The sequence below is a fragment of the Leptopilina boulardi genome, unplaced genomic scaffold (genome assembly GCF_019393585.1).
Source record: "Leptopilina boulardi isolate dan_hultmark-lab unplaced genomic scaffold, ZJU_Lbou_2.1 LbouV2_282, whole genome shotgun sequence".
Classification (NCBI taxonomy): Eukaryota; Metazoa; Arthropoda; class Insecta; order Hymenoptera; family Figitidae; genus Leptopilina; species Leptopilina boulardi.
Window position 1 is genome coordinate 146,848 of NW_026137843.1, and position 70,034 is coordinate 216,881.

The 70,034-nt window shown below is 32.5% G+C and overlaps 1 protein-coding gene across 1 annotated transcript; it reads left to right on the top strand.

Moving 5' to 3' along the window:
* The first annotated feature begins 53,034 nt into the window (after positions 1-53,034).
* LOC127282152 (uncharacterized) lies at positions 53,035-54,182 on the top strand. Its single transcript, XM_051306254.1, has 4 exons — positions 53,035-53,303; positions 53,387-53,481; positions 53,607-53,739; positions 54,051-54,182. The coding sequence occupies exons 1-4, from the start codon at positions 53,073-53,075 to the stop codon at positions 54,180-54,182; spliced, it is 591 nt and encodes a 196-aa protein (XP_051162211.1). The 5' UTR covers positions 53,035-53,072.
* The last annotated feature ends 15,852 nt before the right edge of the window (positions 54,183-70,034 follow it).

Here is a 70,034-nt window from a genome sequence, read left to right on the forward strand (position 1 = left end):
TATATTTTTCCATAAAAATTGAAAAAAATTTTTTTTTTGAAAAATGAAAATTTTTGAAAATTAAAAATTTGAATAATTTTGTTGTTTGTTTACGAAATTGTCTGCCCAACGAACTCAGGCGAAATTTTGGTACACTTAAAGTGTATACCAAATTTGAGATCGATTAATTAAAATTTGCCCAAGTTATCGTCGAGCAAACTTTTTGGTCGACAGATAGACATACATACATACATACAGACAGACAAAGAAAAACATGTAACTTTGTTGTCTTCACTCGAATCAAAAAATGATAAAGAAAAAATTTTTCCTTTGACTCATATTTTTCAAAAAAAATTAAAAAAAATTTTTTTTTTTGAAAAATGAAAATTTTTGAAAATTAAAATTTTGAATAATTTTGTTGTTTGTTTACGAAATTGTCTGCCCAACGAACTCAGGCGAAATTTTGGTACACTTAAAGTGTATACCAAATTTGAGATCGATTAATTAAAATTTGCCCAAGTTATCGTCGAGCAAACTTTTTGGTCGACAGACAGACATACATACATACATACATACAGACAGACAGACAGACATGTAACTTTGTTGTTTTCACTCGAATCAAAAAATGCTAAAGAAAAAAAATTTTTCCTTTGACTTATATTTTTCCAAAAAAAATTGAAATAAATTTTTTTTTTGAAAAATGAAAAATTTTGAAAATTAAAAATTTGATTAATTTTGTTGTTTGTTTACGAAATTGTCTGCCCAGCGAACTCAGGCGAAATTTTGGTACACTTAAAGTGCATACCAAATTTGAGATCGATTAATTAAAATTTGACCATGTTATCATCGAGCAAACTTTTTGGTCGACAGAAAGACATACATACAGACAGACAGACATGTAACTTTGTTGTTTTCACTCGAATCAAAAAATGCTAAAGAAAAAAATTTTTTCCTCTGACTTATATTTTTCCAAAAAAATTGAAAAAAATTTTTTTTGAAAAATAAAAATTTTTGAAAATTAATAATTATAAAAAATTTTGTAACTTTGTTGTCTTCACTCGAATCAAAAAATGCTAAAGAAAAAAAATTTTCCTTTGACTCATATTTTTCAAAAAAAATTAAAAAAAATTTTTTTTTTTGAAAAATGAAGATTTTTGAAAACTAAAAATTTGAATAATTTTGTTGTTTGTTTACGAAATTGTCTGCCCAACGAACTCAGGCGAAATTTTGGTACACTTAAAGTGTATACCAAATTTGAGATCGATTAATTAAAATTTGCCCACGTTATCGTCAAGCAAACTTTTTGGTCGACAGACAGACATACATACAGACAGACAGACATGTAACTTTGTTGTTTTCACTCGAATCAAAAAATGCTAAAGAAAAAAATTTTTCCTTTGACTCATATTTTTCAAAAAAAATTAAAAAAAATTTTTTTTTTTGAAAAATGAAAATTTTTGAAAATTAAAAATTTGAATAATTTTGTTGTTTGTTTACGAAATTGTCTGCCCAACGAAGTCATGCGAAATTTTGGTACACTTAAAGTGTATACCAAATTTGCGATCGATTAATAAAAATTTGCCCAAGTTATCGTCGAGCAAAATTTTTGGTCGACAGACAGACATACATACATACATACAGACAGACAGACATGTAACTTTGTTGTTTTCACTCGAATCAAAAAATGCTAAAGAAAAAAATTTTTTCCTGGACTCATATTTTTCAAAAAAAATTAAAAAATTTTTTTTTTTTGAAAAATGAAAATTTTTGAAAATTAAAAATTTGAATAATTTTGTTGTTTGTTTACGAAATTGTCTGCCCAACGAACACAGGCGAAATTTTGGTACACTTAAAGTGTATACCAAATTTGAGATCGATTAATTAAAATTTGCCCAAGTTATCGTCGAGCAAACTTTTTGGTCGACAGATAGACATACATACATACATACAGACAGACAGACATGTAACTTTGTTGTTTTCACTCGAATCAAAAAATTCTAAAGAAAAAAAATTTTTCCTTTGACTTATATTTTTCCATAAAAATTGAAAAAAAATTTTTTTTTGAAAAATGAAAATTTTTGAAAATTAAAAATTTGAATAATTTTGTTGTTTGTTTACGAAATTGTCTGCCCAACGAACTCAGGCGAAATTTTGGTACACTTAAAGTGTATACCAAATTTGAGATCGATTAATTAAAATTTGCCCAAGTTATCGTCGAGCAAATTTTTTGGTCGACAGATAGACATACATACATACATACAGACAGACATGTAACTTTGTTGTCTTCACTCGAATCAAAAAATGCTAAAGAAAAAAAATTTTCCTTTGACTCATATTTTTCATAAAAAAAAATAAAAAAAAATTTTTTTTTTGAAAAATGAAAATTTTTGAAAATTAAAAATTTGAATAATTTTGTTGTTTGTTTACGAAATTGTCTGCCCAGCGAACTCAGGCGAAATTTTGGTACACTTAAAGTGTATACCAAATTTGAGATGGATTAATTCAAATTTGCCCACGTTATCGTCAAGCAAACTTTTTGGTCGACAGACAGACATACGTACATTTAGACAGACAGACATGTAACTTTGTTGTTTTCACTCGAATCAAAAAATGCTAAAGAAAAAATTTTTCCTTTGACTCATATTTTTCAAAAAAAATTAAAAAAATTTTTTTTTTTTGAAAAATGAAAATTTTTGAAAATTAAAATTTTGAATAATTATGTTGTTTGTTTACGAAATTGTCTGCCCAGCGAACTCAGGCGAAATTTTGGTACACTTAAAGTGTATACCAAATTTGAGATCGATTAATTAAAATTTGCCCACGTTATCGTCAAGCAAACTTTTTGGTCTACAGACAGACATACATACATACAGACAGACAGACAGACATGTAACTTTGTTGTTTTCACTCGAATCAAAAAATGCTAAAGAAAAAAAATTTTTTCTTTGACTTATATATTTCCCAAAAAAATTGAAAAAAATTTTTTTTTTGAAAAATGAAAATTTTTGAAAATTAAAAATTATAAAAAATTTTGTTACTTTGTTGTCTTCACTCGAATCAAAAAATGCTAAAGAAAAAAAATTTTCATTTGACTCATATTTTTCAAAAAAAATTAAAAAAAATTTTTTTTTTTGAAAAATGAAAATTTTTGAAAATTAAAAAATTGAATAATTTTGTTGTTTGTTTACGAAATTATCTGCCCAACGAACTCAGACGAAATTTTGGTACACTTAAAGTGCACACTAAATTTGAGATCGATTAATTAAAATTTGCCCAAGTTATCGTCGAGCAAACTTTTTGGTCGACAGACAGACATACATATATACATACTGACAGACAGAAATGTAACTTTGTTGTTTTCACTCGAATCAAAAAATGCTAAAGAAAAAAAATTTTTCCTCTGACTTATATTTTTCCAAAAAATTGAAAAAAATTTTTTTTTTGAAAAATGAAAATTTTTTAAAATTAAAAATTATAAAAAATTTTGTAACTTTGTTGTCTTCACTCGAATCAAAAAATGCTAAAGAAAAAAAATTTTCCTTTGACTCATATTTTTCAAAAAAAATTAAAAAAAATTTTTTTTTTTGAAAAATGAAGATTTTTGAAAACTAAAAATTTGAATAATTTTGTTGTTTGTTTACGAAATTGTCTGCCCAACGAACTCAGGCGAAATTTTGGTACACTTAAAGTGTATACCAAATTTGAGATCGATTAATTAAAATTTGCCCACGTTATCGTCAAGCAAACTTTTTGGTCGACAGACAGACATACATACATACAGACAGACATGTAACTTTGTTGTTTTCACTCGAATCAAAAAATGCTAAAGAAAAAAATTTTTCCTTTGACTCATATTTTTCAAAAAAAATTAAAAAAAATTTTTTTTTTTGAAAAATGAAAATTTTTGAAAATTAAAAATTTGAATAATTTTGTTGTTTGTTTACGAAATTGTCTGCCCAACGAAGTCATGCGAAATTTTGGTACACTTAAAGTGTATACCAAATTTGCGATCGATTAATAAAAATTTGCCCAAGTTATCGTCGAGCAAAATTTTTGGTCGACAGACAGACATACATACATACATACAGACAGACAGACATGTAACTTTGTTGTTTTCACTCGAATCAAAAAATGCTAAAGAAAAAAATTTTTTCCTGGACTCATATTTTTCAAAAAAAATTAAAAAATTTTTTTTTTTTGAAAAATGAAAATTTTTGAAAATTAAAAATTTGAATAATTTTGTTGTTTGTTTACGAAATTGTCTGCCCAACGAAGTCATGCGAAATTTTGGTACACTTAAAGTGTATACCAAATTTGCGATCGATTAATAAAAATTTGCCCAAGTTATCGTCGAGCAAAATTTTTGGTCGACAGACAGACATACATACATACATACAGACAGACAGACATGTAACTTTGTTGTTTTCACTCGAATCAAAAAATGCTAAAGAAAAAAATTTTTTCCTCTGACTTATATTTTTCCAAAAAAATTGAAAAAAATTTTTTTTGAAAAATAAAAATTTTTGAAAATTAATAATTATAAAAAATTTTGTAACTTTGTTGTCTTCACTCGAATCAAAAAATGCTAAAGAAAAAAAATTTTCCTTTGACTCATATTTTTCAAAAAAAATTAAAAAAAATTTTTTTTTTTGAAAAATGAAGATTTTTGAAAACTAAAAATTTGAATAATTTTGTTGTTTGTTTACGAAATTGTCTGCCCAACGAACTCAGGCGAAATTTTGGTACACTTAAAGTGTATACCAAATTTGAGATCGATTAATTAAAATTTGCCCACGTTATCGTCAAGCAAACTTTTTGGTCGACAGACAGACATACATACAGACAGACAGACATGTAACTTTGTTGTTTTCACTCGAATCAAAAAATGCTAAAGAAAAAAATTTTTCCTTTGACTCATATTTTTCAAAAAAAATTAAAAAAAATTTTTTTTTTTGAAAAATGAAAATTTTTGAAAATTAAAAATTTGAATAATTTTGTTGTTTGTTTACGAAATTGTCTGCCCAACGAAGTCATGCGAAATTTTGGTACACTTAAAGTGTATACCAAATTTGCGATCGATTAATAAAAATTTGCCCAAGTTATCGTCGAGCAAAATTTTTGGTCGACAGACAGACATACATACATACATACAGACAGACAGACATGTAACTTTGTTGTTTTCACTCGAATCAAAAAATGCTAAAGAAAAAAATTTTTTCCTGGACTCATATTTTTCAAAAAAAATTAAAAAATTTTTTTTTTTTTGAAAAATGAAAATTTTTGAAAATTAAAAATTTGAATAATTTTGTTGTTTGTTTACGAAATTGTCTGCCCAACGAACACAGGCGAAATTTTGGTACACTTAAAGTGTATACCAAATTTGAGATCGATTAATTAAAATTTGCCCAAGTTATCGTCGAGCAAACTTTTTGGTCGACAGATAGACATACATACATACATACAGACAGACAGACATGTAACTTTGTTGTTTTCACTCGAATCAAAAAATTCTAAAGAAAAAAAATTTTTCCTTTGACTTATATTTTTCCATAAAAATTGAAAAAAAATTTTTTTTTGAAAAATGAAAATTTTTGAAAATTAAAAATTTGAATAATTTTGTTGTTTGTTTACGAAATTGTCTGCCCAACGAACTCAGGCGAAATTTTGGTACACTTAAAGTGTATACCAAATTTGAGATCGATTAATTAAAATTTGCCCAAGTTATCGTCGAGCAAATTTTTTGGTCGACAGATAGACATACATACATACATACAGACAGACATGTAACTTTGTTGTCTTCACTCGAATCAAAAAATGCTAAAGAAAAAAAATTTTCCTTTGACTCATATTTTTCATAAAAAAAAATAAAAAAAAATTTTTTTTTTGAAAAATGAAAATTTTTGAAAATTAAAAATTTGAATAATTTTGTTGTTTGTTTACGAAATTGTCTGCCCAGCGAACTCAGGCGAAATTTTGGTACACTTAAAGTGTATACCAAATTTGAGATGGATTAATTCAAATTTGCCCACGTTATCGTCAAGCAAACTTTTTGGTCGACAGACAGACATACGTACATTTAGACAGACAGACATGTAACTTTGTTGTTTTCACTCGAATCAAAAAATGCTAAAGAAAAAATTTTTCCTTTGACTCATATTTTTCAAAAAAAATTAAAAAAATTTTTTTTTTTTGAAAAATGAAAATTTTTGAAAATTAAAATTTTGAATAATTATGTTGTTTGTTTACGAAATTGTCTGCCCAGCGAACTCAGGCGAAATTTTGGTACACTTAAAGTGTATACCAAATTTGAGATCGATTAATTAAAATTTGCCCACGTTATCGTCAAGCAAACTTTTTGGTCTACAGACAGACATACATACATACAGACAGACAGACAGACATGTAACTTTGTTGTTTTCACTCGAATCAAAAAATGCTAAAGAAAAAAAATTTTTTCTTTGACTTATATATTTCCCAAAAAAATTGAAAAAAATTTTTTTTTTGAAAAATGAAAATTTTTGAAAATTAAAAATTATAAAAAATTTTGTTACTTTGTTGTCTTCACTCGAATCAAAAAATGCTAAAGAAAAAAAATTTTCATTTGACTCATATTTTTCAAAAAAAATTAAAAAAAATTTTTTTTTTTGAAAAATGAAAATTTTTGAAAATTAAAAAATTGAATAATTTTGTTGTTTGTTTACGAAATTATCTGCCCAACGAACTCAGACGAAATTTTGGTACACTTAAAGTGCACACTAAATTTGAGATCGATTAATTAAAATTTGCCCAAGTTATCGTCGAGCAAACTTTTTGGTCGACAGACAGACATACATATATACATACTGACAGACAGAAATGTAACTTTGTTGTTTTCACTCGAATCAAAAAATGCTAAAGAAAAAAAATTTTTCCTCTGACTTATATTTTTCCAAAAAATTGAAAAAAATTTTTTTTTTGAAAAATGAAAATTTTTTAAAATTAAAAATTATAAAAAATTTTGTAACTTTGTTGTCTTCACTCGAATCAAAAAATGCTAAAGAAAAAAAATTTTCCTTTGACTCATATTTTTCAAAAAAAATTAAAAAAAATTTTTTTTTTTGAAAAATGAAGATTTTTGAAAACTAAAAATTTGAATAATTTTGTTGTTTGTTTACGAAATTGTCTGCCCAACGAACTCAGGCGAAATTTTGGTACACTTAAAGTGTATACCAAATTTGAGATCGATTAATTAAAATTTGCCCACGTTATCGTCAAGCAAACTTTTTGGTCGACAGACAGACATACATACATACAGACAGACATGTAACTTTGTTGTTTTCACTCGAATCAAAAAATGCTAAAGAAAAAAATTTTTCCTTTGACTCATATTTTTCAAAAAAAATTAAAAAAAATTTTTTTTTTTGAAAAATGAAAATTTTTGAAAATTAAAAATTTGAATAATTTTGTTGTTTGTTTACGAAATTGTCTGCCCAACGAAGTCATGCGAAATTTTGGTACACTTAAAGTGTATACCAAATTTGCGATCGATTAATAAAAATTTGCCCAAGTTATCGTCGAGCAAAATTTTTGGTCGACAGACAGACATACATACATACATACAGACAGACAGACATGTAACTTTGTTGTTTTCACTCGAATCAAAAAATGCTAAAGAAAAAAATTTTTTCCTGGACTCATATTTTTCAAAAAAAATTAAAAAATTTTTTTTTTTTTGAAAAATGAAAATTTTTGAAAATTAAAAATTTGAATAATTTTGTTGTTTGTTTACGAAATTGTCTGCCCAACGAACACAGGCGAAATTTTGGTACACTTAAAGTGTATACCAAATTTGAGATCGATTAATTAAAATTTGCCCACGTTATCGTCAAGCAAACTTTTTGGTCTACAGACAGACATACATACATACAGACAGACAGACAGACATGTAACTTTGTTGTTTTCACTCGAATCAAAAAATGCTAAAGAAAAAAAATTTTTCCTTTGACTTATATATTTCCCAAAAAAATTGAAAAAAATTTTTTTTTTGAAAAATGAAAATTTTTGAAAATTAAAAATTATAAAAAATTTTGTTACTTTGTTGTCTTCACTCGAATCAAAAAATGCTAAAGAAAAAAAATTTTCATTTGACTCATATTTTTCAAAAAAAATTAAAAAAAATTTTTTTTTTTGAAAAATGAAAATTTTTGAAAATTAAAAAATTGAATAATTTTGTTGTTTGTTTACGAAATTATCTGCCCAACGAACTCAGACGAAATTTTGGTACACTTAAAGTGCACACTAAATTTGAGATCGATTAATTAAAATTTGCCCAAGTTATCGTCGAGCAAACTTTTTGGTCGACAGACAGACATACATATATACATACTGACAGACAGAAATGTAACTTTGTTGTTTTCACTCGAATCAAAAAATGCTAAAGAAAAAAAATTTTTCCTCTGACTTATATTTTTCCAAAAAATTGAAAAAAATTTTTTTTTTGAAAAATGAAAATTTTTTAAAATTAAAAATTATAAAAAATTTTGTAACTTTGTTGTCTTCACTCGAATCAAAAAATGCTAAAGAAAAAAAATTTTCCTTTGACTCATATTTTTCAAAAAAAATTAAAAAAAATTTTTTTTTTTGAAAAATGAAGATTTTTGAAAACTAAAAATTTGAATAATTTTGTTGTTTGTTTACGAAATTGTCTGCCCAACGAACTCAGGCGAAATTTTGGTACACTTAAAGTGTATACCAAATTTGAGATCGATTAATTAAAATTTGCCCACGTTATCGTCAAGCAAACTTTTTGGTCGACAGACAGACATACATACATACAGACAGACAGACATGTAACTTTGTTGTTTTCACTCGAATCAAAAAATGCTAAAGAAAAAAAATTTTTCCTTTGACTTATATATTTCCCAAAAAAATTGAAAAAAATTTTTTTTTTGAAAAATGAAAATTTTTGAAAATTAAAAATTATAAAAAATTTTGTTACTTTGTTGTCTTCACTCGAATCAAAAAATGCTAAAGAAAAAAAATTTTCATTTGACTCATATTTTTCAAAAAAAATTAAAAAAAATTTTTTTTTTTGAAAAATGAAAATTTTTGAAAATTAAAAAATTGAATAATTTTGTTGTTTGTTTACGAAATTATCTGCCCAACGAACTCAGACGAAATTTTGGTACACTTAAAGTGCACACTAAATTTGAGATCGATTAATTAAAATTTGCCCAAGTTATCGTCGAGCAAACTTTTTGGTCGACAGACAGACATACATATATACATACTGACAGACAGAAATGTAACTTTGTTGTTTTCACTCGAATCAAAAAATGCTAAAGAAAAAAAATTTTTCCTCTGACTTATATTTTTCCAAAAAATTGAAAAAAATTTTTTTTTTGAAAAATGAAAATTTTTTAAAATTAAAAATTATAAAAAATTTTGTAACTTTGTTGTCTTCACTCGAATCAAAAAATGCTAAAGAAAAAAAATTTTCCTTTGACTCATATTTTTCAAAAAAAATTAAAAAAAATTTTTTTTTTTGAAAAATGAAGATTTTTGAAAACTAAAAATTTGAATAATTTTGTTGTTTGTTTACGAAATTGTCTGCCCAACGAACTCAGGCGAAATTTTGGTACACTTAAAGTGTATACCAAATTTGAGATCGATTAATTAAAATTTGCCCACGTTATCGTCAAGCAAACTTTTTGGTCGACAGACAGACATACATACATACAGACAGACAGACATGTAACTTTGTTGTTTTCACTCGAATCAAAAAATGCTAAAGAAAAAAATTTTTTCCTGGACTCATATTTTTCAAAAAAAATTAAAAAATTTTTTTTTTTTTGAAAAATGAAAATTTTTGAAAATTAAAAATTTGAATAATTTTGTTGTTTGTTTACGAAATTGTCTGCCCAACGAACACAGGCGAAATTTTGGTACACTTAAAGTGTATACCAAATTTGAGATCGATTAATTAAAATTTGCCCACGTTATCGTCGAGCAAACTTTTTGGTCGACAGACAGACATACATACATACAGACAGACAGACATGTAACTTTGTTGTTTTCACTCGAATCAAAAAATGCTAAAGAAAAAAATTTTTCCTTTGACTCATATTTTTCCAAAAAAATTAAAAAAAATTTTTTTTTTTGAAAAATGAAAATTTTTGAAAATTAAAAATTTGAATAATTTTGTTGTTTGTTTACGAAATTGTCTGCCCAACGAACTCAGGCGAAATTTTGGTACACTTAAAGTGTATACCAAATTTGAGATCGATTAATTAAAATTTGCCCAAGTTATCGTCGAGCAAAATTTTTGGTCGACAGATAGACATACATACATACATACAGACAGACAGACATGTAACTTTGTTGTTTTCACTCGAATCAAAAAATGCTAAAGAAAAAAATTTTTCCTTTGACTCATATTTTTCAAAAAAAATTAAAAAAAATTTTTTTTTTTGAAAAATGAAAATTTTTGAAAATTAAAAATTTGAATAATTTTGTTGTTTGTTTACGAAATTGTCTGCCCAACGAACTCAGGCGAAATTTTGGTACACTTAAAGTGTATACCAAATTTGAGATGGATTAATTCAAATTTGCCCACGTTATCGTCAAGCAAACTTTTTGGTCGACAGACAGACATACGTACATTTAGACAGACAGACATGTAACTTTGTTGTTTTCACTCGAATCAAAAAATGCTAAAGAAAAAATTTTTCCTTTGACTCATATTTTTCAAAAAAAATTAAAAAATTTTTTTTTTTGAAAAATGAAAATTTTTGAAAATTAAAATTTTGAATAATTATGTTGTTTGTTTACGAAATTGTCTGCCCAGCGAACTCAGGCGAAATTTTGGTACACTTAAAGTGTATACCAAATTTGAGATCGATTAATTAAAATTTGCCCACGTTATCGTCAAGCAAACTTTTTGGTCTACAGACAGACATACATACATACAGACAGACAGACAGACATGTAACTTTGTTGTTTTCACTCGAATCAAAAAATGCTAAAGAAAAAAAATTTTTCCTTTGACTTATATATTTCCCAAAAAAATTGAAAAAAATTTTTTTTTTGAAAAATGAAAATTTTTGAAAATTAAAAATTATAAAAAATTTTGTTACTTTGTTGTCTTCACTCGAATCAAAAAATGCTAAAGAAAAAAAATTTTCATTTGACTCATATTTTTCAAAAAAAATTAAAAAAAATTTTTTTTTTTGAAAAATGAAAATTTTTGAAAATTAAAAAATTGAATAATTTTGTTGTTTGTTTACGAAATTATCTGCCCAACGAACTCAGACGAAATTTTGGTACACTTAAAGTGCACACTAAATTTGAGATCGATTAATTAAAATTTGCCCAAGTTATCGTCGAGCAAACTTTTTGGTCGACAGACAGACATACATATATACATACTGACAGACAGAAATGTAACTTTGTTGTTTTCACTCGAATCAAAAAATGCTAAAGAAAAAAAATTTTTCCTCTGACTTATATTTTTCCAAAAAATTGAAAAAAATTTTTTTTTTGAAAAATGAAAATTTTTTAAAATTAAAAATTATAAAAAATTTTGTAACTTTGTTGTCTTCACTCGAATCAAAAAATGCTAAAGAAAAAAAATTTTCCTTTGACTCATATTTTTCAAAAAAAATTAAAAAAAATTTTTTTTTTTGAAAAATGAAAATTTTTGAAAATTAAAAATTTGAATAATTTTGTTGTTTGTTTACGAAATTGTCTGCCCAACGAACTCAGGCGAAATTTTGGTACACTTAAAGTGTATACCAAATTTGAGATCGATTAATTAAAATTTGCCCACGTTATCGTCAAGCAAACTTTTTGGTCGACAGACAGACATACATACATACAGACAGACAGACATGTAACTTTGTTGTTTTCACTCGAATCAAAAAATGCTAAAGAAAAAAATTTTTCCTTTGACTCATATTTTTCAAAAAAAATTAAAAAAATTTTTTTTTTTGAAAAATGAAAATTTTTGAAAATTAAAAATTTGAATAATTTTGTTGTTTGTTTACGAAATTGTCTGCCCAACGAAGTCATGCGAAATTTTGGTACACTTAAAGTGTATACCAAATTTGCGATCGATTAATAAAAATTTGCCCAAGTTATCGTCGAGCAAAATTTTTGGTCGACAGACAGACATACATACATACATACAGACAGACAGACATGTAACTTTGTTGTCTTCACTCGAATCAAAAAATGCTAAAGAAAAAAAATTTTCCTTTGACTCATATTTTTCATAAAAAAATTAAAAAAAATTTTTTTTTTTGAAAAATGAAAATTTTTGAAAATTAAAAATTTGAATAATTTTGTTGTTTGTTTACGAAATTGTCTGCCCAACGAACTCAGGCGAAATTTTGGTACACTTAAAGTGTATACCAAATTTGAGATCGATTAATTAAAATTTGCCCACGTTATCGTCAAGCAAACTTTTTGGTCGACAGACAGACATACATACATACAGACAGACAGACATGTAACTTTGTTGTTTTCACTCGAATCAAAAAATGCTAAAGAAAAAAATTTTTCCTTTGACTCATATTTTTCAAAAAAAATTAAAAAAATTTTTTTTTTTGAAAAATGAAAATTTTTGAAAATTAAAAATTTGAATAATTTTGTTGTTTGTTTACGAAATTGTCTGCCCAACGAAGTCATGCGCAATTTTGGTACACTTAAAGTGTATACCAAATTTGCGATCGATTAATAAAAATTTGCCCAAGTTATCGTCGAGCAAAATTTTTGGTCGACAGACAGACAGACATACATACATACATACAGACAGACAGACATGTAACTTTGTTGTTTTCACTCGAATCAAAAAATGCTAAAGAAAAAAATTTTTCCTTTGACTCATATTTTTCAAAAAAAATTAAAAAAATTTTTTTTTTTTGAAAAATGAAAATTTTTGAAAATTAAAAATTTGAATAATTATGTTGTTTGTTTACGAAATTGTCTGCCCAGCGAACTCAGGCGAAATTTTGGTACACTTAAAGTGTATACCAAATTTGAGATCGATTAATTAAAATTTGCCCACGTTATCGTCAAGCAAACTTTTTGGTCTACAGACAGACATACATACATACAGACAGACAGACAGACATGTAACTTTGTTGTTTTCACTCGAATCAAAAAATGCTAAAGAAAAAAAATTTTTTCCTTTGACTTATATATTTCCCAAAAAAATTGAAAAAAATTTTTTTTTTGAAAAATGAAAATTTTTGAAAATTAAAAATTATAAAAAATTTTGTTACTTTGTTGTCTTCACTCGAATCAAAAAATGCTAAAGAAAAAAAATTTTCATTTGACTCATATTTTTCAAAAAAAATTAAAAAAAATTTTTTTTTTTGAAAAATGAAAATTTTTGAAAATTAAAAAATTGAATAATTTTGTTGTTTGTTTACGAAATTATCTGCCCAACGAACTCAGACGAAATTTTGGTACACTTAAAGTGCACACTAAATTTGAGATCGATTAATTAAAATTTGCCCAAGTTATCGTCGAGCAAACTTTTTGGTCGACAGACAGACATACATATATACATACTGACAGACAGAAATGTAACTTTGTTGTTTTCACTCGAATCAAAAAATGCTAAAGAAAAAAAATTTTTCCTCTGACTTATATTTTTCCAAAAAATTGAAAAAAATTTTTTTTTTGAAAAATGAAAATTTTTTAAAATTAAAAATTATAAAAAATTTTGTAACTTTGTTGTCTTCACTCGAATCAAAAAATGCTAAAGAAAAAAAATTTTCCTTTGACTCATATTTTTCAAAAAAAATTAAAAAAAATTTTTTTTTTTGAAAAATGAAGATTTTTGAAAACTAAAAATTTGAATAATTTTGTTGTTTGTTTACGAAATTGTCTGCCCAACGAACTCAGGCGAAATTTTGGTACACTTAAAGTGTATACCAAATTTGAGATCGATTAATTAAAATTTGCCCACGTTATCGTCAAGCAAACTTTTTGGTCGACAGACAGACATACATACATACAGACAGACAGACATGTAACTTTGTTGTTTTCACTCGAATCAAAAAATGCTAAAGAAAAAAAATTTTTCCTTTGACTTATATATTTCCCAAAAAAATTGAAAAAAATTTTTTTTTTGAAAAATGAAAATTTTTGAAAATTAAAAATTATAAAAAATTTTGTTACTTTGTTGTCTTCACTCGAATCAAAAAATGCTAAAGAAAAAAAATTTTCATTTGACTCATATTTTTCAAAAAAAATTAAAAAAAATTTTTTTTTTTGAAAAATGAAAATTTTTGAAAATTAAAAAATTGAATAATTTTGTTGTTTGTTTACGAAATTATCTGCCCAACGAACTCAGACGAAATTTTGGTACACTTAAAGTGCACACTAAATTTGAGATCGATTAATTAAAATTTGCCCAAGTTATCGTCGAGCAAACTTTTTGGTCGACAGACAGACATACATATATACATACTGACAGACAGAAATGTAACTTTGTTGTTTTCACTCGAATCAAAAAATGCTAAAGAAAAAAAATTTTTCCTCTGACTTATATTTTTCCAAAAAATTGAAAAAAATTTTTTTTTTGAAAAATGAAAATTTTTTAAAATTAAAAATTATAAAAAATTTTGTAACTTTGTTGTCTTCACTCGAATCAAAAAATGCTAAAGAAAAAAAATTTTCCTTTGACTCATATTTTTCAAAAAAAATTAAAAAAAATTTTTTTTTTTGAAAAATGAAGATTTTTGAAAACTAAAAATTTGAATAATTTTGTTGTTTGTTTACGAAATTGTCTGCCCAACGAACTCAGGCGAAATTTTGGTACACTTAAAGTGTATACCAAATTTGAGATCGATTAATTAAAATTTGCCCACGTTATCGTCAAGCAAACTTTTTGGTCGACAGACAGACATACATACATACAGACAGACAGACATGTAACTTTGTTGTTTTCACTCGAATCAAAAAATGCTAAAGAAAAAAATTTTTTCCTGGACTCATATTTTTCAAAAAAAATTAAAAAATTTTTTTTTTTTTGAAAAATGAAAATTTTTGAAAATTAAAAATTTGAATAATTTTGTTGTTTGTTTACGAAATTGTCTGCCCAACGAACACAGGCGAAATTTTGGTACACTTAAAGTGTATACCAAATTTGAGATGGATTAATTCAAATTTGCCCACGTTATCGTCAAGCAAACTTTTTGGTCGACAGACAGACATACATACATACAGACAGACAGACATGTAACTTTGTTGTTTTCACTCGAATCAAAAAATGCTAAAGAAAAAAATTTTTCCTTTGACTCATATTTTTCAAAAAAAATTAAAAAAAATTTTTTTTTTTGAAAAATGAAAATTTTTGAAAATTAAAAATTTGAATAATTTTGTTGTTTGTTTACGAAATTGTCTGCCCAACGAAGTCATGCGAAATTTTGGTACACTTAAAGTGTATACCAAATTTGCGATCGATTAATAAAAATTTGCCCAAGTTATCGTCGAGCAAAATTTTTGGTCGACAGACAGACATACATACATACATACAGACAGACAGACATGTAACTTTGTTGTTTTCACTCGAATCAAAAAATGCTAAAGAAAAAAATTTTTTCCTGGACTCATATTTTTCAAAAAAAATTAAAAAATTTTTTTTTTTTTGAAAAATGAAAATTTTTGAAAATTAAAAATTTGAATAATTTTGTTGTTTGTTTACGAAATTGTCTGCCCAACGAACACAGGCGAAATTTTGGTACACTTAAAGTGTATACCAAATTTGAGATGGATTAATTCAAATTTGCCCACGTTATCGTCAAGCAAACTTTTTGGTCGACAGACAGACATACGTACATTTAGACAGACAGACATGTAACTTTGTTGTTTTCACTCGAATCAAAAAATGCTAAAGAAAAAATTTTTCCTTTGACTCATATTTTTCAAAAAAAATTAAAAAATTTTTTTTTTTTGAAAAATGAAAATTTTTGAAAATTAAAATTTTGAATAATTATGTTGTTTGTTTACGAAATTGTCTGCCCAGCGAACTCAGGCGAAATTTTGGTACACTTAAAGTGTATACCAAATTTGAGATCGATTAATTAAAATTTGCCCACGTTATCGTCAAGCAAACTTTTTGGTCTACAGACAGACATACATACATACAGACAGACAGACAGACATGTAACTTTGTTGTTTTCACTCGAATCAAAAAATGCTAAAGAAAAAAAATTTTTCCTTTGACTTATATATTTCCCAAAAAAATTGAAAAAAATTTTTTTTTTGAAAAATGAAAATTTTTGAAAATTAAAAATTATAAAAAACTTTGTTACTTTGTTGTCTTCACTCGAATCAAAAAATGCTAAAGAAAAAAAATTTTCATTTGACTCATATTTTTCAAAAAAAATTAAAAAAAATTTTTTTTTTTGAAAAATGAAAATTTTTGAAAATTAAAAAATTGAATAATTTTGTTGTTTGTTTACGAAATTATCTGCCCAACGAACTCAGACGAAATTTTGGTACACTTAAAGTGCACACTAAATTTGAGATCGATTAATTAAAATTTGCCCAAGTTATCGTCGAGCAAACTTTTTGGTCGACAGACAGACATACATATATACATACTGACAGACAGAAATGTAACTTTGTTGTTTTCACTCGAATCAAAAAATGCTAAAGAAAAAAAATTTTTCCTCTGACTTATATTTTTCCAAAAAATTGAAAAAAATTTTTTTTTTGAAAAATGAAAATTTTTTAAAATTAAAAATTATAAAAAATTTTGTAACTTTGTTGTCTTCACTCGAATCAAAAAATGCTAAAGAAAAAAAATTTTCCTTTGACTCATATTTTTCATAAAAAAAAATAAAAAAAATTTTTTTTTTTTGAAAAATGAAAATTTTTGAAAATTAAAAATTTGAATAATTTTGTTGTTTGTTTACGAAATTGTCTGCCCAACGAACTCAGGCGAAATTTTGGTACACTTAAAGTGTATACCAAATTTGAGATCGATTAATTAAAATTTGCCCACGTTATCGTCAAGCAAACTTTTTGGTCGACAGACAGACATACATACATACAGACAGACAGACATGTAACTTTGTTGTTTTCACTCGAATCAAAAAATGCTAAAGAAAAAAATTTTTCCTTTGACTCATATTTTTCAAAAAAAATTTAAAAAAATTTTTTTTTTTGAAAAATGAAAATTTTTGAAAATTAAAAATTTGAATAATTTTGTTGTTTGTTTACGAAATTGTCTGCCCAACGAAGTCATGCGAAATTTTGGTACACTTAAAGTGTATACCAAATTTGCGATCGATTAATAAAAATTTGCCCAAGTTATCGTCGAGCAAAATTTTTGGTCGACAGACAGACATACATACATACATACAGACAGACAGACATGTAACTTTGTTGTCTTCACTCGAATCAAAAAATGCTAAAGAAAAAAAATTTTCCTTTGACTCATATTTTTCATAAAAAAAAATAAAAAAAATTTTTTTTTTTTGAAAAATGAAAATTTTTGAAAATTAAAAATTTGAATAATTTTGTTGTTTGTTTACGAAATTGTCTGCCCAACGAACTCAGGCGAAATTTTGGTACACTTAAAGTGTATACCAAATTTGAGATCGATTAATTAAAATTTGCCCACGTTATCGTCAAGCAAACTTTTTGGTCGACAGACAGACATACATACATACAGACAGACAGACATGTAACTTTGTTGTTTTCACTCGAATCAAAAAATGCTAAAGAAAAAAATTTTTCCTTTGACTCATATTTTTCAAAAAAAATTTAAAAAAATTTTTTTTTTTGAAAAATGAAAATTTTTGAAAATTAAAAATTTGAATAATTTTGTTGTTTGTTTACGAAATTGTCTGCCCAACGAAGTCATGCGCAATTTTGGTACACTTAAAGTGTATACCAAATTTGCGATCGATTAATAAAAATTTGCCCAAGTTATCGTCGAGCAAAATTTTTGGTCGACAGACAGACAGACATACATACATACATACAGACAGACAGACATGTAACTTTGTTGTCTTCACTCGAATCAAAAAATGCTAAAGAAAAAAAATTTTCCTTTGACTCATATTTTTCATAAAAAAAAATAAAAAAAATTTTTTTTTTTTGAAAAATGAAAATTTTTGAAAAATTAAAATTTTGAATAATTATGTTGTTTGTTTACGAAATTGTCTGCCCAGCGAACTCAGGCGAAATTTTGGTACACTTAAAGTGTATACCAAATTTGAGATCGATTAATTAAAATTTGCCCACGTTATCGTCAAGCAAACTTTTTGGTCTACAGACAGACATACATACATACAGACAGACAGACAGACATACATGTAACTTTGTTGTTTTCACTCGAATCAAAAAATGCTAAAGAAAAAAATTTTTTCCTTTGACTTATATTTTTCCCAAAAAAATTGAAAAAAATTTTTTTTTTGAAAAATGAAAATTTTTGAAAATTAAAAATTATAAAAAATTTTGTTACTTTGTTGTCTTCACTCGAATCAAAAAATGCTAAAGAAAAAAAATTTTCCTTTGACTCATATTTTTCAAAAAAAATTAAAAAAAATTTTTTTTTTGAAAAATGAAAATTTTTGAAAATTAAAAAATTGAATAATTTTGTTGTTTGTTTACGAAATTATCTGCCCAACGAACTCAGACGAAATTTTGGTACACTTAAAGTGCACACTAAATTTGAGATCGATTAATTAAAATTTGCCCAAGTTATCGTCGAGCAAACTTTTTGGTCGACAGACAGACATACATATATACATACTGACAGACAGAAATGTAACTTTGTTGTTTTCACTCGAATCAAAAAATGCTAAAGAAAAAAAATTTTTCCTCTGACTTATATTTTTCCAAAAAATTGAAAAAAATTTTTTTTTTGAAAAATGAAAATTTTTTAAAATTAAAAAATTGAATAATTTTGTTGTTTGTTTACGAAATTATCTGCCCAACGAACTCAGACGAAATTTTGGTACACTTAAAGTGCACACTAAATTTGAGATCGATTAATTAAAATTTGCCCAAGTTATCGTCGAGCAAACTTTTTGGTCGACAGACAGACATACATATATACATACTGACAGACAGAAATGTAACTTTGTTGTTTTCACTCGAATCAAAAAATGCTAAAGAAAAAAAATTTTTCCTCTGACTTATATTTTTCCAAAAAATTGAAAAAAATTTTTTTTTTGAAAAATGAAAATTTTTTAAAATTAAAAATTATAAAAAATTTTGTAACTTTGTTGTCTTCACTCGAATCAAAAAATGCTAAAGAAAAAAAATTTTCCTTTGACTCATATTTTTCATAAAAAAAAATAAAAAAAATTTTTTTTTTTTGAAAAATGAAAATTTTTGAAAATTAAAAATTTGAATAATTTTGTTGTTTGTTTACGAAATTGTCTGCCCAACGAACTCAGGCGAAATTTTGGTACACTTAAAGTGTATACCAAATTTGAGATCGATTAATTAAAATTTGCCCACGTTATCGTCAAGCAAACTTTTTGGTCGACAGACAGACATACATACATACAGACAGACAGACATGTAACTTTGTTGTTTTCACTCGAATCAAAAAATGCTAAAGAAAAAAATTTTTCCTTTGACTCATATTTTTCAAAAAAAATTTAAAAAAATTTTTTTTTTTGAAAAATGAAAATTTTTGAAAATTAAAAATTTGAATAATTTTGTTGTTTGTTTACGAAATTGTCTGCCCAACGAAGTCATGCGAAATTTTGGTACACTTAAAGTGTATACCAAATTTGCGATCGATTAATAAAAATTTGCCCAAGTTATCGTCGAGCAAAATTTTTGGTCGACAGACAGACATACATACATACATACAGACAGACAGACATGTAACTTTGTTGTCTTCACTCGAATCAAAAAATGCTAAAGAAAAAAAATTTTCCTTTGACTCATATTTTTCATAAAAAAAAATAAAAAAAATTTTTTTTTTTTGAAAAATGAAAATTTTTGAAAATTAAAAATTTGAATAATTTTGTTGTTTGTTTACGAAATTGTCTGCCCAACGAACTCAGGCGAAATTTTGGTACACTTAAAGTGTATACCAAATTTGAGATCGATTAATTAAAATTTGCCCACGTTATCGTCAAGCAAACTTTTTGGTCGACAGACAGACATACATACATACAGACAGACAGACATGTAACTTTGTTGTTTTCACTCGAATCAAAAAATGCTAAAGAAAAAAATTTTTCCTTTGACTCATATTTTTCAAAAAAAATTTAAAAAAATTTTTTTTTTTGAAAAATGAAAATTTTTGAAAATTAAAAATTTGAATAATTTTGTTGTTTGTTTACGAAATTGTCTGCCCAACGAAGTCATGCGCAATTTTGGTACACTTAAAGTGTATACCAAATTTGCGATCGATTAATAAAAATTTGCCCAAGTTATCGTCGAGCAAAATTTTTGGTCGACAGACAGACAGACATACATACATACATACAGACAGACAGACATGTAACTTTGTTGTCTTCACTCGAATCAAAAAATGCTAAAGAAAAAAAATTTTCCTTTGACTCATATTTTTCATAAAAAAAATAAAAAAAATTTTTTTTTTTTGAAAAATGAAAATTTTTGAAAAATTAAAATTTTGAATAATTATGTTGTTTGTTTACGAAATTGTCTGCCCAGCGAACTCAGGCGAAATTTTGGTACACTTAAAGTGTATACCAAATTTGAGATCGATTAATTAAAATTTGCCCACGTTATCGTCAAGCAAACTTTTTGGTCTACAGACAGACATACATACATACAGACAGACAGACAGACATACATGTAACTTTGTTGTTTTCACTCGAATCAAAAAATGCTAAAGAAAAAAATTTTTTCCTTTGACTTATATTTTTCCCAAAAAAATTGAAAAAAATTTTTTTTTTGAAAAATGAAAATTTTTGAAAATTAAAAATTATAAAAAATTTTGTTACTTTGTTGTCTTCACTCGAATCAAAAAATGCTAAAGAAAAAAAATTTTCCTTTGACTCATATTTTTCAAAAAAAATTAAAAAAAATTTTTTTTTTGAAAAATGAAAATTTTTGAAAATTAAAAAATTGAATAATTTTGTTGTTTGTTTACGAAATTATCTGCCCAACGAACTCAGACGAAATTTTGGTACACTTAAAGTGCACACTAAATTTGAGATCGATTAATTAAAATTTGCCCAAGTTATCGTCGAGCAAACTTTTTGGTCGACAGACAGACATACATATATACATACTGACAGACAGAAATGTAACTTTGTTGTTTTCACTCGAATCAAAAAATGCTAAAGAAAAAAAATTTTTCCTCTGACTTATATTTTTCCAAAAAATTGAAAAAAATTTTTTTTTTGAAAAATGAAAATTTTTTAAAATTAAAAATTATAAAAAATTTTGTAACTTTGTTGTCTTCACTCGAATCAAAAAATGCTAAAGAAAAAAAATTTTCCTTTGACTCATATTTTTCAAAAAAAATTAAAAAAAATTTTTTTTTTTGAAAAATGAAAATTTTTGAAAATTAAAAATTTGAATAATTTTGTTGTTTGTTTACGAAATTGTCTGCCCAACGAACTTAGGCGAAATTTTGGTACACTTAAGGAAGTTCTCTCGCAAACAGAATTGACGAAGAGTTAATTATCAAACTTGATAAACTGATAGATAATGGTTTAAAGAAGATGTAGTTAAATTTTTAGAGGTCTAGGTGGATTTTGACAAAAGATATAAATAATTTTCTCTTTTCACATTTAACACGGGTTCTTACGGGAAATTGAATTTTTTGGTCTGAAATCTCAAATTGTGAAAAATCTGACGAAAAGATATTACTGGAACTTTATATACATAAAGTTTAATAGCCAATGTTCACTTACTTTTAATAAAATTGATCAGACCTGGCTTAGGAGACTCACAATTAATTATTTTGTCTAAAAAAACACCGTATTTTGACAATCAGAAATTACTTAGCTCAACGCTTGGCAACGTTGCGTCTTGTAGGTTAGGTATAGAAAAAGCGCGAAATTTGAAAGTAATATAAGTAGTATATACATATAATAGTATATTCTTCAAAGATTCATAATAATGAATAATAATTTGAATTTGCTTATAAAAAATTAAGATTTTAAAAATAATAAATTATTATTATTATTATTTAACGAAAATAAATCAAACAATAGCAGACGACACGAAACGGAAGGGGGGAAATATAATCCAACGTTGCCAAGCGTTGAGCTAGTACTACGTGATACAAATGAAAACTTAAATGGTCATTGATTTGACTGACGTTGGAGGGGGAGAACTTCCTTAAAGTGTATACCAAATTTGAGATCGATTAATTAAAATTTGCCCAAGTTATCGTCGAGCAAACTTTTTGGTCGACAGACAGACATACATACATACATACAGACAGACAGACAGACGGACATGTAACTTTGTTGTTTTCACTCGAATCAAAAAATGCTAAAGAAAAAAATTTTTCCTTTGACTTATATTTTTCCAAAAAAATTGAAAAAAATTTTTTTTTTAAAAAATGAAAATTTTTGAAAATTAAAAATTATAAAAATTTTTGTAACTTTGTTGTCTTCATTCGAATCAAAAAATGCTAAAGAAAAAAAATTTTCCTTTGACTCATATTTTCCACAAAAAATTAAAAAAAATTTTTTTTTTTGAAAAATGAAAATTTTTGAAAATTAAAATTTTTGAAAATTAAAAATTTGAATAATTTTGTTGTTTTTATGTGTGTGTATGTGTGTATGTGTGTGTATGTATGTGTGTATATATGTGTGGATGTGTGTATATGTGTATGTGTGTATGTATGTGTGTATGTGTGTATGTGTGTGTATGTGTGTATGTGTGTATGTGTGTATGTGTGGATGTGTATGTGTATGTGTATGTGTATGTGTATGTGTATGTGTATGTGTATGTGTATGTGTATGTATGTGTTTATGTGTATGTGTGTATGTATGTATGTGTGTGTATGTGTATGTGTATGTGTGTAGGTGTGACTATACCAAAAGTTTGAAATTTGAAAAATTCAACGAAAAAAAATTTTTTTTGGTAAAATTAATTTTTCTAAGAGAATTTATCAAAAGTTTGAAATTTGAAAAATTCAAAGAAAAAAATTGTTTTTTGAAAAATTAATGTGTATGTGTATGTGTGTGTGTATGTGTGTATGTATGTATGTGTGTATGTGTGTATGCGTGTATGTGTATGTGTGTGTATGTGTATGTGTGTATGTGTGTGTGTATGTGCGTATGTGTGTATGTGTGTATGTGCGTATGTGTATGTGTGTATGTATGTGTGTATGTATGTGTGTATGTGTGAATGTATGTATGTGTGTATGTGTATGTGTGTATGTGTTTGTGTGTGTATGTGTGTGTATGTATATGTGTGTATGTGTGACTATACCAAAACTTTGAAATTTGCAAAATTCAGAGAAAAAAATTTTTTTTTGAAAAAATGAATTTTTCTAAGAGAATTTACCAAAAGTTTGAAATTTGAAAAATTCAACGAAAAAAATTTTTTTTTGGGAAAATTAATTTTTCTAAGAGAATTTATCAAAAGTTTGAAATTTGAAAAATTCAACGAAAAAAATTGTTTTTTGAAAAATTAATGTGTATGTGTATGTGTATGTGTATGTGTGTGTCTATGTGTGTATGCGTGTGTGTCTGTATGTGTGTATGTGTGTATGTGTATGTGTGTGTGTATGTGTGTGTATGTATGTGTGTATGTGTGTATGTGTATGTGTGTGTATGTGTGTGTATGTTTATGTGTATGTGTGTATGTGTGACTATACCAAAAGTTTGAAATTTGAAAAATTCAACGAAAAAAATTGTTTTTTGAAAAATTAGTGTGTATGTGTATGTGTGTGTGTTGAAACGGTACAAAAAAAACGAGTAAGACTCGATTTTGAGTTTTATCACTACTGAGTGAGTTCTGCCAGACACTCAGTAGTTTGGATCAATTTAATTGATCGTCAAGTGTTTTCTCGCAAGTGAGATGGTCTGCTAAGGCTTTAATTGCTCACCATCGAGTAAATTTCGACAGAAGCAGCTCAACTACCAACCAGTGAAGTCTCTCAAGCAGCCAAGCAAGTCCAAAGGGAAGGTTCCCTAAGAGGTACGTAAAGCAGCTCTCTCGGGCACGCCGCCTAGGCTCTGAGGTAGCTGTAGTTGGAGTTGTCCAGCCTTTTCTCTACCCTTTACCTTTTGTTCCATAAAACCACCTTCAGTGCACGCTTTTACGGCTGCTGAAGGAAAATTTCCAGAAAATCTCCATGGTGCACGCCATCTCGGCTACCAGTCCTTAAATTAAGTCGCGAATAGAGTCCCCTTTCGGAGTGATCTAGTGAACCGCGATCGATGGTAAAATCCAAGACGTACACTGTTAATGCTGTCTAGGATCTACCAAACGTCGAGAAATTACCTACAGTGCACGCTGTCTCAGCTACTGTAGGTATGTATCCACTGTCGGTAAATTACCTACTGAACCACGACTTGTAATTTCTGACGAACCTACTGCGGGAGTATAAGTTCTCACGGGGCGCGCTATTTAAATTATTCGTTTCAGTGGTGCACGCTGCTTAGGCTGCCACTCTGTAAATGCTCTTTTCGAAACGCAAGCTATCTCGTCCGTTTCTCACATTAAAACCTAATCGTGGTGCGAGCTTACTTTGGCCACCACATTACTCCTTCTCTTATAAGATCATTTTTTATAACGCGTGCTAGTTTGGCCGTTTTTAATTGGAGCTATTTTGGCCGTTATAACTAAGACTAAATAAAAGACAAAATCATTTTTTTTATATATATACTTACAATTCTCGTCCGATGTATACCGTCGTTGTCGCTACACCCGAGATAAAAGACTAAATTATTTTTTGATACTTACTATTACGAGTTTGATGTATGCCATCGTTGTCGCTGCATCTGAAATTAAAATCGTTTATTTTATACTTACTGTGTCTAGTCCGATGTATGCTGTCGTTGTCGCTGCATCCGAAACAAAAGATTAAATTTTTTTTTTACTTACCATTCTTGTCCGATGTATGCCGTCGTTGTCGCTGCATCCGAGATAAAAAACAAAATCATTTGTTCATACTTACCATTACGAGTTTGATGTATGGCATCGTTGTCGCTGCATCTGAAATTAAAAATAAATCGTTTATTTTATACTTACTGTGTCTAGTCCAATGAATGCCGTCGTTGTCGCTAAATCCGAAATTAAAAACTAAATCATTTCCTTTTTTTTTGTTCCTACTTTCGCCCCCAACTTTCTCTTAAATTAAAATTAAAACTATAAAATTGTACATGTTGAACGCTGCTCCAGCTGCCATTTTTCACTTAGATTTAAACTGTAAAATTAATAATAAATAATGACTCTCATTATTGCCAATACCAGAATCTATTAAGTACCACGATTGAAATTCAATAAACCTGAAGTATTATATGTATCGACGCCAAGAAGATTCTACAATAAACTAAATTGTGAATAGTTAAATAGAGAGTATTTTCTTATTAACCTTGGGCCTATCCTTTATTTAAATAAAATATTTAAATAAAACTTAAAAAATAAAAACGAATTCTTACATTGGCGCCCAACGTGGGGCCCGAGGAATGTGAAGAAAATGCCGGGAAGGAAAACCCGGGGTAGACCAAAAAAGAATAATTTAGGCCTCGACTCACACAACTCCTCCCTAAATATGAACAACTCAAACCCTGGCGTCAGTACGAAGAATAGAGAAGAACCTTCTCTCCGTCAGGAGGCCACCTCACTGGGTGCCATACCGAAATTACCTAGAAGAAGAAGTATAAGAGATGAAATTTTGGATATTGAGGGAGGTAAAGATGAAAAAATGACCAGATGGAAAATAATTAAGAAAAGTAATGCCCCTGTAATCAATCCATTAGTGGTAGTCCCAAAGAAAGATGGTAAAGTGAGACTATGTTTAGATGCAAGAAACCTAAATCAAGTGTTAGAGAACGACCACGATGGAGTGGAACCCATGGATGTTCTGTTTCAAAGATGTCTAGGAAAAAAGGTCTTCTCCAGATTAGATCTCAACATGAGTTTCTGGCAAGTCCCTCTACACGAAGATTCCCAAAAATATACAGCATTTCTTCACAAAGGAAAAACCTATATTCACCTAGTTACACCTTTCGGATTGAAAACAAGCACTGCTGCCCTTGTCCGAGCTCTTGATCAAGTGCTCTCTGGACTTGAATTCTGTATCATACCATACGTTGATGACTTGCTTATAGTCTCAGAAAACGAAGAGGATCATCTCAAACACCTGGAAATGGTATTTGTGAGATTAAAAGAATTCAATGTAACATTAAATTTCGAAAAATGTGAATTTGAAAAGGAAAGAGTAACCTTTTTGGGACACATCATCTCCAGCCAAGGCACAGAGCCTGATCCCGAAAAAATCCAAGCTATAAAAGATTTCTCCAGCCCCCGAAATAAAAAACAATTACAAGGATTCCTCGGTACGGTTAATTTCTGTGCAAAGTTCACCGAGAAATTTGCTCAAGAAATGGTACCTCTGTTAGAATTACTAAAGAAAGGAAATAAATGGTGCTGGATGGAAAAGCATGAAAACGCCTTTAATCACATTAAGAATTTGTTCGGCAACTGGATTCAACTTCACTTCCCTAACCCTAAACTCAAGTTCTACCTCCAAACCGATGCCAGCGATTACGCATTAGGTGTCGTAATCTACCAAAAAAATGAGAAGGGTGAACCCGTCATTATTACATGTGCTAGTCGTACCCTCAGAGGACCAGAAATAGCTTATAATACCACAGAGAAAGAACTTCTGGTATTGGTGTGGACTCTTCTAAAGCACAGAAACTTTCTATCCGGAGCAGAAATAGTCCATCGAACGGACCATATGGCATTAACCTTCCTCAGAAAATGTAGGTTACTCAGCGGTCGACTAATGAGATGGACTTTGGCAATCCAAGATTTCAATGTCTTCATAGAGCATTGTCCGGGAAGAGAAAACGTAATGGCCGACGCCATAAGTAGATATACTACGAAAAGCGCTACAGAAAGGAATTTCAAAGATAAAAGGATAATTATCTCTCCCCTAGTCAAAACTGCATCAAGGAATCTGATTAAGCAGATAAAAGATCTAGCTGAGAAACAAAAGGTTGACATTAAAATCCAAAAATTCTTGGAAAGCGATCTTCTACCCAAATCCTACTCGATACTAAATGGAATCTTACATCATAAATGTGGAGATCTATCGAAAATATATTTGCCAGAAGAACTGCTCAATCAATTAACAGTGGAATGTCACGAAATTTATGGGCATATCACAGAAAAAAATTGTACTCAAAATGAGTACGAAATCATACTCATTTTGATAAGCAGCAAAAATGATAACGCTCTTATTCATTTTGAGTTTTCAGTGAAAAATTATCAAAATGAACAACGTCAGTTTCATTTTGAGTAAATGTTTAACTATGAATTATAGATAAATAACAAATGATTATTTAATTTAAAATAGTACTAAAACAATTGTTTTTCATAAATAAACACTTTTAAACTAAAAAAACTTTAACTCTTAAAGTCAATTTATTATTATTTATAAAATAAAATAAATCAACTTTTAGGTTAAGAAACATATGAAATGACAGGTAGTAATACCAACTGCGTTAACATGAAGTAGAGAAAGAAAGCGCTGTTGTCTAAAAACCAAAGGTAATGGCGCCTTATTTAAAAAATTTAAAAGTAAAATATTGTTTACGAAACAAAATGATATTGTGTTAAATTTTTTTCACATTAATTAATAAATAAAAAAAATTTATCTTTAAAAATTTTAACAAATAAATTTTAATTCTTAAAATCACTGTTTTGTGATCAATAAACTAATTAAAAATTATAAATTAAATATATGTGATTGATGTAGTTTTTCTTTGGATCTATAATTTTTAGTAGAAGTTGTTCTTTTTTTTATTTGAAAAAAATCCATCGTCAATGGACAAAAAGCTTTGCTTTTTTTGTAATAAACGAAATGTTGATTTTCAAATTACAAAAGAAGAACAACTTCTACTATAAATTAAATATAGTTAAGAAACTACATTAGTATCAATAAAATTATTTATATTTACTAACCAATAATCCTAGTAAGGTTTTGAATACAAAATGAATTATTGAAAAAAAAGAAAAACAAAAGTGTATGTTAAATAATTTTTCAAAATATTAATCGAAATACGATAATTATTATTTTTATTATTTATTTATCATAAGTATGATTAAATTATAAATCGAAAATTGAGCGTCTGCAAAGCAAAACTTACAGTATTACACTTCAGATACAACGCATCGTAGTTTCTGCTTGCGTAAAATTCAAAATAAACACAAGAATGTATTTTATATGTATTCTTATGCACTAAACGTTCATAATTAAAATTCACAGTCAAACTGGCAAATATTTTTCTTTAAAACAAATTAACAATATGATACATTAATTTCAATATCACAATTTAACACTATTGTTACTAGAAGTAAATAGAAAGTTATAATTATAATACTATAAAAATTATAAGAAGTTTAAGCAAGGCAGTCTTACTACATTATGCCGCATATTTTAGACAAAGATTATTAATAATTTACATCTCATGTAAGAAAAAGCAGAACTTGTATTTTTGACAATTATTTTTTACCAGTGAGATCAAAATATATATTTATGCTGAATCTAATAATTTAAATGTAAATTAAAACTCTGAAACTCAACATTATTTACTGTATTGGTTTCGAACTTTGAATGAGTGAACGTCTCTTCACTAAATCAAATTAAAACGGCACAGAAAATTAAATTATCAGATTTCAGCCCGTTTGAGGAAACTGTTTACCGTGACAAAACTCATTAAATTTTTCGGCAGTACTTGATTTGCTCTATCTCGTAAAAGAACAATGGATAAAAATGCAAGTTGTCGTTTTAATAATCCAGATGGGAAAGCAACATTGAAAACCCAAAAAGTTGCGATCAATAATGGTACTGCTTCTGATGCATTTGCTGAAAAAATTGGCTCTGCATCAGCATAGCACATGAGTGTGATGTTTGGTTGTCTCATATTACCGATTCCAATTAAATGAGGTTGTTTATTCCCTTTCGGAACAGTATCTTTTATTGGAGTACCATGCTAAAATAAAAAAAAATATTATTAATTTTTGATTATGTTGTAAGAAGAGCAGTTTTTACTTTAAATGTACATATTATTAAATAACGCAGTGAATTAAATAATTATAAATGTTTAGGTTAATTACTTCATTTTCGAAAAAGTCATTTCACCTAAACTACTCACCTCAAACATCTTCAAAATTGAATCATTGGAAGACTCGTTTTTGCTCAATGCTTTCGGGAGAAAATCTAAAAGTTCAATTGCCATGTCATCTCTATTTAATTTTTCAAGATCTTCGTCTTCGATGAACAAGGAGCACAGTTTTGTCAATCCACTCAACCAATTTTCAGTCAATACTGCCACATTCATGTTAACCAATTGTCCAAACTCCCATAAAATCTTAAAAGAAAAAAAAGCCTTTTTAATGACGCGCAAAAAATTTTTTTATTTATGTATTATATAGAAATATAGAAAAAATTGTATTTTAAAATAAGTTTTAGTATTAATTACTAATGCTTGTATCTTTAAAGCTGGATACTTGGTGAGAAATTGTTTAGCAGTCATTTCATTGGCTTCTTTTTTCCTTTGAGCTCTTGAACAATTCAGCCACTTTTTTAAAAACGTTATATTTGGTTTTTTGTCCACTCTTTCCATTTCATTTTTCATTAAAATGCAACTTTCGGTTACAGATGCTTTTACTTCCTCTGCTCTCTTTGCAGTACTACATTCTCTGTCCATGTTTATTATACATCTTTTAATACGCTGTTCAAGGTTGAGCTGAAAAACAAAAATTTCATTTGATACAATAGTCCATTAAAATACATTTATTTTCAGGGTGGCCACTAAAATTTACTGATAAAATTCAAGGCCAATTCCAGATTTTTTCCAAGTTTTTAAGAAATTTTCAAGATCTCAAAATTACACTTCGCATACAAAAATGTAAATTTGACAATAAAAAAAAAGTTTTGTTGAGCAGATCCGCAGTGGAGCCAAATGTACTTTTTGTGTCAAAATAAGTCTAGCGGTCAGAATTTAGATTCAAATTAAAGAAATAATTTTAAAAATCTTCATTATAAATCCTTTATTGATTCCTCTAGGCCGGTTTTCAAAATTTTATTATTTATATTTATTTTTTATTAACAAAATATAAAAAAAAAAAATTTCCAGAAAAAAGTTTTTAACATTTAAAAAACTTTTGAATGCGTTATATTATTTTAGAATATAAGTAACAAAAATTCATTATATTTAATATATTTTTTACATTTTTTACTAGAATTTTAGAAAATAGTTAACACATAGACATTTGTTATTCGTTTCATGAATTTGTTAATTGTTAAAACAATTGTTAATTATAAATTCTTTTCAACCCTACCCAGAACAATTCCATTTATTTTTACATTTTTCAATACTTTAAATGCCTAAAAAGATTAATTATAAAAATTAAAGCTATTTATTAAATATTTAACAATTGTGTAAACCAATTATTATTGTTCAGAAAAATTTTGAGTAGTCTAAAAATAATAATTTACATTTTATTTCGAGTTTTAACTGAAATAATTATCTAAGAAAAGGTTTAAAAATTGAAAAAAATTTGAATGATTATTTTTAGACCATTCAAATTTTTTTAATAACAATAATAATTTGTTTAAACATTTCTGAAATTAAAAATAAGGAAGTTCTTTTCCAAATACATATTCTTACAATTTATTAATATGAGATATAATAAAAATATATAATCCATTAAAAGTTAAAATTATAATTAAAATTATATTATAAAAAGTAATACTTGAAAGCCTCATTTTTAAGTTTAGTTTATTTAAATAGACTTTGTTTAATTAATTATATTAGAATTATATTATAGTGAAAAAATGTCAAAATATATTACTTAAGTATCACTTATATATTATTCCTGGAGAAATCACTAGAAAATTTATTAACAAAGATTTGTAAAAACAATTTGTTTAATTGGAGTGAAAATTGTGACCTCTAGACTGATTTTGACACAAAAAGTATATTTGGCCCTACTCTGAGATCGCGTGCTCTATATTTCGAATTTTAATCACTTTTTTATTTATTTAGCAATAAAATTAATATAAAACTCTAAGTTTCAGGAAAAAATTAAAGCCATTTAGAAGTTTTTTCAAGCTTTGACAAAATTCGCGTCCAATTATAGGTTTTCAAGGTTTCAAGGTCCGGTGGCCACTCTAACTTTATATGTAAATAATAAAGTCATTTAATTGTTATGAGTATACCTGACTGCGCCCTGATGACGTTTTTGCACGTAAGACAGGATAATATTCAAGAAGCATAGTGGCCATTTGCGATATATCAGCCACGCTAGTACGATCTCTAGATTTCGTATTTTTGCTCGCAGCTCGAATTATGGCACACTCTTGATTTTCATTAAGACAATCATTCGCCAGTGCTTCATGTATGCTTTTAGAAAAAGCAATTGGAACCAAACTTCTGATGCTCAGCTGCAATGAAATAAAATTGAGCGTAAAGTAAAAAAGTTTCTGAAAGGACATTAATTACTAGTAAGAGCAATTTAAAAGATTGATACTCTCCTTGATAGAAAAGAACTTGTGACATTTAAATTTTAATGTTTTTAATGTAATTACTATGAATTTTTTTATGATTGTAACAGTTTTAAGTTTAAAAATAATAATCGAGCTTATAAATGTTTATTGTTAAAATTGATTAATTCTTTAAAATCTATTAATTATCTGATAAATTACCGTAAAATGGGGTAAAGTCGGCCGGCGCTTTAAATCATTTTAAAGTTTAACTATTACTTTTTTCCAGAAGAAATCCGAGTTTTATTAAAAATGTAGTTAGAATTAATAAACTCTTGATATTTATACTAAACTTTTATTTATAAATGTTACTATAATATGAATTTAAAATTCTTTTAACGGATCTTTTTACTATTAATATTCTTATTATTGTCACGTCACCGTAACATTTTTTATAAAAATAATAATAATTAATAATAATTAATAAATAAATAGTTATATAAAATAAATTCTTTTATAAATAAATATATTTGTAAATAAATAATTGTTCTTTAATAAACAAATATTTGTAAACAAATATTTGTGGATAAACAATTGTTTATAAATAAACAAATATATTTATAAATAAACAAATATATAATCATGTCACCGTCACATTTTTTTATAATAAATAATAATTGTTGTTAATAATTAATTTTAAATATTAAATTGTAATATGAAAACGAATATTAATAAATATTATTACTCCCGGAAAAAAATAAATATGTACGCGTAAAATCAATAATGTCCCGATTATTGATTTTCCGAAGATCAGCTGACAGGCATACGCGCGCAAACTGCAGAGCGCGAGACCGAACGAAAAGACCCAGGCAAAGGCACGGACGGTGGAGGAAGGCCCCTTTGCACGGAGCGAAAAGTTGCGCGTCGCAAACCAGAATCGACCTAGCGCCGCGCAGACCGAGAGATTTCTCCCTCCAGACGCCCGATCCGAATCGTTCGCCCCCACCACTTCCCAGCCGGCCGAGCGGATATAAAAGGAGGAGAAATTGCGAATTCTAGACAGAACTGAGTATTACTCGGAGCAGTAAGGTGTTACCTTACTAATAACTTAGAGTGTTACTCTTCGTTAATAGAGTTTTACTCTAAGCGATATATGTATGTCGAGTATTACTCGAACACGTAGATTTTAACGTAGAATATTTTCGTTCTTTTAAACATGGTATTAGATATACTTAGAGTTTTACTCTCAGTATAAGTCATCACGAGTATTACTCGTGATAATTCAGGATCTTCAAAATTGAACACCACCACCGAGGAAAGGATCATCACCTGGGCAGAAGATTTTACAATCGGCTCCAAATATCCAGTTGAACGCCGACCGATTGAATTCCGCGGCTCGACCCGTATCGAAGCCGATTCTACCCCGCGGCTCAACACCCCGATGGACGCCGGTGAAATCGAGTCCCGAACAGATATCGCGTTCCTTTTCCTTAATTGTTATTATCAGTAAACTCGCCTGAGATTCGCATCGACCGCAATTAATTTTCTTTCGTTATTTTTTTACTCGCAATTCCGTATAACTAATGTTACCGTTCCGTATTAAGTCCGTAAATGTTTCGCGAAGTTTGCGAGCTGATCGCCGTTATAATTGTTAATATAGTTTTCGTCACTACCATTTTACTATCTTTTTCTGTTCATATAACAAAACCGATCGCCCGGTATTTTATATATTAAAATAGACAAATGAAACTTGATATCGGTCCATATCCGATTACGTAAAATGTCAAGTAATCTTATATAGATGTATATAGTATTGTAAATAAATAAATTGTTTGTTTGTAATCAACCGTAACTGTATATTATTTTTTTTTGAATCAAAAAACCCTGGCTCGGCGAGCTAAAAAGATTCAATTATTACAAACGTTACAGATTTTGGCGCCCGAACAGGGACTTGATGTCAGGTTTCATAGATCGACTTTAGAAAAATTAGTAATGGCAGACGACAGGAATCAACAAACCAAACCCCGCGTTTCAAAAATGAATAAAGTAGATCTCGAAAACGAATTAAGACGAAGATTCGTTCCATTGCCACCCAGATTCGCTCTCTCGGAACTACGGAATTTGTTGCGTGAAACTATTAAGATGGAAACCACGCGTACAATAAATTCACGTAACGATAATTTAACAAATAATGATCATGTAGACCCCAACGTGATAGTTCAAAATAACATCGCAAGCGGACGGCATTCTAATCATTCCGGTAGTTCGCGGACTAGTCTCCTTTCAAGCAGTACCGCTAGCATTTTCGATAGTGAAATCGATAGAACGATAAGCAACCGTACCCGTGAGCAAAATTCCGAACGTCGCAGTGTTCGCGGCGGACAACGCTCTGTCCGTAACCCTTCCGTCCCCCGTGTCGATCCACCCGCCTTTCATCGAGATGAAAGCCGACGCGACTATGTTCCCCGTAATTACGTAAGAAATCGCGAACCAACACCCGATCAAAGGAACAGATTAGAACAAAACAATCACCGCCGTAACAACGAACACACCGACCGTAATCCGTATCAAAGACCGCAACCAATCCATGGCCAAAGAAATTACGATATACCTCGCGAACGTACGACCGAGTGCCTAGCTGAACGGGTCCGTAAATGGGGAGTTACGTTCGACGGAACGCGAAACGTATTGGATTTCCTTGAACGTATAGACGAACTTAGTTTCACATACGAAATTCCTCTTGATAACTTGGTCTCGTGTCTTCCCATGCTACTAAAGGGTAAAGCTATCCTCTGGTACCGTAATAATCGCCGTAATTGGCATTATTGGGAAGATTTCGAGTTTGACATCAAAAGATATTTCCTTCCGGTTAATATAAACCGTCAACTCGAAGAAGACATCCGTAATAGAACCCAAGGTGCAAAAGAAAGCGCACACGACTTTATAACCGCGTTACAAACTCTTATCCGACGTTACGGCGGCATGAGTCATGATAGCGAAGTAGAACGTATATACAATAATCTACGTCCGGAATACCGCCGTTACATCCGGCGGCACGAAATTAGAACGGTGGCCGACCTTATCCGTTTATGTAACGAATACGAACTTATCCTTGTCGCGGAAAAATCGTATAAACCCCCACCACAGTCTGTTTTGTCTAATGAACAAAGGCAAAGCAAAAATGACGACAATCGCCCCGCAAAAGAAAATTTGGCCAGTGTCAAATACGAGTACTCTCGAATAGATTGTTGTTGGCGGTGCGGAAGACGGGGTCACAGACGCGAGAAATGTACCAACCCCGCCAAGAAGTTTTGCTCATGGTGTGGAAAGAAGGACATATATTCTCGCGAATGTGATTGCCCGAAACCGGGAAACGCACGCCGGGCCGAAATAAAACCGGCGGAAGAACGGCCCGAGAATCAAATCCTGACAGCCGGAAGCCAGACAATTTAGACGTAGTAAAAATCCCGAGCGATGCGCGACTTTATGAACCAATCTCGTTAGAAGGCGTGACGTATTGCGCACTTTTGGACACTGGTGCCAGCCGTTCATTTATCGGCGAGAAAGTGTTCAACGAGATTGTAAAACATGGAGTCGCGGAATTGCAACCCGTAAAGACGATGGCTAGATTCGCGGACGGAAGTCGCGCAAAAATTTTAGGTACGGTAGATTTAAAAATTTATTTTTACGGTAAAACGATTGACGTAACGTTTAGAGTGCTCCCTAACTTAGATTCGGATTTATTGTTCGGCCTGGACATTTTAAGTGCCGTGGATTAGCGTTTCGACTACGACGATATCGCGTCGGAAAGCAGCAATTCCCGTAAACCCGAAAAACAAGAAATAGCTGAAGCGTTAAGAGAAATCGCGGAAGAATTGAAACTTTTCGAAAACGTAAAAGGTGTTACGAACGCAGGAGAACACGTAATACGTTTAAAGCCCAACACGGAGCCAATAAATTTCAATTATTCCCCCAGAAACCCCGCCATGCAGAAAATCATGATGGACGAAGCCGATGCGATGCTCGCGGCCGACAAAATCGAGCCGTCACGTGCGTCGTGGTGCTCGCCCATCGTGCTAACGAAACGTAAAAATAAAGAATACCGATTTTGCAACAATTACCGTAAAGTAAATTCCGTGACGATACGAGACGTATATGCGATACCCCAGATTAACGCCACGCTAGATAGATTACGGGATTCAAAATACTTCTCCGTAATCGACTTAGAAAACGGATACTGGAATATCCCGTTAGCCGCAGAAAGTCGCCCGATCACCGCTTTCTTTGTTCCCGGCAGGGGATTATTCCAGTATAAGGTAATGCCATTCGGCTTACATTCCGCATCCGCGACGTTTCAACGAATGATTGAAAAAGTTCTCGGACCCGAACTAGGTGTCAGTGCTTACGTTTACCTAGACGACGTAATCATCCTAGGTAAAACCGTCGCGGAACACCTAGATAACATAAAACGTGTATTAAAGCGTTTACGTGACGCAAACCTGCGTGTCAATGAAAAGAAATCCGAGTTCATGAAGACACAGATCCGATACCTAGGTCACGTAATCGACGAAAACGGAATACACACCGATCCGGAAAAGGTAGAATCAATCCTAGCTTTTCAAACCCCGAAAAACACAACTGAAGTACGCCGTTTTATAGGAATTATATCGTGGTATAGGCGATTCATCCCCGACTGCTCAACATATACCAAACCACTAACAAGTCTCTTACGTAAGAAACAAAAGTGGATTTGGGGAACCGAGCAGGACGTCGCGTTTGAGACTTTGAAAAACCGTTTGTCCACGGCCCCAATTTTAGCCGTGCCAGATTTCAACGAACCGTTCTGTCTCCAAACCGACGCTAGTCAATACGGACTCGGGGTAGTGTTGACCCAAATACAAAATGGCGTCGAAGTAGTTATCGCTTACGCCAGTAGAACCCTGAACAACGCCGAAATAAACTACTCCGTGACGGAAAAGGAATGCCTCGCGGTAGTTTGGGGCGTTTCAAAAATGCGTTACTATATTGAAGGTTATAGATTTACCGTGCTTACAGACCACGTTTCTTTGAAGTGGCTCCAATCATTAAAAAGTCCGGCCGGTCGTATAGCCAGATGGAGTGTATACCTCCAACAATTCGATTTCGATATTAAATATCGAAAGGGTAGCCAAAACCACGTGGCCGATGCCCTATCACGTGATCCCTTACCCGTCGAAAACGAAGCGAAAGATTTCACTGACGAAACCGCGTTTGAAATCTCCGAGAACGAATTATGTAACTGGTACCGTAAAATGATAGCATCCGTAAAAGAAAATCCTGACAGTCACTCCGCGTACACGATTCAGGATGGTATGTTGTATCGTCATGTACATCATAGTCTCAATTTCACAGACCGAGAAAAAGCGTGGAAACTATGCGTACCCGGTCCTCTACGCGAACGCGTGTTAAAAGAGAACCATGATGAGCCGACCGCCGGCCATCTTGGAATAAGTAAAACAATAGCGCGTATTTCAGAAAATTATTATTGGACAAAAATGAGTTCCGATATCGCAAAATACGTAAGACAGTGTCCGTCTTGTCAAGCGTATAAGCTCCCGCAAACCGCAATACCGGGTAAAATGGGAACATGTAACGCGACCCATCCCTGGGAATATGTATCGATGGATATCGTAGGTCCGCTAACGAGATCATCGCGCGGTAACAAATACCTCCTCGTGATGCAAGATAAGTTCACGAAATGGGTAGAATTGCACCCACTTCGCGAGCAAAAATCCAAACCAATCTTGCAAGCCCTAAAAGAGAAGATCATGTTACGCTACGGATGCCCCCGTATTTTAATTACGGACAACGGCAGTCAATTCCGTGCCAATGACTTCAAAACGTTGTTAGAGGAATACGGAATTACCCACCAGCGAACTCCCCCTTATTCCCCACAATGCAATCCCGTCGAACGCACTAATAAAACTATAAAGACGATAATTTCACAATACGTGAAGGACAATCAAAAATCGTGGGACGCGCTCCTCCCTGAATTTCAGTTCGCGTTAAATACAGCCAAGCATGAGTCCACTTCTTTCACCCCCGCTTATTTAAATTTCCAACGCGAAATATTACCCCCGAACACACTAAAAGCTTCGCTTGAAAAAAATATCCGTCACGCCCCGAAAAACGTTGAGAAGCTAAAAGATACCCTTGAACTCGTCCGAGTGAATCTGGCGCGGGCATACACACGTCAAAGCGCTCATTACGATAAGAAAAGACGCGATTGGACGCCAGCTATAGGCGATAAGGTTAGTAAACGAGAAAGCATTGTCGTCTGCCATAGCGAATTTTTCGGCAAAACTTGCGACTAAATTTAAAGGAAACTTCGTTGTATCTGATATCATAAGTCATACCGTAATAGAAATTGTCGATAAAGATGGAAAAAAGCAGTTAGCGCATGTAAAAGACCTCAAGCCGTACTTTGACGAAGAAGAAAAAGCTCCAGACGACCCCGAAGACGATGACCCCCCAGAAACAAAAACGGACCAATCAGGCAACAATGATCAAAAATTCTACCCCCACCACCAGCACTGACCCATATTAGTATAGGACATTCGACCGGAGGACGATCATTTTCAAACCAGTCATCATGGCTTCTACAACGTTAATTTGCGAATTATTTGGAGAAGATAGTGATAGCAACGAGCTTCCAAACACCACGACCGATGTCCAGATTCAGCAACCCGACATATTATCTGACACAGCAATATTGTCACAAATTGACGAAATTTTGGAAAATAAGACAGCACCAGTTCCAAAATGGCGGTCAACTTCACGTGCTGCTTGTTATGCTGAGGATGTAACCATAAAGTACCCGAAAAGAAAGCGAGTCACCCCACCTCGCCCAGTACGTACGCCACGGTCTCCACCTTCAAACTTCGATCCTGAAACGATGATTATCGAGCCAAACCTCCTGGAAGTCTACTCCTCAGAACAACAGGAGTTCGAAGAAGCGTTTGCTGCCCTATCAGAATTCGCCGACACCCCGGAGAAACTTCTGTTCGTCGATAAACCTACACAAAAATCGCCAATCGCCGAAGCCAACGACGACGAAGCTTACGAGCCGGTAAGCCAACAGAGCAGTCCTCACGTAGAGAACCAGTCATTACCGTGGAGATTAATCCGCATCGTTGTCCCCGAATACCAACCAACACCCCAAGCTGACCTTAATGCCAGAAAAGAAAGGAAGAGAAAAATGGATGAATTCTTACAAAGTACCACGCCGAGCGTCACACCGAATTTTCAAGCCAAAAGAAGAAAATTCCTCACCTTCATAAACGGCAAGGAAATGCAAGTTAGAACGTACTCAGATGGAAAGGTACAGATGAAGGAGAAGACAAGGAGTTAAAAGTTTTTTTTATTTACAATAATATGTCCAAAAAAAAATCAACTATTTTATTTGTTCATGCATTATATGCCTTTTTCCATTTTTCTACTCGTCAAACAGTTATGTACATTATATCATATCTTTCGTTTCGGCATGTATAGTTCCTTTTTTGTATATATATCTATATCACTCTGTTTCTTCATGCATAATTTTATTTTTTTTTGTACCATTTACTTTATATATTATTTAATAAATATTCTTTATATATATTTTTTTTAACACGACAAAAAAAAAAATCCTTACGAAAAGGGGGTGTAATATGAAAACGAATATTAATAAATATTATTACTCCCGGAAAAAAATAAATATGTACGCGTAAAATCAATAATGTCCCGATTATTGATTTTCCGAAGATCAGCTGACAGGCATACGCGCGCAAACTGCAGAGCGCGAGACCGAACGAAAAGACCCAGGCAAAGGCACGGACGGTGGAGGAAGGCCCCTTTGCACGGAGCGAAAAGTTGCGCGTCGCAAACCAGAATCGACCTAGCGCCGCGCAGACCGAGAGATTTCTCCCTCCAGACGCCCGATCCGAATCGTTCGCCCCCACCACTTCCCAGCCGGCCGAGCGGATATAAAAGGAGGAGAAATTGCGAATTCTAGACAGAACTGAGTATTACTCGGAGCAGTAAGGTGTTACCTTACTAATAACTTAGAGTGTTACTCTTCGTTAATAGAGTTTTACTCTAAGCGATATATGTATGTCGAGTATTACTCGAACACGTAGATTTTAACGTAGAATATTTTCGTTCTTTTAAACATGGTATTAGATATACTTAGAGTTTTACTCTCAGTATAAGTCATCACGAGTATTACTCGTGATAATTCAGGATCTTCAAAATTGAACACCACCACCGAGGAAAGGATCATCACCTGGGCAGAAGATTTTACAATCGGCTCCAAATATCCAGTTGAACGCCGACCGATTGAATTCCGCGGCTCGACCCGTATCGAAGCCGATTCTACCCCGCGGCTCAACACCCCGATGGACGCCGGTGAAATCGAGTCCCGAACAGATATCGCGTTCCTTTTCCTTAATTGTTATAATCAGTAAACTCGCCTGAGATTCGCATCGACCGCAATTAATTTTCTTTCGTTATTTTTTTACTCGCAATTCCGTATAACTAATGTTACCGTTCCGTATTAAGTCCGTAAATGTTTCGCGAAGTTTGCGAGCTGATCGCCGTTATAATTGTTAATATAGTTTTCGTCACTACCATTTTACTATCTTTTTCTGTTCATATAACAAAACCGATCGCCCGGTATTTTATATATTAAAATAGACAAATGAAACTTGATATCGGTCCATATCCGATTACGTAAAATGTCAAGTAATCTTATATAGATGTATATAGTATTGTAAATAAATAAATTGTTTGTTTGTAATCAACCGTAACTGTATATTATTTTTTTTTTGAATCAAAAAACCCTGGCTCGGCGAGCTAAAAAGATTCAATTATTACAAACGTTACAAAATTATAAATGAGCGTTTATAAATAAACAAATATTTGCAAATAACAAATGTATTTATAAACAAAAATAATTGTTATCAAAACTAAATGTATAGACAGAAATAATCAATGTAAATCAATATGTAAAATTATTATATTTCATAAAGGTGTGATGTTCTTAATATTTAAAATTAGAAAAGACGATCTAAAAACCAGGAAATCTATTATGGAGTCACCACTACTAAAAGAAAAAGCAATAAAGATTTTTCGTGTCTGTGAGGTCCCGACATTGAATCTACCCATAGAGGCGAACTGGTCCCGCTGCGAGAAATACATTGGAAAATATTAACTATAATAATCTTGGTATTCATTCATTCATTCATTCATTCCGTCCGGACCCCTGCTGGGTTTTCGGTGACAGAGAAAAGAACAAGTTATGGAGAGAGAAAGATATATCTTTATTTTGCAAATGAGGGTTTGCTTGACCTGCAATCTTTTAAAGAGGATTAATTAATAACTCTGAGGACCCAGGTAATAATTTCTTTCTCCCTTTATCACGTGAAAAAACTATAAAGAAATTCTAAAACTGAATAGGTAACGCATACCTTTCTTTCTTACACCAAGGAATATAACATAAGTACTTCTTCGTTTAACATTGCGTTTCTCTATCTAGACGATTGAAAATGGCATAAGAACATCTTCGTCTAAAATCTTAATCTTCTTCCTTTTTGTTTTAAGAATAAAAATAAATATTCTTATATCTGTATATATGTATATAGGGGAGAGTGACAAACAGTGGGACACTTTTTTTCAAAGACATATTAATATGTTAATTTTATATATTTTTGGACACTGTTTAAATTAAGCAATCGCAAGAAATTATTTAAATAAAAATTGATTGTAACATTTTAAAATATTTTAAATTATTGGATATTATACTTAAAAACATCAGTAAACGAAGTAACAATTACACTTTTTTTAAAACTGTCCTATTTATATAAAAATCAGCATTGTATTTCAAGAAAAAATTTACTCCGTAACGTCAAAAACAGTTTTTTTCAATTTTCTTTGTAAATAATGACTCAATGTGGCTAAAATTTTTGGAGATAGTGTGTTGTCATAAACATGCTTTACATTTAAATTTTGGTCGAGTTTCTTTAAGTAGTTTTTCAGAAAATTAAAGTGTCCTACTGTTTAAACTGTGCCACTGTTTATCACTCTTCCCTACCTGTATTAGAGCCCCAGAAAATTTTAATAAAAAAATTTAAAAATTATTACCTGGCCCCTCAGAATTAATCTTCATTAACAAAGGCTCTATTGTCCAAGGATTGGTAATGTTTGTGGTAATTGTTCTGAGGGTCTAATACTGGTATATATACATATTTTTTTTATTTTGAAAACAGAAAAAAAGAAGAGTAAGATTTTTAGGCGAAAATATTCTTATGTTATTTTGAATCCTCTAGATAGAGAAATGCAATATTAAATGAAAATGTTTATATGTTATATTCCTTGATGTGAGAAAGAAAGATATACATTACCTCTTCAGTTTTTGCCTTTTATCTTTATATTTCCATGTGATAATACACGGAAAAAATTTCGAGACGTCAGACGTGCCGATGTCAATGTAAACCTACAGTACATTTCATTATGTACTCAGAGTTAATCTTCATTAACAAAGGTTCTATTGGCCAAGGGTTGGTACATCTTTATTTTTCTATATAATAAATGTAAAAAAAGAAATTATTAGCTGGGTCCTCTAGAGTTAATCCTCATTAACAAAGGTTCTATTGTCCAATGGCTGGTTTTTTTGTGGTATTTTTTCCGGGGTTTTAATACAGTTATGAATACGTATATATGTTATTTATAATGAACTACTGATTACTCATATAAGAGTGTCTTTTTTGCACTTATTGGCTGATCAGTAGTTACTGATTCATAGTTACACATAGTTCTCTCATTCATTTGGATATATGGTAGTTTTATTGGATAAAAGGCAAAATTGGTTATATTGGATTAAAGTAAAAATTGGTTATATAGAATTAAAGGAAAAATTGGTTATATTTAGTAAAAGGTAAAATTAGTTGTATTGAATTAAAGGAAAAATTGGTTATATTTAATAAAAGGTAAAATTGGTTGTATTGAATTAAAGACAAAATTGGTTATATTTAATAAAAGGCAAAATTGGTTATATTACAGGGAGTGAGCAAAAGGGTTAAAGATATTTAGATTTTCTTGAATCAAAAATAAAATTAAACGAAGTATACTATGGCCAACATAAAAGAGTATATTATTTTAAGTGATAAAGATTTAAAAATTATGGAAAATAGAAATAAATTGTTAAATTACATGCATATGTACAAATTTGAAGATTTATTAAGAAAAGATTCTTTTGTATGTACAAATGCTTGATTTTATTGTCCCAATTAGAGACGGTGATAATCATATTCAAATACTTTATAGTTTTTGAAGCTGTTGATCAACAACCTTTTGGTAGTGCTGAGTGTGGAGTATATGCAATAGCATTTGCAACATCTATATTATTTAACGTAATGCCAAACCGTGTAAATTATGAAACTGATAATAACAAAATGAGAAACAATTTTAAGTCAATGTTTGAAAATAATCGCTTAAATCATTTTCGGACAGTAAGAACGTCTCACAATAGGAATTCGATAATAGAGAATGATTAGAACCATCTTTACATAAATTGAACACAGGAACATAAAAATTATATTTTTAGTAATTATATTCCCAGTAATAATATTAACAGAGTTCTATTAACACAAGATTTAAAAATTAAACATTCTCTAAATGACACTGGTGAAAGGAAATAATTCGTACAACTGATAATAAGGTGAACAAAATTTCACCACATGAATATTTAAAAATGAAAAATTTTCTGAGTAAAGAAAATGATAAAAAGATAAATCGAGCAATTAAAGAGAAGGGAAGAAAAAGGAAGGCAAGGCGCGAAGTTTCATATGAGCAGAAAATAATAAGACAGGAGAATGAGAGATTGAGAAAACGTAATCGTAATAAATCAGAAATAAAATAGAAAGAGCACAAAAAAAATTTGACATGCAAAAAAAGAAATTATCTATAAAAATTGAAGATGGAAAGAAAATACACAAGGATAAAAATTTGGCATGTAGGAAAAGAAAAATATCAATGGAAACTCAAGATGAAAAGAAAGTGCATCAAGAAAATAATTTGTTGTTACAAACCGGAAAATTAATTAATATAAAATTATCAATTTTGAGGTAAGGGGAGGCACCAAGCTGCCAGAATTTAAAGTTAATCGAAAGTGTGTAGCAAAGGTAACTCCAATTCTGTTTAATTATGTGGGGTCGTTTATCCTTTTAAACGTTCCGCCAAACCACCATATAGGTAAAGAAAAATTGAAACTATTATTAAAGGGAGAGAAAAAGGTAAGAGAGAAAAGAAAAACTCTTAAGAGAATTAGGTTATAGTAGATCGTTTATTATAAATCAAGTTTTAATAGTAGACAATAAATTGGAAACGATACATGTTTCATTTACTTACGGTACAGCGCTTAATGTTACCGCTATTCGACGTATACACAGTGGTTTTATTATGTCGAAAACGGGCGAAATAGAAGATAGAGCTTTCGTGCTGTGGGTCCACCAAATTGGGTTGACGCAGGTACCTCGGGCACAAACTGGCCAGTTATGCAACGGGAATCCTAATTAATTAATTGCATAATTAATTAAGGTTCCCACACAAATTAGCTTCCACGGGACTCCGCCGATTTGGAGTATTCAGTAGATTTATCGTCCGCCCAAGTTTTATTGACTAACTTTTTAACCCGGATTCGACGCGCAGACGGGCTAAGTCGCGGCGTTTCCAAGCTCAAGAAACTCCTCGCCAGGTCAGAACCAGGAGAAGTGTTGCTTAATGAGCTGAGAAAGTAGTACTGCGTTAATTGAATTTTCGCGACATGCCTCTAGTCCTTGCCTTATGGTCTAGGTGGGATAATTAAGACTTTGGGGGAGTTAAAGAATTGAGGGAGGGGAAGATGCACACGGCTCATTGGACGCTGCATTTTGCTGACGTTTTTGATTCTCACTCTGGGTTCCGTGGGAACGGAAATGCTACTAGAATCCGACATTTGTGTGTTTATATTTTTTTTTTTTTTTTTTACTAAAATTATAAATCACAGTATATTATTTGATTTATTAGTTTACAACTATGGCTTAATATATACTTCTCTTTTTTTTTTATTTTAATTTAATGTGATCATACGAGTCACATTCGTATTATTGTAAGTTACAAGTACATTGAATATACCCGCAACTCGCATTCCTCTGGCATCTTAATGTCAACTGAGGGTTGCAATAAGATTTAAATTATTTTGAGCCAATGTCTATTCTGTAGCATACATTTGGCATAGTACATTTATGTGCCAGCAGTGAGTTATCGGTTTCGAACGCACGTGCGTTTGTTTTCAAAAGCTGCAGTCCGTAGGCCGGTAGCTTTCAGGGGGTAGGAGAAGGGAAAAGAGCAAACCAAGGCAACAAGCGGAGACATGCGACGTGTTGGCGTAACGTTGTTGCGTGCAATAGGTTGCAAGTGTGCCCGTAATACAGCCTCATGACTGTATTGGTACTCACGGACGGAGAGTCCCTTTGTGCGCATATTACCATAGCCGCCCAATGCATGTTGGACCCATGGCTCGAGATGTTTGCTTAATTATGTTATTATCTAATTCCCAGGCAGTCATTCGATCCAATGCTTTATAATTGTTTTACATTTCGCGTATGGTCGTAATGACATTCTCGTCTTTACACATATACGCTCTTTTCTGTGTTTTTTTTTTTTTAATCAAAATGAATAGGCGAAAGAAAAGAAAAATTTAGACTCTAATTACTCATACCCATACGACACTTACATTGTTGACAGTTACTATGTGTATTATTTCGATTGGGAATATTACCGCAAGGTTCCCTTACAGTTTAACGGTACGCTCATAAGAAAATTATTTATCGTTAAAATTGTCGCCTATTGCGTTACACATGTTTTATATAAATCGGGAAGGGACTGCAAGTATGTTGCGCCATTTAACATATACAAAAGAAAGAAAAAAAAAATAACTTTTAAACCTAATAGTTTATATTCGACTTAGGTCGAGTCAAAACTCAACGCTGAATGAATTGCCGACTTGTTAAATGTAATCTGGGTGTCGAGTATCACGCTGCAGAGCGAGGCTCTGTAGCGGTTCCCGGAAAGGCATTGAGGATAAGGAATTTAAACCTTGATTTTTTTTTTAACTAGGTCGACCCAAAGAAAATATTTCTTGACCTTTAACTTAATTAAATTCATTACAACCCACCGTGAAAATTCCCATTTTTGTCCCCAAAAATTTTGATGCATTGAATTTTGGCTCGAGACAGTCGAATTACTTAACCGCAAAATATATAATGTGCGCTCTATAATTGCGTCGATGTAATTTCTGTATAATGTAGTGTAACATTAAAGAATTATACTTATAAGCCGTACCTTCGTACCTATAATTCAATGTATTTATATTAATTTATGCATTAATAATCGAAATGCGCATACGTGTAAATATCTCTGTATTCATATAGAGAGCGAGCAAGGAAGAAAATTATAATAACTTTTATATTTAATATATTATAATATTATATTTGATCAATGAATTTGACCCTTTCATTATATACTGTAAAAGTCCCAACGCTAATCCACAACGTATCACGTCGAAAACCTCTCGATCCACGCGCAATGATGGATTTTCACAGCCAAAATGCTGATTTGCAACTGTTTACATTATAACCCGCCGCTTGTAAATATTTTTTTTTTGCATTCGGAATACATACATATATACATACATACACATATCTTCTTTTTATAAAATAAGAATTAACAATTGAAATATTAAACATTATTCGTAAAAAAAATTTTTTTTTTTTATAATCTAGATAATAACAAATAGTTGGATAAAAAAAAATGGATAAGATCAAACATAAGTAGAACAAAATTATTTGAGATGCTTTCCAGGTCAGTTTTTGTCTTGTCCGCCTGTGGATATTACAAACGGCAGTACATGAACAACATGTATGTAGAATTACAACAGAATTTGGAATTTTCATTCAAATGTTAATTTGCGACGCTATACGTGGAACGGAAAGCCCCGAACATTTCATGCTGCGATTCAACATCGGGTTGTACAGTTTCTAGCAGGCGACATCCTTACACACTGAGAAAAAGAATTATTTGTTTCAAACATAAACATCAGTTAAAATGATTTTGTTTGATTCAACACAGTTTGTATGTCTAAATTTAATATATTGAAAATATCTACCATATTAATTCAAACATATTATTTGTTTGAATGTTCTGTTCGATTTAAGAAAAATTATATTTGAATTAAACATAAAATATGCTTAAAAACTTCATATTTCAAATCAAAATTATAATATGTTTGAATTAAACTTAAAAAAAAAAGTATGCTATTCTATCGACCAAAAAATATGTTTAAAGTAAACTCAAATACGTCTGACTGTATATCAAAAACACTTTAAGCTTAATTCAAACAAAATATGTTTGAATCAAACATGTAGTTCTCTCAGTGCAATTATGAACATAATAAATCTACAATTTAATCGTAAAATTACTATAGCATATTAATTAGTAGGTGTATCATAGTGAAATTACAAACAAAAAAAAAATTTAATTACAACCCGATGTAATTCAACATTGGCCCTTTTACAGTGTAGGTTTCATAACATCTAATTTAAAATAATGAAAGAAATGGTAGGTTAATACAAAATAAGGTAAAATTGCATAAAAGGTAAATTCGTGGTCAATTTTATCATTGTCTAAGCAAATGCGGTAAGATCACATTATTTCGCTTAAAGAATTGTTACAAATGTGTTTCCCCCTTTTTTTTTGAACAGTAAGGGAAAAGAGAACCTCTTTTTCCTTTTACATTTTCGTTATTCACACATTTCTTTGTTCCAATATTTCCTCTCTCAAACCGCCATGAGCACCCCTGTGGCTCTAATCTCGAGTATAGGATTGCTTTGACTGAGTTTTGACTTCTTTGTATGGTGCGATTAGCCTGCACTTGCAAGTTAGTTTGCTGCGGGACCCCAAAGTGACCACACGCGTTCATTTTAATTTAAAGTTTTTTTTTTTTTTTACTGTTTCTTCTTTTTTTTTCGAGGGTGAAGTTCGGGAGTGTAGTGGTGTAAAAAAAGAATAAAAATGAGTGGTCAAAATTTCCCAAGTGTGGGCGAATCATCCTTACAGGGGGCCGACCGGATCTTAAATAACCCCCGTATAAGGAGCCTTTTGGAGAGGTTGAGGGAGGAAACCCTTCAAGAAGAAAAGGACAGGCAGGCCCTGTTACATCTCCAACAACAAAGGGAGCCTACGTTAGTGGAGTATATTTTAAGTGGGAAGGTAGAAAAACTCCTTCAGGAAATTTATGATTTTAACACGCAGAAACCTCAAAAAAGGTAAGCGGAATTATTATTTTAAAATATTATTATTAAAAATAAAAAAAAATCTTATTTCAATGCACATTTTAAAAGAACTCCGAAATAATAGAAATGCAATCATCTAGTTTGTAAGTCTTAGACATAATTTTTTTTTAAATTAAGGAATAAAATTTGAGATTCCATAATTCACATCTATTGAGTATAAATAAGTTGAAATTGATTTAAAATTCCCCTTTTTTTTTATCAGCTAAATCTATTTTCACAGTATTTTATGCGCAAAACATATAACTCATTAAATTTGAAAATTTATTTTAAATAAATTTTAAATAAAATTGGAATAATCAGAAATCGTAATAAATAGCACATAATCCTCAAAATTATTTTAATTTTCAAAAAAAAATTTATTTTACCTTTAAAATAGGCACGTATTGTGTAAGTTGCAATTCTATCAATATATTTTAAAGATTTTTATCCATTTGGGTTTATTCCCTTTTTTTTCATTTACTTATTTGTTTAAAAATTTTTTTTTTTTGAAACCAAGACCTTTTCACGCATAACATGCGATTTATGACGCGACGTAAATGATATGACGCAATCATCCTTGTGCATGAGCGACTTTCCATGGGAAATCCTCCTAGAATTTAGAGGAATATTCTTAAACATAGAAAACCATTCCAAATTAAAAGAACAATACTCCTGCTTCAAGAATAGAATTCAAGAGGATTCCGTAAAAGGAATTTTCCTCCAAACACAAGAATATTCCTTTCCTTTGGTGTGAAAATTAGAATTTCGGCTAGAAACTGGAAGGAGTCCTCCGCGTGAAACGAAAACAGACAACAACAAAAAAAAAATTTTTTTTTTATCATATGATCCTAGTCTTATTCATGATTAATGAAATATGGACCATTGGGATGCAGCCGTCGCGCAACTCAGACACACGTGTTTACAATGCGACATAACAATATAGGGTAAATGCACCAGTGGTAGATCAGGTACCAATGGTGGATCAACAGCGTTAAAAGGTTAAAATATGCTATTTCTAATTGAACTAAATGTTTCTATCGTTTAAGGGAGGTGTATAGATAAGTTTTATGAAATAAAATTATTCGAAAATATTTAGGAAAATAAAGCAAGACAAAAATTGTTGATTTTATGCATTTTTATATGAAATCTTAAAAATAATTGTTTGTTCTAAAAAAAAATTTTTTTTTTTTTTTTTTTTTTTTTTTCTTTTTCAGAGTAGAAGTTGCTCAATTCCTTCCATATAGAATAATTTTGGAAAAATTTACATCATTAAGTTATTTTTGTGTAGTGTAAAGGGGTAAATGATCCACGACTGGAACAATGTCATTTTATTGTTGAAAAGGGGTGTGCGGGGGTGTAATCGTTACAAGCAGGTCGAAAACTACACGATAGTTTCCTTAAAGACTCATTTATTCATACTATTGTCAAGAGTACCCTACCTTTTCAACTCGAAAGATCTGTACATCTTTAAAGTCGAAATAAGAAATTTAGTAGTCTTAATTGACCCACCACTGGTGCAGCCACCCTACAGTAATATAATTACATTCCACAATAATGTGTGTATGATGAATTTATTTTATATTTCTTTTAATAAATGTCATTTTTATATATTTTTTTTTTTTTTTTTTTTTTTTTAACGTTCCCTCCCCTTTTTTTTTTATCAAGCCAAATAACCTTTTGTTTACATAAAATTGAACGAAAATTCCACTTTAATTTCTAGTATTATTTCGTTTTTATATCCCATTTCAAGTCTTTGAAGTTTTCAAGCAGCAAAAGTAAAGCTTAAGAATCTAAACAAACTAAGGAGCCTCTCGAATCATTTCTTATTAAAGAGAGTCTCTGTGGTTATTTTGAATGGCCGAAATTGTTAGGGAGTATCATTGAATTCTTTGTATAAAAGGAAAAATAAGAGGAAAAGAATAAAGATCGAATGTTCAGAATTATGTTATTTTCGAAGAGTTCCAATTGGTTACTTGGAAAACGAAACATAAAAATCTCTTTTTTTTTTTTGATCAAGGGTTTTCAGTTGATTGAATTGGAAGAAATTATTTAAATAACTGTGAAGAGTTTTATCTTAACCGATTATAAGGTAATTGAATAATCATTACACAATCCGGCAGAAAGAAAAGAAAGAGAAAAAAAATAACGTTCCGTAGCTCTAGTCAAGATTAGTAATAAGGTAGAGGGGGAAATATCTGTGGTGCTTCGAAACCCAATACTCACGCAGGGATACACACATACAGGCAAATCCACAGAACCGGCCGACTTCATGTTACTCACATGTTTTCTATTTTAGAAGTATTATATGGGCACATCTCTAGAACCTTCAACTTTAATGTCCCTCGCATATATTTTGGTAATTTTAATAAATTTTTCGTTGGTTTTTGTTGGAAATATTAATGCTTGATACAATCAATCATTTCCAAAATATTCCACTTTAATTTATTAAATACATAAATAATTATTTCAATTTTAATACGCGATTTTTAACAATGTCTACTTGTCCTTAACCATACTTTCTGATGCTTTAAACGATATAGTTTTAGATTTAATAAAAATTACTAATTCTGAAATATGTTTTTCAATGTTAATTAATCGGTGAACACATTTTCGCAGGGAAATTAATATTTTATTAATTGTGAAAAAAATTTATAAGCTTTTAAAACTTGTCCCTCACTTTTAACCTTTTCGACCGTAATCATCGTATTTATGATTTTTCTTTTATAAGACAAGCGGCACGTTAAAATAACTTATGGGAAATCAAAGATCAAGTTACTATAATTATTTTGAGACATAATAAATTGATGTGCTTCATGTCTTCAGAAAACTATTATAAGTTAAGTAAACGAAAACACGCGTAGACAAAATTTGAAAACAACCGTAATACGAGTGATACTTGATGAAAATCATATAAAAGTATTCGAAAAGTACTTGTATATATTTTCACATGTGCCATTTAACATCCCGTGAATGTGCTTCGAGAAAAAATACTTTATTGCAAAGATAATGTAAAAATATTCATCAATTACGGTCGACCGTAATCGACCGAAATTTTTGGAAAGAAATTGTTATGTACGAAGTTGCCGATTATAATTTTTTTTATAGAAACTGTCATTAATTATTAAAACCTGAAGGTTAAGTTTTAATGTTTATTTCGAGACACAAAAATGGATCCAAAAAAATTCATTCTGAAAAAAAAGATGCGAGAGAAAAGAAAAATAGAAAAGGAAAAAGAGAAAAGAAATTGAAAAGTTTACGAATATTAAATTTAAATAGAAAAGTCTATGAAAATCGTATGGTAAATTATAAAAATTACAATTTTACATTTTTAAAAAAATTCACTATAATAAAAACCTATTTTAAAATGTAATGTAAATATTCAAATAAAAATTTTATATATCTAGTTAATTTTGGACACATGCTTTTATACCCAGTGCATTATTTCAGTATTTTATTATTCATATAAATATTGAAAATATTAAACGAATTTTATTTCTTTTTAAAATTATAACCCCTTAGAAAATTCCCTTCAACTGTTTTTTATCCTAAAAAGCAAACACCTGTTGAATATTTTTTTTTTTTTACAGGTTAAAAATAATTCTCAATTTTAAATATTTATAACTTTTTGAAGACAACTTGTTTTATCTGTCCACTTGTATAATTGGAAAGCTTAGTTCTTGAAGTTTATGTAGACAGAGTTTCAATACTGTGCTCAAAAAAAAATTTTTTTTTTTCTTATTGAAAAGTTAAAGGTTTCAAAGATATGCCCATATTAATTATTTTCATACTTCAACCATTTTGTAATATCTCTGAGAACCTATTGAAATAAAAAAAAAATTGAATAAATGTGAACCTCCTAGTCTTTTATAAAAATTGAAATCGAATTAAGTAACTTAAAAATGAAACTTACGGTGATTATTCGATTTGAATTCTTCAAATTGGAGCTTATTGTTTGTGAACAGACGAACAAATGTATGTGTCATAGAATAGAGTGCAATCAGAATTAAAGAAAATATTCCAATAATTATCTCTCTATGTTTAAACGTGAACCATTTTCAACTTAGCCCTTTTTCAGTAGCACAACTACAGGATAAAATATAATGAGTTGAAAACATGTGTGATTATATAAAAACATTATTATAATTCTTGTATGCAAACGTCAAATTATATTTTCGACTTATAACGTCTAAAATTAAAAATAATAAAAATTTATCGAAATTTAATTAGTTAATCGTGAAAATGAATTGATGTCAATAATGTCAGTTTGTTGGTTAAAATAGTTAATATCAATATAGTAAGTAAACAATTTAATTTACAGAAATAAAATTAAATGCTAAAACTTAATTAAAATATTTTAACATTATTGTATTAATCAAAAACACGTAAATATTAATTATCAAAAAAAAAAAATAAATTATTTATATTTTATCATATTTTATTATTCAAAATGTTTTGCACCTATTTCAAACAATATATGTAAAAAGAAACAGAGAAATGCCATTTTTAATTATAATTTCCAGAAGAAAATAATGTTTTCGTTTTGGCTTTCAACTCAAACGGCATTAAAATAGAATGAATCACGCAAGAAGACAATTGTTCTTGAATATATTTTAAAGAAAATAAACCATAAAAAAAAAAGGTGTGCTTGCTATTTGGAAAATTTTTCATCTTGATAAGTAAAAATCGGCCGGTTCCGTGGATCCGCCTATATATATATATATTTTTTTTTTTAACAGTTGCACAACTACATTCCGATTTTATAATCATCCCAACAATATAAAGAGAACATATTTTAGTAATAACGTGGGTAGTGACTCTTCCAGTCCGCATGGCATTGTGGGCTTGAATAAGATGAGAAGGGAAGGGGAAGGGAAAATAAAAGCATCGCAATATAATAGTACCCGACTAAAACCTCAACTCTATAGTGAACCTGATGAATTCTCATATTTGAATATTCTAGTTATTTAAAATTAATCCGTATATATATATGTATTTATTTATTTTTTTTTTTAAACACCTGTATTGAATATTTTATTACAATTATTATAAAATGGAATTACCAAACAATTGATTTTAAAATATCCATGTTTATAATAAGATTCTATTGTATACTCTATTTTCTCGTCCATAGTTTGAAAATTTACTTTGGCGAATGGGAGCCTGCTCGAGAGCGAATTAGAGAAGACGATTTTTGGCCATATGACGCGACCCTGGCAATTGGCCAGCCCAAAATATACGCCGCTCAATCCTGGTATCAGGAATACCATTGGTGTGAAGAATCACAAAAATATTTTGTACGCGGGTTCTGGGCACCGGTAAGGCTACAAAAAAAATTTGTCTTAACAACAGTACTCAAAATAAAATAAATAAGTAACCTTTTCTTTCTTTGTTTGTTCAGCAAGGTTTCCGCAGTGCGATTTGGGTGCATGATAGCTTGCCACGCTTAAAGATTGTCTTCGGTGGGCTAGGCCAGGGAAAAGCACCTCAAACGTGGTGAGTCATATAACTAATTCCATTAGTTCCAACCTCTCAATAATTTCAAGATTAACTTTATAGAAATGTCAGCAATAAGAAAGAACTTATTATATGTACCTGTTATCCCCTTCTTTTTTTTTTAGTTTCTTCAAGGACCTGCCGCTCATTCCCCAGGAGGTGGGATGCCAACCGGCTCTTAGCGCGATGAAATTATCATTCCTCCAATGCCATGACTGGCAGGGGACATCCCCTAGAACTAGGGGATGGTGGAAACTGGTAAGCGTGATTTTTATGATTGCTTACATTAGTGTTTGGCATATTCCATCAACATGCTAGTGCACCAGTCTCAGTCACATTCGGTCCCCTTAATATTCCTAAACCTCCCGAAATAATTTTATCAAAAATAAAAAAAAATTCTTTTCTTTATCGTGGTCAAATTAAGGTCACATGTTGGATATTACAACAAAATTAAAATTGGAGCGTTAATAATAAAGAAAAATACACATACATGTATAATTTTATTCATTATAGATATTATATATCTATCCATACATATATATATACATCTCTCTTTCTTTTTTTTCTAGAGACTGAATGTGGACCATAAATTTATGTTCGTTCCCATGGCTCGAGAACACAAGGAGCACGAGGGCAATGGAGAGGTGGAAGTGCTTCCACCAATAGAACTGGGTATAAATGAGGACAACCCTGAAAATTAGACAGCAGCCGGCTGCAGTCCTTATTATTACTCTTTTTTTTTACATATATGTAAGAACATATACATATACTTATATTAAGGTATTTCTCGCAATAGCATAGACTTGGCAACACTGTAAGCTGTAAAGTTTTAACCTCAAACCTCGTTGATTAACAGAAGTAAAATGAATAATTTTCGTAACTCGAGGGGCCAATTTACCAACAAACAAAAAAAAAAGATCGTATTTTTTTTTAAAAAAAATTTTTTAGAAAGTATATATATATAAAAAAAAGAAAACGGAACGCCGGAAACTGAAAGAAAACAGTTTCTCTTTATGTTTTTTTTTTTTTTATAACGTCGTTGAATAAAGTATCTTCAAAATAAGATGATTTTGAACAAATTATATATTACATATAATATTTTATTTTTATTATTGTATATTTTCAATTTAACTTAACAGAATCCACTATTTTTTTTTTTTTTTTTTTTTCAACGAGTAAGTGATTAAAAGTAAAATTTCTAATATCCAAACTTTTCCCGCTCATTTTACCAAACTCCCCTGCCCACAGCGCCGCCAAGCCTACGTTTCTTCCACACTAGCGATGTGTGCGCAAAAATGAAAATATTACATTACTTTTATTTACTGCATAAAAAAAAAACTGTACTGTAAAAATAGGTTGGGTGCGCGAAGAAGTATCCTATATCTCCTATGTAAAATTATACAATTCCAAATGTTTATAACTTTAAAACTAGACGGTAATTCGAGTTGAAAAATTTTTTTTTACAATCGATAAATTCTATATTTATCAACTTATGTTTAGAGTTTTATTAAAATATTAACTAAATTAATTTTCGAGAGAAATACCAAAAAAAAAAGATTTTTTTTTTTTTTAAAAAAAAAAATAAATAAACTTTAATTTTCATATTATCTTGTTTAAATTTATTCGAGTTGCTATAATGAAACCTAACTTGCGCATGCATTCGATCGGCACCATTTGTCATAAGTGTTTCGGGAGCACAGGTAAGCCCATGGCACAGAGAGAGAAACTAAACTTAATAAAATAATAATAAAAAGATAAAAAAAAAACAATTACATGCATAATTAACTTGAAGCTACTTATATCGGTTGGAGGTACTGGATCGGCAGTTGCACCGCCCTTCTTGTGACGATCCTTGATGGGGTTCTTCCTGATGATGATAGGATAGTCGTTGGCGTTGTTGATGTTCGCATTGTTTCATCATATCCGATTCGATAAAAAGCGTTTGCCTCCTCATTGATGATTGACATAGTGTAACTGCACTCGTTTGGGATAAATGTATTAATTATGGGTTTGGGCTTCACTTCAGAACTTGGGGAATCCAGGGCGACGCTGAGTCATCTGGTCTTCGGTGGCATGTGTTTTTCAATTGTGACAGACTTTATTCCGCCTTCTAATGTAGTGGCGGAGGTGGAGGGCTCTGACGTTACCGTTGGACTATCCAGTCTGGCCTCTTTCAATGAACATTCCTGCATCTGGGGAGCGTCAATTTCTTCATATGGTTGTACATCTTCATCCGTTCTTTTTGAATATTTTGCATTGGAATTTTCAGAGTTAAATTTTATTTTCCGTACCTATTTTGAATATTTTAACATACCGGATCTTAAATATTGACGACATAAGAGAAATAAGATTATTATACCCAATACAATGAGCCAACCATAGGATCCATAAATAAGCTTAAATTGATTATTATGAACGTGCCTCCGTAATGCGAATTCTTGCAATTCCTGCTCGAGTTCATCCAGAGTCCTAGAATTGGTTTCGAAGGTGGAATACCTTGTCGTTGGTTCAGGAATCTTGAGCGAGCTAGTACCGACAATTGGTAAAAACTGAGCATAGTTTGATACGGTAGGGGATAGCATTGAAATGTTCAGATGAACTTCTGGTTCGTAAATTATTTCGGATTGGCCTGATTGTGACGTAGTGGCTGGTATTATTGTATCCTTCGTCCTGATTGAACATCCAGGGGATAATTTCAAAATTCCAACTCCTTCAAGATGGATTTTCACAGGGTTTTTAGTATGGCAAATTATCGTGAGCAATTCGGGTACTGCCATGGAGTACATCCAACTTGCCAAGGTTGGTAATGGTTTCCAGTAGGATTCTAGGCTGGTTGTCAGTCGAATATTACAAGATTTCAAAACATCGATGGTTGGGTTAGTCAGTAATAAAGGCTCGCAGGCAGGCCTTTCCTTGAGGTCGTATATTGGTGTTCCTTTTAGACACACATGGAAGGTGGTCGTTGCTTTACAGGATTTCCAGTCACGTTCTTCTAGGAGGAGATAACTTCGCTGCTCTTCATCGATTACAAGGTAATTATAATCCGAATGTATATATGCTCTTCCGGTTCCGTTTCCGAGCGCGCTCTGAACGATTGGGAGGGGGTGCATTCTATAAGTCTGATAATTATACTTTTCTAGGAGTGGGACATCTACGAGCACCTTCAACTGATGATTTTCGCACGAGATGGTTATGGTGGAGACTTTTGTTAGTTCGTCGACACTGACTTTTGGTCCCCGCACTGGAAAAGTGACGTCCTTTAATGAATCTTGAATCTCTCGCAGGACTGGCTCTAATTGTTGAGATTTGATGAGACCTGGATGAAGCTGGCCAAGTCTTGCATGATGTACAGCTTCTAGCATGGTGGATGTTGCTAAAACATTGTGATCTAAACCAAGTTTCAACGCGTTCATTACATTGTCCATAAGTTGCCGCTCCTTCATAACGTTTTCTATGGTGGCCCCTCCCGATACTGTGTCCAGAAAAGATTGCAGGTCCTGATGGACCTTTTCTAGCAATATACCATGCTGCAGGACCTGCGAATGCAATGTGTCTAGTTGCGATCTCATTACATGAGTTTGCTTGCCGACTAGATGAGAGAGGTTTGCTTGAGCTTCATTGAGGTTTTGGATGGCAGCGTCATAGTGTTCCCCATCGTCATAGGTTAGCACACCGGCAATGGGGCCGGCGATTTTTCCCAAGAAGCCTAGTAATGGAACACTCCTTCGTATCCGGAGCTGTGATGACAGTTTTCCAGGTAATGGTCTTTTAGTATTTTCTAATTCGTTGATTTGGTCTCGGAATTGCGATTGCAATTCCGAAGCCATTTCCCACTTGTCCTCCCATTGGTAATTCCTTATTAAAGTTTTACACCACTCTCTCACAGATTCGCATTGCTGCATCAGCTTATCCAGCCTAAGTTGCAGGTCATCGAAGTGTCTACGTTGTCGTCCAAAGTCAAGAAAAACTGTTATTCTCCAATTGCTGACGGATCGCTTCATCTCGCCGACGTACTCGTAATATGCTCCACTGCTGGAACTGAATGGGGTGACCTGGTAGCGGTCGTCACTAGGGGACTCGTTGAATTGGTCGGATCCTCGTTGTATTGGTAGTGCTATGGAGGTCAGGAGTAAACATAGCAAAGTTAGAGTCGTCATGATTCCAATCATCGTCGTTTCCATCCAATCCCTAAAAATTTAATTATTAATTTTTTTTGTCTTATTTCCAAAGAGGGAGGGAACCTTTACTACAAGTGGGCAACCATGACCTTGTCCCTATGCTTGGAAAATCTCTCTCCTAATTCATTTTCAAGGATTACGTTATTGTTCTGTGTGAATCCTACGATGGTGAACGGACCATCGGCCCGATTGTCAAATTTATTACTTCTAACTTCCTTGTAAACGTAAACCTGGTCACCTATCTTCGCGTCTAGAGGGCGTGTTTTTGTGTCGTAATTGGTTTTTGATCTCTCCTTCGCTTTGATCAGATATTTGGCTGCCATATTCTGTAGCTCGTTCATTCGAGTTATAAGATCTATTAAGTAGGACCCGTAAGTTTCAAGTTCGGGACCTTGCGGTAAGGAGCTCGGAATTCGCGCCAAGTGACCGAACACAAGTTCGAACGGAGTAAAGTTTGTGGCTTCATGAACCGACGTGTTATAGTTAATCATGGCAAATGGGAGAAGACGATCCCAGTCGTCGAAATCCCTTGCATAATGCTTAATATAATCCGTCAGCTCGATGTGGCTTCTTTCCAATGATCCGTTTGTTTGTGGTCGATAGCCTGATGTTGTAAGCTGCTTGACGCCAAAAAGTTTCTCTAACCTTCGCATCAGGGAACTTATAAAACTCGGACCTCTATCGGTGAGCACGCATCTGGGTGCTCCATATACGCAAAATAGGTTTGTTGCTACTGCGTGAGCAATGGTTTTTGTTTCGATATTTGGAATAGGGACGGCGATGCAGTATTTACTAAAATTATCTTGCATCGTAAGAATATGCCGGTTACCATTCGGGGTAGTTCGCAATTTTCCTACCGTATCTAGTGATACCTTGTCAAAAGGTAGGGCTGGCGTGTCGGTGATCAACATGGGTTCTCTAGTACGTGCCCTGACGAGTTTATTTTCAAAACAACTTTTGCAACCTCTTATAAACTGTGTGACCTCGTCGCGCATTCTGGGCCAGTTGTACCGTTCACGAATCCTGCGATATGTCTTTGTAATACCTTTGTGACCTCCTATCAAACTAGAATGGAATTCGGTAATTATTTTATGGCGTAGCTCGGTTGGGGGTACCTCTATTTTCCCGTGGCAGAGAGTAATGGTTATATCACCACCGCGGAAAATTTCTGATACAAGTTCCGACATTTTGGGTTGAGGAAGGGCACCTAATAGGTCGCCGGAATTGGCTATCCGACAAGATCTCTCATTGTCGGTCTCGAGGGCAGTTCGTAAATTTTTTAACCCCACGACTACATCCTTCCAGCAAATTTCATCAAAATGACGTCTTTTACTACCATGGAATATACCTTGTATTTGCCGCACGGGGTAATATAAACTTGTCCTTTTAAGGGTTTGTTGTCCCGAATGTCCTGAAAATCAATTTTTTCGGTGGCGATTAAAAGTTTGGAGATTGAGTCTATCGGTTCGCAATCCTCGGAAATGAAATGCGCCACGTTATCTCGCTCATATGTCAGGGGTTGGGTCCACTGATTCACAACGATTGGGGGGGTTACACTCGTGGCTGAAATCTTTGACTCTAGCGACGCCCTTTTCTCGTCATTTAAAGATTCAGGGTCAGAGCATGAGGAAAGATCGCAATGAGGGGCCTGAAAGTTTATGAAAGAATTCAATAAAGGCGCACACTTCACTTTAGTGTTATTTTCCTTCGGTTGCAACTTCCGGGGCATCATTTTTAATAGTCTGTTGTTTCCTGCCTGTTCCTGCACCGCCTCCTGGTCTTTAGTTTTGGAAAATGGGGTAGATTGCGCATTTGGGATGTTAGACAGTCTTGGTGTAGGGAATTGAAACCCAGTTGGAAATGTTTGATTGTAGTCGAGTTCTTCGAATACTTCCGGGGTGTCCTTGAACCTAACTGTACTTCTTCTTTCTACGGGTGGTCTGGTGGTCAGGGGCGTATCTTTTGGTAATTCTGGGACCATAAGCGAGTTCTCACCCTGTAGAGATGGAAGATTCCCAATTTGGGAATTTGAGCGTCTGCGATGATAGTTTTCCAGAAATTTACTTATCCTATCTGGGAGTTCATCTTCCATTTCGGTTATCGGGTCAATCGACTGTAGATAATTCAGATGCTCCTCGTCGTTTTCGCCATCAGACACATATTCCTTTCTTGGATCACAGTCCAGTCCTTCATAATCCCACAATAGAGTGTTATTGGTTGGGTTAGAAATGTTCATTCCACGACTGGCAATCGTTTCGTCGAATCTACTTATTGATTTTCCTACTTCCGTAATTAGTTGTTCGGTTTCATTTGAGGAAGGAACTTGTTTCCGGTCTTCCACATTGTCGGTTTCATTTGAGGAAGGAACTTGTTTCCGGTCTTCCACATTGTCGGTTTCTTCATCGCTGTCATTTGGCAGTGGTTGTCCCTGTACAATGATCTGTTCGGGAGGTTTTTCCTCTTCAGACTCCGAGGATAATGACGAGTCTGGTGCAGGATTCATTAGGGTCCCTTCTCGAGCTAGACGGTCAGCGTTTTCATTTCCATTTATGCCATCATGGCCTGGAACATGTTCCCAGACTACATCTAATGGTCCGATGGATTTGATTAAACGTTCATAGGCTTTTCTGTTCTTTACCGGTTTATTGTCAGTAGTCATCCAGTTGTTTTGTTGCCACCGTGGTATCCAATCCTGCACACTATGAATAAGGTATTGAGAGTCTGTTTTGATTCTTAGCTTTTGAATACCTGCTCTTCTAGCTTGACGAGCAGCAGCTGCGGCTGCTTCTATTTCAGAGGCATTGTTTGTCTGTCGGCCACGGTATCGTCGGGAGATGTTGAGAGGGTTATTGGGTCCAAACCATACTCCTATGCCGGCTCTTGGACTCGATCCACCATTTTCACCGCAAGCGCCGTCTACATAAACTTCGGTATATGAGTCAGAAGTTGATGGCGTCAGGAGAGGGGGGTGATGAATTGGGACTGAGGTTTTGGTTGGAAAGGGAGTCGTGGGTAGGTCAGGGAAAGCACTGTAACTCTTTCGAAATACCGGGGGCGTTGATTCTGCACTTTCTTCTTCGTCCAATGTTTCTTCTAAAGAGGAGGAGATGTCGCTTTGTTCAGGGATGGTCTCTGCAGTTTTCCGTTTCCTCAGCCGTTGAGCAATGCAGCTTTCATTCATACTGGTGGCTGGAAAGTCCTGGGGGGGAGTGTAAGGTTCTTCATTGTCCTGTTCCTTGGGTTTCGTTGTACCTCTCGGTCTTCCTCGTGTCTTGGGTGCCTCGTCAATGGAAGGAGCGCGGGTGGAGGCTGCATCAGGCACTGGATAACTTATTCCAGTTAATTTAGCACTGGTGCTAGGTACTGCATCCAATGGTCTTCTCAGAAGAGTCACCTTTATCTCGGGAGGATAATCGGTTGTGGATGATTTCCTTGCTCCTCCTAACCTTGAAGTCCATTGTAACGGGGTCGTTGATCTCTTTGCGTCCTTGGCGTCGAGGGCTGGGCCTTGTCTTGCGCCCTTTCGAGGGGGATTCGAATCTACCCTTGCCTTTACTGATCTTAATCCTTCCTTTAAGCTTCCTTTTCTCTTAACTTCTGGAAAAGCAGAAGGTCGTTGAGAGTCCTGGGGTTCACCTTTGGGGTTATCGGAATTCACTCGCGCACTTTCTTCTTTGGTCTTTTTAAAGGAAGAACGGGTTGTTATGGGTAGGGCGCGATAGGTTTTCGACTGCTTTTCCGATTGCTCAGTGTCATTGCTGGTACCTTTAGGAGTTGCGCTAATTATCTCGGGTGCCTCGGAACTTGGGGTAGATAGATTGGACCAATCGGATTCCGAATTAGAGTCTACCAAACTTCTATTTTCGTCAACGGGATTGTTTGACAGAGCCTCGACAATTCGATTAATCTTTCCTGGTTTATATTCAAACCTATACTGGTAATTCTGGAGGCGAATTCTCCATCTTTGAATTCGAGGTCCCGGATTATCAATATAGGTCATCCAATGAACAGGTTCAAAATCGCAGGCAAGAATAAATTCACGGCCGTACAAATATGGTCTAAAGTGTTCAACAGCATACAATATCGCAAGGCATTCCCTTTCGGGTTTTGGATATTTTTGTTCATTTGCATTCAATATTTTGGAATAATAGGCAACCGGCAAGTCGATGCCATCCTTCACCTGGGTCAACATTGCTCCAATAGCATACTCGGACGCATCGCAGGTTAGCTTAAATGTTGCGCTAAAGTCTGGGTATTGCAAAATAGGTTCACGACAAAGGTACTTTCTTAATCGCGAAAAACTTTTCTTTTGTGGGTTTCCCCATTTCCACGGGGCGTCCTTTTTTAGTAGTTCTGTCAAGGGTTTAGCCCACTTAGCATAATTTCTAATGAATCGCCTATAGTATCCGGAAAGACCTAGGGAACTTTTAATATCCTTTGGAGTTGTTGGTTGTGGAAAATTTTTTATTGCAACTATTTTGTTCGGATTGGGCTTTACACCGTTTTCACTGATGATGTGGCCGAGGTACGCTACCTCGGTTTTTAAAAACTCGCACTTATCCGGCTGGAGTTTTAGATTCGCGTTTCGCAATCGATTAAAGAGTCTTCGGGCTCGTTTATCATGTTCTTCCAAAGTGTCCGAATAAATGATAATGTCGTCTAAATACACAAATGCTTCTGTATCGAGCATTGTATTTAGAACACTATTCAGTAATCGTTGAAAGGTGGGGGGAGCGTTTTTTATACCCATAGGCATCCGCTGATACTCAAAGTGTCCGTTTCGGGAGGAAAAAGCAGTTTTATGCCTATCTTCTGGGTGCGTTTCAACTTGATGAAAACCGCTCGCAAGGTCGAAGACCGTAAAATACCGGGCAGTCCCAAGCCTATCAAGAATCGATACAATATTCGGGAGCGGAAAAGCGTCACCTATGACGTTGTCATTTAGGGCCCGATAGTCCACTACCACTCTCCACTTCCTTTCACCTGATGCGTCAAGTTTTTTGGGCACGATTAGAAGAGGTGCGTTGTACGGTGATTTGGAATGACCTATGATTCCACTGTCAAATTGTTTTTTCAATTGAGTATCAATTTGCTCTAAGGCCTCATTTGGGGATCGATATTGTTTTTTGTGAATAACCTTTTCGCTAATGGTAGGAATCCTGTGCTGGACGAGATGAGTACATGAAAGCATTTCCCCATTTAGATGAAATATGTCCGCATAGTCTTCAGCCCATCCATTCACAATCTTCCTTTCTTCGGGGATTAGGTGCGAAACATATAACGCGTTTTTAACTTTTATAACTCTGTCTAGATAAGATTGTTCCGAGTCAACTTGTGGGTTCTCCACCTCGGAGTCTGTAAGTTCCTCTCCAGGAAACTTACAGAAATCGAACGGGATTAATCTCTGAGGAGTTAAATTAATGTCAATGTCTTGCTCTGTGGTGTTAATAGCCATAGCATGGCAAACACCGTCTCTAGCAGACACAATAGCTTCGCCTAGGTAAAGTCCTTCCGGAGTTTCCAATCGTGGCAGATACCCTTCCTTTAATTCTGGGTTAATTACCGTTATTGATACGGGAGTTCTGGTTCTTGATTTTATTCGAAAAACCCTGAGGAATGGTTTTATTTCGGACTTCAGCATTTCTTTAGCTTCTAGTGATTCATTATCCACGAAAGGTATAGGGGTCACGGGATTGGATGCTGTGACAAGAGCATTGTGTCTAAAAGAAATCTGGGCCTGCTCTTGTCGAAGATAGGGTCGTCCTAGAATTCCGTGTGTGGAAATTGGGAAATGGTCTCTTACTACATGAAATTCCACAGGGACATTCCAGATAGTAAGGTATATGGTTCCCAATGTCTTGACAGCGTGATTAGTTATTCCTGTAATCTCTACACACTTGCTTCTAACAAGCGAGAGTTCAGGTTTCAATGCACCGATTTTAATAAGATTAGTATCCGACCCTGGGTCCACTAGAAATTTGGCTTTGTCGTGTCGGAATTCGGGAGCCTTCAAATTAACTACTGGGGAGTCCTCGGTTTCTGCTCCTGCTCTAAAGATCCTACAGTGTTCTCCGCGAATTGTACGGTCTTGTGACGCTGCGGAGTTGGGCTCGCTGCCGCGTCCGAACGACGAGCCGATTGGAAGTTTAAATTTCCTTGGGGCGCTGGCGAGATTGACCTGGGAGGTGTCACGCTTGTCTTGTAATCGTGACTCTGTCTGGGATACGGTGCATGTTGATGGTATTGTACATGCTGGTACTGAGCATTTGGTACTGGAATCATCGATTGTGGTGGAGGGGGTTGGTACGTTATTGGTTGCGAAATTTGAGGAATCATGAATCGGTAAAGTTGAGCCAACTGCTCTGGGGTGAGCTGCAGCATGTTTGAAGTGGAATGACGTTGCTTGTTAGGCGAGGTTGATTCTCGATCAGGTTCTATTTTACGTTTTTCCGTACTACTGGTTTTCTCTACTTGTCGCGAATAAGGGCTGGTTGGTCGTGGACGGTCTTCTGCTCGCGTGATGTGATAAGAAGACGCTCGAGATTTTTCCGAATATTTCTGTCGTTCTTCAGCACGGATAGCGTGCTCTAGTGCTTCCTCCAGGTTGGCAGGATTTCGCGTATCTACAAAAATCGACATTTCTTCCGGTAAGCCCCTTATAAATGACTCAAGAGCGCAATCAATTACGGGTTGCATTATGATGGTACTTTCCAGCTTTTGCTGTGGGCGCCCTTCTTCTCCCACCTCTACATAACGCTTGTTGTATTTTGATTCCAGGGCATGTTTCGCGCCGCTAATTAACCCCCGTAGGCGATCATAGTAATCACCCACGGTTTCGGATTGTCTCAACCGCAAGGTCATAATACTTTCAAAATACCACTGGTATTTTTTTGTGGGAGCGAAACGTTTGTTAAGGTGGTCCGTTAACTCGGAAATTCTATTAAAACACTTGTCCCTGCAACTTTCGCGAGCAGCTCCCCTTAATTTACTGTACACGGCCTTGACAAACGCGGGTTCCGTAGCATCCGTAATAAAAACAGAACCGTTCGCCACATCTTGGAGAAACTCTCTCAATGGAGGGTCTCTTCCATCGAATACGGGAATATTGTAGGTACTCTGTTGCAAGGTCAAACATTCGAGAACCGAGGTCATAGCCGCACTTGTGTAATGGTTGATTGCTTGCTGCTCGAGAGAAATATTGGGGTTAACACCCCCTCGGGGAATTTGAGGGTTAGCTTCGTCGTCAGACATTTTGGAAATAGAAAAATAGAGAGAGAAAGAGAGAGAAAAAAAAAGAAAAACTAGATTAATGATAGAGCGAAATTATCCCAGTGATTTTACAACTCTCATTTAATTTGTTTAAACATGCAAATGTTGTGGTCTAGCGGAATATCAATGGGTATGATTATCGCCACCGTAGAAAATTCTTGCACCAGTGTGGAATTTTCTTGCACTTTGGCGATTCCACCCTTTTATTCAATTTACTATACTCAAAAACAAATCGACCCTTTTTCCTTTTAGACACCTTTTCCAGAGGTATTAGAAAAGGGGAAATTGGTTCAAAACCCACCAAATCCATATTACATAACTCAGGGGTGAGGGTATTGCGCTATTCCAACATCAAATTTTTTATTTGGAATTCTAATTTGGAAATGATTGTTTTTAATTGTGTAGTTCTATCGCTTTCGAGTCGAATTAACCGAAAATAGAAATCTAATTCTCGTTCTACCTTGTCTAATCGTTTTTGTAATTGAAAGTTTCTCACCCTCAGTTCCAGACTGTCTATAGCGAGAGACTGGAAAAAATTGCTAACTCTTGCCAATTCCTCTTGTGTGTCATCAAAAATTACAATTTTCAAGTCAGGAGACATTTATAATTATGTCTTAATCTAATGTCAGTCGGTTAAATTCGTCTGTCAAAGAAGTAATAATGTCTTGTTGCTCGGATAGCTTTTCATTTAGGATTTTAATTTTCTCAAGGTATCCGGAATTAGAATCGGAAAGAGTAGCCAACCATCCGGAGAGGAATTTGGTTCGTTCTTCCAATCGCTCAGCCCTACAGCGTAGAGACAGGTGATGAATGTAAAGATTTTGATGGAATATTTCTAGATTTTCCGCTCTTTCAGATAATTCTAAGTAACGCTCTTGAGGGCAACCCGTTACAACCCTAACCGTTCGAGGAAACATTTGGAATAATAGGAATAGACAAGCATATCTTATTCTGTGGTTGTTTGTCTAGGACAAAATATTTACTAAAATAAAATTTTCTTTTGGAATTGTTAAAATGGAGAAGTTAACGGTTTCGATTCTTCTGATTCGAAGAGTGCTTTTGATTGTTGGCGTTAAGATATTGGCTGATTCCATAAGAGTCAACGGGAGTTTTCTTATCTCGTCTTGCGTCAGAATTTCAAAATCGGATATTGGGAATTTGGAATTGTATTTCACAAGATAGTCTATTCTTTCCATTTTCAGCATGCATTGTTAGAAAATGAGAAATCGTTTCTTTTTATTATTATTATTTTTTTTTTTATTTCTATTTAGGATTAGTATGATTAGTATGATCGTGGTCAGTAATCCCTGATTCTAAAATACCTTTTATTCCCAGAATTCCTGGAGTTACGCGACAATTCTCAGAGAAAGAAATTTGTACCACGTGGAAACAGATTTTGGTTTCTTTGACAGCGAGGTACACAACGCCCAAAATTTCTGCATACTCGTTGTTTATGCAGTCTCCTGACGGAAACCCCAGAATAAGGCAATCTTGTGCAAGTGTTGATTGACAGATGTAGTTGTGTTTTGTAGATGGGCTAATTGGAATTTCTAAATTGCAGTCAATAAGATTTTCCGAACTCACGGTAACAGTTTGCGACCCGTTATTGCATCTAGATATAGCCATTGTACGGAACCATATTAACAGAAATGAATGACCTAACAGATATCTAAAGAATTGACAAAAAAAAAAAAATTTTTTTTTTGATAATCTACAAAGGAAAACTGACAGTTTCAATGCTTCTCACGAGAAGAAATGATCCGGGTTTTCGGTTGACAATGTCTGCAGATCTTACAAGAGTCAATGAGAGTTTTCTCAATTCTTTTTGGCTTACTAAATCCACGTTTAGGAGAGGGTATTTCGGATTGTAGGTTATGAAATAGTGTGCATTCGTTTGATCATTCGTTGCGCGGCGCCTATCTATATACTTTATTTTGTCCTTTTTTTCTGGAGTAGTAGGTTTTGTTGGGTTGTCGATTTTACTATTAGAAATTTCTTTTGGTATCTGAACAGCTTGGTTGTGGGAACTAGAATTTCCTGAGCCTTTTGTCTTTCTAGCTCTACCCCTTCTTCGTGACCTTTTTCCTCTTTTTCGAGAGTTATCTGGCATAGCGACTTTTCATTATGACAGATAGTCCCAAAGCAGATGAAATTCTCTTGGATTTGATTGCAAACAGTTTTCACCACTATAATGGCGAATTTCCGGAGCCGTGTCTTCCAGCGATTTGGTCGCGGAGCCTCGTCTACCAGTACTTTTCGCCAACCAGTAATGCAACTCGTTTGCAATTGTAAGTCAAAATGAGGACACTAAAGAAAGAATTAGAGTACCCGAAACTGAACAACAGGATTCCCCATTCCAGTAAGAGATGCTTCTCAAATCCTATGGTGAATTTCCGGAGCCGTGTCTGCCAGCGACTTAATCGCGGAGCCTCGTCTACCAGTACTTTTCACAAAGGATCAAGACAACTGAATCAGCAAAGGAACTCTCTCCCTTGTAGATTGTCTCTCCCTGCCAATCGGAAAGCCCCCAACTCAGTTAAGGATAGTCAATGCTCAAATTAGACATAGGACATTAAATCTCCAAAATAATAGTTGGGTCGCGTTCGAACCTTGTGGTGAGTCGCGGAGCCGTGTCTGCCAATGAGCGAATCACGGAGCCTCGTCTACCAGCGTTTTTACCAAAGGTTCATATAGCAAGTCTAAATAAATTAGGTCTTACTTGTCATTCCCACTAGTCACGTTGGAAAAATAGATTGTCCTAATAAGAAGGAATTAAAGTAGCATTTCAGGAAGCTCAGAAATGAAAGCATAAACACAATTATTACGAGTAGGAAAAGGAAATAGGAAAAGGCTTCCACTATAGTCGTGATCACTTATAGCATTCCATAACACAAAAAAAAAAATAGAAACAACAATTTTTCTGTAACAAAAGTAACGTGGCTGGCAGCTACGTAGGAAACATCCCACCGCTGCCACCATCAGCTTGTTACAAACCGGAAAATTAATTAATATAAAATTATCAATTTTGAGGTAAGGGGAGGCACCAAGCTGCCAGAATTTAAAGTTAATCGAAAGTGTGTAGCAAAGGTAACTCCAATTCTGTTTAATTATGGGGGGTCGTTTATCCTTTTAAACGTTCCGCCAAACCACCATATAGGTAAAGAAAAATTGAAACTATTATTAAAGGGAGAGAAAAAGGTAAGAGAGAAAAGAAAAACTCTTAAGAGAATTAGGTTATAGTAGATCGTTTATTATAAATCAAGTTTTAATAGTAGACAATAAATTGGAAACGATACATGTTTCATTTACTTACGGTACAGCGCTTAATGTTACCGCTATTCGACGTATACACAGTGGTTTTATTATGTCGAAAACGGGCGAAATAGAAGATAGAGCTTTCGTGCTGTGGGTCCACCAAATTGGGTTGACGCAGGTACCTCGGGCACAAACTGGCCAGTTATGCAACGGGAATCCTAATTAATTAATTGCATAATTAATTAAGGTTCCCACACAAATTAGCTTCCACGGGACTCCGCCGATTTGGAGTATTCAGTAGATTTATCGTCCGCCCAAGTTTTATTGACTAACTTTTTAACCCGGATTCGACGCGCAGACGGGCTAAGTCGCGGCGTTTCCAAGCTCAAGAAACTCCTCGCCAGGTCAGAACCAGGAGAAGTGTTGCTTAATGAGCTGAGAAAGTAGTACTGCGTTAATTGAATTTTCGCGACATGCCTCTAGTCCTTGCCTTATGGTCTAGGTGGGATAATTAAGACTTTGGGGGAGTTAAAGAATTGAGGGAGGGGAAGATGCACACGGCTCATTGGACGCTGCATTTTGCTGACGTTTTTGATTCTCACTCTGGGTTCCGTGGGAACGGAAATGCTACTAGAATCCGACATTTGTGTGTTTATATATATTTTTTTTTTTTTTTACTAAAATTATAAATCACAGTATATTATTTGATTTATTAGTTTACAACTATGGCTTAATATATACTTCTCTTTTTTTTTTTATTTTAATTTAATGTGATCATACGAGTCACATTCGTATTATTGTAAGTTACAAGTACATTGAATATACCCGCAACTCGCATTCCTCTGGCATCTTAATGTCAACTGAGGGTTGCAATAAGATTTAAATTATTTTGAGCCAATGTCTATTCTGTAGCATACATTTGGCATAGTACATTTATGTGCCAGCAGTGAGTTATCGGTTTCGAACGCACGTGCGTTTGTTTTCAAAAGCTGCAGTCCGTAGGCCGGTAGCTTTCAGGGGGTAGGAGAAGGGAAAAGAGCAAACCAAGGCAACAAGCGGAGACATGCGACGTGTTGGCGTAACGTTGTTGCGTGCAATAGGTTGCAAGTGTGCCCGTAATACAGCCTCATGACTGTATTGGTACTCACGGACGGAGAGTCCCTTTGTGCGCATATTACCATAGCCGCCCAATGCATGTTGGACCCATGGCTCGAGATGTTTGCTTAATTATGTTATTATCTAATTCCCAGGCAGTCATTCGATCCAATGCTTTATAATTGTTTTACATTTCGCGTATGGTCGTAATGACATTCTCGTCTTTACACATATACGCTCTTTTCTGTGTTTTTTTTTTTAATCAAAATGAATAGGCGAAAGAAAAGAAAAATTTAGACTCTAATTACTCATACCCATACGACACTTACATTGTTGACAGTTACTATGTGTATTATTTCGATTGGGAATATTACCGCAAGGTTCCCTTACAGTTTAACGGTACGCTCATAAGAAAATTATTTATCGTTAAAATTGTCGCCTATTGCGTTACACATGTTTTATATAAATCGGGAAGGGGCTGCAAGTATGTTGCGCCATTTAACATATACAAAAGAAAGAAAAAAAAAATAACTTTTAAACCTAATAGTTTATATTCGACTTAGGTCGAGTCAAAACTCAACGCTGAATGAATTGCCGACTTGTTAAATGTAATCTGGGTGTCGAGTATCACGCTGCAGAGCGAGGCTCTGTAGCGGTTCCCGGAAAGGCATTGAGGATAAGGAATTTAAACCTTGATTTTTTTTTTAACTAGGTCGACCCAAAGAAAATATTTCTTGACCTTTAACTTAATTAAAT

Bases quoted from the DNA above. Each gene is read 5' to 3' on its own strand.
- LOC127282152 (XM_051306254.1), top strand. From the start codon at position 53,073: ATGTTTATAATAAGATTCTATTGTATACTCTATTTTCTCGTCCATAGT. The intron at 53,304-53,386 runs GTAAGGCTACAA...TTGTTTGTTCAG, and splicing joins TACGCGGGTTCTGGGCACCG to CAAGGTTTCCGCAGTGCGAT. The intron at 53,740-54,050 runs GTAAGCGTGATT...TTTTTTTTCTAG, and splicing joins CTAGGGGATGGTGGAAACTG to AGACTGAATGTGGACCATAA.